The following is a 60,948-nucleotide window of genomic DNA, read 5'->3' as shown; positions in this document are numbered from 1 at the left end:
ATCGGAGAGAGCTGACACCCCTTGGCGATCTCATGCAATCTCTGGGCAGTGCTATGAGGAGGAGCTGCTGCCATTGTTAGCTCCGACCCCTGTTCTGTCTAAGGAGGCGGCGGTATGATTTTCATCTTTTACATTTTGCTAAGTAGCCCCCAAGTAATATTTTACTGACTTTGATTTGCTTTTGTCAGGCTGGGCCTACTGAGTTCGTGCCACCTCATATGTCTATCCATTACCAGGGGACATACGGGCCTATCGAGGAGATGATTCCTCCGGCTCTTGAGGATCAGCGCTTCGTGGAACGGTTAATTCTTCGCCACCAGTCTCGTGTAAGTTCATTTATTTACAATTTGTTCATATCTGTTATGCATTGTTACTGACTTTTATTTCTTTGATAGTTCTCGCGCGAGGGGGTCACAACAATGGCACGGTGCATAAACGCCTTCCGGAGCTAGCTCGTCCGGATGAGGAACGTGGCTACGTGTCGTCGCGACGACGCTGTTCAGGAGGTAGCCTTTCCTCCTTGTTTCCGCATTATTATGCTTCTATTTTGATTGTTTCTAACTTGGTTTCTTCTTGCAGGGTCAGCCCATTCCTTCTCATACCCGGACGAGACCTGAGGTCCGGAGAGATCCGGCGAGGTCTAGCTCGAGATGTCGCCGTACTGGTTCTGGCGGTCGAGGTGATCGATCTGAGGCTGCCCGGACCGAGGTGGTGGAGGGCTCGGGCTCTTCATCAGGGGGCGCACGTGCTGAGCCGGTAGGCCAGGGAGAGGCTACCTCGGCTCCTAGAGGTGGTGGGACGTACGAGGTCGGCTCGTCATTGTAGCAACCTCTGCAGCCTTAGCCTTAGGGCGACCTTGGGTTGACGGGTCCAGTGTTAAATTTTCCACCTCCCAAGGAGACTGGAGCTGGAACTGGTGGAGAGTTTACTCCTCGTACTGCGCAGTTCTATGATATGATGGGCGTCTCTCATCATTTGTGTCCTCCAACGCCGTAGTTTATACCTATGTTTTTTTATTTTGACTTGTACAGAACTTTGCCTAATTGACTAATTTATTAGACATATTTGTATATACATATTATTATCTATTTATTATGACTTTATCTTGTTTTTGCGCAAAAATTCCGTCATTTTTATTATTGATGGAGGGTATCTGACTTTCTCCCCCAAAGAGAAAAATGAAAAATAAAAATTGAACTTTTAACAAACTTAAAATTAAGTCTGAATAAAATCCGAAAAAAATAAATAAATAAAAAAAAATAAAAAAAAAATAATAATAAAATAAAATAAAATAAACTTTCTCTCTCTAGATTCTCTCTATCTCTCGTTTTTCTCTGCCATGGCGAGGAAGAAGAAGGGTAAGCAGAGCGCTCAGAAGGAGATCACCATTGATGGAAAGAACTCTAATGCTAAGGATTCTCTGGGATTGTATGCTGGAACTCTGAAGACAAAAGCTCGAGGTGATGTAGGTCAAATTCCTCTGGTTTTTGATATGGAGGATGAATTGGATCGGTGTATGCTTTCTCCTGAACAATCTATGGAAGAATTGATCAATAGAGCGAGAGAGAAATCTAAACTTTCTGAATGGATGTCGAATTTGAAGTCGATTGAATCTGGGTCTAAGGGGTCGAAAAACAGAGCATCGGGAGTTCAGGTAATTCCTAACCCTAATCCTATTGAAGCTTTCTTTCCAGTTGATAATACTTCGAAATTGTTAGATGATATTGATAATCAACCCATGCATGATCAATTTGATAAACCTGTGTTAAAATTGTCTATGGATGATATTGCGGAGGAACTGGATTATTGGAAATTGGGGGTAGTAGCATTTACCTTAGCTGCTAGTCCTCATATTAAGGTGTTTGAAGGATTCTGTTGGAGAATTAGGGGGAAATCGAATATTGATAAGGTAATTCCTTTAAAGAGGGGAGTGTTTTTGATTAGATTTTTGAACATTGAAACCAGGGATAAAGCTTTAGCTAATTGGACCTTGCTAATGGATAAGAAACCTGTCTGCTTAAAACAATGGGAGGATGGCATGGAATTAAATGTTAAGGATCTTACTAAATTCCCAGTGTGGGTGCAACTTCAAGGGTTTCCTTTGAAGTATTGGGGGAAAGGATGCCTTGAGAAGATTGTGGGATTGATTGGAGAGCCTATTCATCCTGATAATGCTACACATACTAAGGAGAGAGTTTCTTATGCGAGGTATTTGGTTGAGGTTGATATCAAGCAATAGTTTCCTGACCATATTGAGCTCTATGATGAAAGGGGTGACTTATTTCAACAGGATATTACCTGGGAATGGAAACCTATCCTTTGTAATGACTATGGTGGAGTGGGACATAGAACAGGATATTACCTGGGAATGGAAACCTATCCTTTGTAATGTTTTGGGTAATGATGATCCGGTGTATACCCCAACTGGGAATGTGAGAAGAATGAGCCCAATTACTAGAGCTTCGCCTGTTTGTGAAGGAGTTGTTGTGCAGAATTCTTTTGCAGTTCTTGGAGAGGAGGACACTTCTCATGTTGTGATTGGAAGGGTTCCTGTTGAGATTCATACTCAAGAGGGAGGTCAAACTCCTAGCTTGGGATATGTATAAAGCTCTTGTTTGGAATGTTAGGGGCTTGAATAGCCCTATGAAGCTGCTTGAGATCAGGAACTATTTGAATAGTAATCATATTGGTCTTTGCTGCTTAGTTGAGAATAAGATTGCTAGTGGAACGTTTCTGAAGTGTATTTGAGAATGTTCTCTGGATGGTGTGTTACTTCAAATTTTAGTACTGTGAAGGGTGGCAGAATTTTGGTTGCTTGGCTTCATGATTTTTTTAGTGTGGATATTATCTATAATTGCCCTCAGATAATTCACAATAAGATTGTTAATAGAACTTTACAGAAAACCTTTGAGTGTTCTTTTGTATATGGGGATAATGATGCCAAAGAAAGGGTAATTTTGTGGGATCAGTTAAGGAGAATTGCAGATCAACGTAAGGGTCCTTGGTTGATTTCTGGGGACTTTAACTGTCCTTTGAATATAGATGACAGGATAGGCAGAAGAATCAGCAACTCTGAGATGTTACCCTTTAGAGATTGTGCTGAGTATTGTGATTTGCAGGATATGACTCAAATTGGTTCAAAGTTTACTTGGACTAATAAACAGGATGGTGAAGCTAGAGTCTATAGTAAAATAGACTAAACTATGGTCAACTCTGAGTGGGTGACTAGTTTTTCTAGTTCTTTTGTTCACTATAACTCTGAGATGTGGTTTGATCACTGTCCAGCTATCATTTGTTTTTAAGAGGAAGTTAGGTCTAGTCCTAGGCCATTTAAATTCTTTGATATGTGGAGTAATAATCCTGATTATGGTGAGTTAATCAAGCAAGCCTGGAATATTAATGTTACAGGGAAATTGATGTTCAAGGTTGTCAAGAAGCTCAGAGAGGTTAAAACTGTTCTGAAAAGATTGAATAGAGCTGAATATTCTGAAATTGGGGCTCGTTTTTTAGAAGCCAAGGAGGATGTAATTGCTTGTCAGAAGAAGATTCAAAATGACTATAGCAATATTGCAGTTCAGAAGAAAGAAGTTGAGTTACTAGCTGTTTATGCTCAACTTAGGAAAGATTACTTTTCATTTTTGCAGCAAAAAAACAAGATGAATTGGTTAAAAGTGGGAGATGAAAATACTAGTGTAAGGAATAATTTCAAGCCTTTAAAATCCCACTAGCTCGAACCCCACTGTGATCATACACTAAAGTACGGTGGCGTCCAAAAGGGAAGAAGATAGAGCAAAAGAGTCACCAACAAGTTTTTAAGGAACTTGTAAACCATTCACGAGGTGAAGGTTACACCCCTTAACGATCCAAGAGAACGTCAACTCCATAAGGTCATGAACCAAATAAGGGATCGGGGATGATGGTACAAATCCAACCTAAAATAGATTGAACCTTCCCTAATAATAGACCTCTACTTTATTCTGATCGTATTCATGTGCGCTTTCTGACTAACATGCAATCAATAGGATTAACCCTAAACCTGTTCATCTATGCTAGTTGAATATAATGCACAAACAAATCTATTATTGGCGACCACTTGAATTATAATCACAATTAACCCTAAACAAGATTATTAATTATCTTATTAAGCGTGATTACAAGTACAAAATTCCCTTTAAACATGCATAAAAGGTGTGATCAAGCAATAACAATATAAATCAAGCAACATAATAATCAAAGTAAAAAATATAATCATGATTAATGAAATAATCATCATAATAACAATCATACTAACCATAATAATAATCATGTTAATATTAAAGCATAATAATAACAAGATCCTAGGCATGATACTAACAAGATTAATAACAAACCCTAGCATGTCACTAAAGAATAAAAATCAAATCTTTAACCCTAACATGATACTAACAATCATAAATATTAGGAAGAGCATAGGAAGCATCACAACAATCATATTTAATATTAAAATTACCCTAGGCATGATACTAGGAATATCATAATAACAATATAAACATGATTTCTACATCATAATATTAATTAAAACCATTAAAGCACTTACTTTGATGTCTCGTACCTCTTTCTAATAACAAAATACACGCGTTAATAACTTCAAGGAAAATAATAATAAAAGCAATTAAATTAAATAATTGAAATAGAGATTTGGGACCAAACCCTCAGAAATTAAACCTTTCACGCCTAGGGCGAAGGCAACTTCGAATATGGCTAGGTGTTTCTAGATCTTGTGAATGCGGAATTTTGTATGAAAAATCAAGAAAGATTGAATGAAAGAATGCTAAAGAATTAATGATTGTTGATTAAAGCTTGAAAATTGGTTGTTGGTGAATGTAGATGATGAATTGGTGAATATCGAATCCAAACAGAATTTTTTAATACGATATTTATAGAGAAAATCAGCCAAAAAGATAATTTACAAAACAGAGTCTGACGCTCAGGAAACAGAGCTGGCGCCAACCCTGGCTAGCTGGCGCCAGGCACCAACGGCTAGCGCCAGGCACCAGCGGCTAGCGCTAGGTGCCAATGGCTAGCGCCTGGCGCCAAGCCTGATTCCAGGCGCCAATGCCTGGGGTTGGACGCCAAACTGGATTTCAACGCGTTTTCGAAAATCTGATAAATTTCCCGTACTGGAAGATAAAATAATATAATTTCTTCGAAAATGCTATTTGATTTTGATTAAAACTCTGAAAAGTCAATAAAGTCAATTTATCAATGCTAATTGAATTAGGAATGAAAAGAACCTTCTAGAAGATTCTAGAAGACTAAAACCATTCCTAATTGCATTAGGAATGATAAATAACATTAGGCCCTCCCCTAGATCATTGGGCCGCACATAAAGCTCAAACCGGGCCCAATTTAGTAAATTGGCCATAACTTCCTCAATATTCATCGGAATTGGGCTTATAATATATCATTGGAAAGGTCTTTGCAAGCCCCATCCAACTACACTAATATTGGACCCTTATAATGGACCAACCAAACTGGATTGGCTGTTTTCTTAAAATAAAGTTTTCAAAACAAGAGAGAAGAGAAAAGAAATAAAAACTTTCTGCAACACTAGACCTTTCCACACTTTCGTTTCATTCGATTATGATTCGACGTGAAAGGTACTCATCACTGGGTTTGGTTTTGGGGAGACACAAATGGGTGTCTACAGAAGCCCCACTTTGACTGAGTTTGGAGAAACGCAAGTTTCGAAAACAAAAGTCAAATATCGATAGGGACGGAGAATGATTCAGAACGTTCTACGATCCTAAATCAATCTTGTAACGCCGATACCTGCAAAACTAGCATTAGTTAAACAGATAAAAGAGTGAAGAAACGTGTATCTTGCACCGTCGAGCACACGTCTCTGAGAGTAACTGATTGTTTTGACGACCTCCTGCAAGCTAGAGAATGCCATCCCGCTTGAAAACCGCTACGCCCGTAACTGCTTCCAATTTAGAAGATTGCTTCGCCTGAAACGATCCTCCTCCACTTTTATAATATTCCATATCCAAGGGAACACCGTCGAAGATTGCTTCTCTTGAAACAATCCTCAGTTGTTTGTGACAACTCTCCACAATCTAGGGAATGCCACCTTGCTGTTTCGATGCTCACTCGTCTCTGAACAAAGAGCTTCTTTTTGATATGTTCATGCGTCTCTGAAAAAAGAGCTTAATAATAGGATGCCCACGCGTATCTGAGCAAAAGATCTTGAAAATAGGAAATGTCCACGCGTCTCTGAACAAAAGAGCTTGAAAATAGGAAATGTCCACGCGTCTCTGAACAAAAGAGCTTGAATGAAATGTCCACGCGTCTCTGAACAAAAGAGCTTTGATGAAATGTCCACGCGTCTTTGAACAAAGAGCGTTGGTTGATATGCCCACGCGTCTCTGGAGCAAAAGAGCTTTTGATGGAAATGTTCACGCGTCTCTGAACAATAGAGCTTTGGTGCTTGAATGTTTGTTGCGATAATGTTCTAAAGAAAAATTTCCGAAGACCAACGTTTTTCGATCTCTAAAGCTCGCCTGAAGTTTGCTTTCGCTAAAACCAGTATGCCGGTGTTTCCGTGATGAGCTAATTCTTAGGCGCTTCAAGCAAGGAACCCGAAATTGCTGCATGAGGTCGAAATCACCTTTTGGAGAGGCTTCGAGCTCTGTCGCTGCTGAAATATCTCTGGCGCCAAGGATTGACTCTGTCACCGAATGCTGTGATAGGGTCTTCCCTGTTCTGCTGCACCTGTATTTATTTTGACTATAGAACTTTGCCAATTTCTTTAATTATCTTAAGGTTGACCTAAGGCTTAATGTAGCTTGACTCATCGACTTGACACGACTCAAGGTATAAACTTGACTCGATATGTTTGACTGACTCGAGGTTGACTCGACTCGAAGTGTAATGACACATGTGTTAGACTCAAATCAAAGTGATATGACACGACATGACTCTATGTGTACATGACTCGTGTGTACATTCTAATGTGATCGTGCGACTCAAAAATGCAAAAAAGCAAAAATTTTCCGTCATTTTTGTGGAGGGTACAAGGATGCATGTTGAATGAGCTTAGTCAAATGTTGTTTGATACTATCTCTCAAGGTGCAAGGATTAATCCATCCTAGGCTATCTCAATGCTGGACTCAATGATGAAAGTATTTCGGTAACTTAGGCACGGAGGCTAAGCACTTCATGCTTCTATGTAATGACAATTATGAGTGTTGAGTGATGTGACAAGGCATGCTTCATCGTTATGTTAAGATTTCATGACAAAGGGTTCCTAAGGGAAGTATATTTGGTCATGTATCTGTGCGGTGTGTGATAGTGACACTAAAGTTAGGCCGCAAGAGCTAAGTGTGTGGAAAAACATATTGTTAGAAGAGCCAAATAATGGTGACTCTTAGGCTAGGTAAGCTAATGATGTAAGGACCAAGCCCCCAAGTCTAGCTCTAAGTGAAAAGGGATGAGCATTGGAGATTCCTTGATATGATCATGGTGCAAGTGTGTGAATGTGAATATGAATGCATGTTTATTACGGCCGCACCTCGATGTGAGGTTGCCTACGTATCCGTTAGGAATCAGGCCCGAACATAGCTCTAGCCGAACCTCGCACAAGTGTGTGTACCTCAAAAAGGTCTTTTAAGGGTTATAACGCGGTTAGGCTAAAGGTTATAGAAGAAGGGGATAAAGGCTCAAGACCCTAGACAAGCCCCCAAGGTGTGCAACCTTGCTTCTGAATCTTTGTATTTTCATGCTTGAGTTTCTACCGTTTTTTTTAGCTCTCTTTGCTTTAGCAATTTTTTTATTTTATAAGTGTGAGCAATCTCGATCATGTGGTCTATCACTCACTTGGCATTCATATTTCTCAGGCACGGTACCGAGCACTTGATAAGAGACGCAATCTGAGACGTGTTCTTATCAAAGATATTTTCATATCAAAGACATTGGAACACTTGCCCTTTTGTACACTTTTATTTATTTATTTATTTTGCTTATTTTATTTTTCTGAATTCACGCATGCTTTTTAGAATTGCATAAGTTGCACACCATCCCATCCCAAGGTTAGGTAAATGTAGGTTGAAAAAAGAAAGGTCTATCGTTAGACGAGGCTCAAAGTGGTTTATGAAGAAAGGATTTGTAAATTAGAAAGGCGAAAGGAGATATGATGTGGCTACAAGGGTTGCCTTAAATCATTGGTATACCTTGTGTTTAATTCGACATTGTTTTTTTTTTTTTTTTTTTTTTTAATGCAATATAATGAAATTATCAAAGGTAAGGAAATAAATGCTCATTTTATTAAAAAGGGAAAAGAAAAGAAAAACTACAAAAATAATCTAAAGGAAAAGAAAAGGTTCCTATGTTACACTTATTGGGGAAAGGAAAAAATGAAAAAGAAATAGAAAAAGAGGTCATGAAATCTTGTCGTTGAAGCTCGCCTCTTTTCTTGTGTTGTTTCCTTTATCATCACTCGTTCTTCTTGTTAACTGGAGGTATGGGAAGCTTGTTATTATCAATCAAATGTTGGATAGCCTCCTTTAGCTTCCAACAGCTCTCAGTAGTATGACCCCTACCTTGGTGGTACTTGCAGTGTTCGTCTGGATTCCAACTAGGCAATCTTTTCTTAAGTGGGGGATCTTTAATAGGTCCTATGGGAGTAATGATTCCCTTGGCATGGAGTCGATCGAAAGCATCATCGTAGCTAATTCCTATAGGGGTAAATTCCCTTTTCGGTTGCTTTCGATTACTCATGGCTAGGATCTCACTAAGGTCGAAAGTACCAACACTATTACTGGAGTAGGTGTTTTCGGAAGAAGAAGGATAGTCGTTCTTCTTCCCTTTACAGCCACTGATACTATTGTTACTAATCTTCGCCTTCTTGTCGCATGGAGGAACATGAAGGAGATTTGAATCAATGAGATCTTGAACACGATATTTGAGGGCGAGACATACTTTGGTGGTGTGACCACGACCTCTATGGTATCGACAATAAGAATTTGGATCCCAATTGGGAAACCGTTTTTCAGGTGGAGGGTCTTGACTGGGACCAATGGGGTGGATAAGACCTTGATCGTGAAGGTAGTCGAAAGCTTCATTGTAAGTCATTCTTATTGGCGTGTATTCTTCAACGGTCAGTTTTGCTTGTGGCTTAGGAGCATTGAGTTGTTCATTAAACTCTTGAGAGAATTTTGTTCAATGGCCATCACCCGATTTGCTAATCCTTCTACCACATTCAAAAGCATGGCAATGACGTCTTGCAGTTTTCGAATTTCCTCTTTTAGACTTGACGAGTCTTCCTTGGTATTATCTACGAAAAGACTTTCATCCTCCTCAATTATGGCCACTTCATCGAGAGAGGTCATATAAGCTGTCTCGATCATAGGCTCTCCCACAGGTGTGATAAGAAGTGATGGATCAAAGGATGCTTGGTCATCTTCGATGGCTAGAATTTCGGAAGTTTCATTGACATCGATCAGATCTTGAATGGCTTCTTTGAGTTTCCAACACTCCTCGGTGTCGTGACCCTTTCCTTGGTGATATTTACAATGCTTATTAGGATCCCACTTAGGTGGCTTGGCTTCTGGAACCAGATCTTTGATGGGCCCTATGGGCATGACTAGTCCTTTGTGATGTAGCTTCTCGAAAGCCGTTTCATAACTCATGCCAAGTGGAGTGAACACCGTTTTTGATCTTTGGATTCGTGGTTTAGAGATGTTTGTAGCATGTACCTCACTAGAGGAAGAAGAAGGATGGTCTCTCTTCTTTCCTCTCGCACTATTATCTTTCAGAAGGTCATCTTCAATGTCAATGCCTATATTATAAACAGCTTTGAAAGTATTCAAGTCGTGTTGGTACTTTAAGTGATTTAAATACTTCCCTTGGAGATTCTTGATAAACATCCTCACAGATTCTTTTTCGGTAGGAGCCTTGACCATATTAGCAGAAGTTTCCCTCCATTTATTGAAGAAAGAAGTGAACCCTTCGTTTTCCTTTTGTTTTAACATCTCAAGTTGTCTTTGGTCTGTTTCATCTTGGATGTTGCATTTATATCTATCTATGAAAGCGTTTGTTATCGACTCCCAAGAAGAGGTTTTTTCTTTCTCGAGAGAAAAGAACCATTGTTGGTAAACGGTTTCGAGAGATAGTGGGAACAGAGAGGGGAAAACCTTCTTATCGATACCCTTAATTCTCATTATAGTTTCAAATGCTCTTAAATGAAAGTATGGGTTATCAGTTGCTCTGAATTTTGGGATGTCGTTGGCGTTGAACTTTTGCGGAAGGAGTTCCTTGTCCAGCGAGACCCCTTGTGAACTCATGCCCTGAAATTTATAGTCACTAGATAACAAAATACACGCGTTAGTAACTTCCAAGGAAAATAATAATCAAATAAATTAAATTAAATAATTGAAATAGAGATTTGGGACCAAACCCTCAGAAATTAAACCTTTCACGCCTAGGGCGAAGGCAACTTCGAATATGGCTAGGTGTTTTTAGATCTTGTGAATGCGGAATTTTTTATGAAAAAGCAAGAAAGAATTGAATGAAAGAATGCTAAAGAATTAATGATTGTTGATGAAAGCTTGAGAATTGGTTGTTGGTGAATGTAGATGATGAATTGGTGAATATCGAATCCAAACGGAATTTTTTAATACGATATTTATAGAGAAAATCAGCCCAAAAGATAATTTAACAAAACAGAGTCTGACGCTCAGGAAACAGAGCTGGCGCCAACCCTGGCTAGCTGGCGCCAGGCACTAACGGCTAGCGCCAGGCGCCAATGGCTAGCGCCTGGCACCAAGCCTGATTCCAGGCGCCAATGCCTGGGGTTGGACGCCAAACTGGATTTTAACGCGTTTTCAAAAATATGATAAATTTCCCGTACTAGAAGATAAAATAATATAATTTCTTCGAAAATGCTATTTGATTTTGATTAAAACTCTGAAAAGTCAACAAAGTCAATTTATCAATGCTAATTTAATTAGGAATGAAAAGAACCTTCTAGAAGATTCTAGAAGACTAAAACCATTCCTAATTGCATTAGGAAGGATAAATCACATTAGGCCCTGCCCTAGATCATTGGGCCGCACATATAGCTCAAACTGGGCCCAGTTTAGTAAATTGGCCATAACTTCCTCAATATTCATCGGAATTGGGCTTATAATATATCATTGGAAAGGTCTTTGCAAGCCCCATCCAACTAAACTACTATTGGACCCATATCATAGACCAACCAAACTGGATTGGCTGTTTTCTTAAAATAAAGTTTTCAAAAACAGGGAGAAGAGAAAAGAAATAAAAACTTTCCGCAACACTAGACCTTTCCACACTTTTATTTCATTCGATTATGATTCGACGTGAAAGGTACTCATCACTGGGTTTGGTTTTGGGGAGACACAAATGGGTGTCTACAACTAGATTTTTCCATCAGAGTATAAAAATGAAGAATTATAAGAGAAGAGTTATCTCTGTCAAAGATATGAGAGGTAACTGGTGTCTTGATAGATGCTCAGTGGATGATGCTTTTATAGAGTACTTTAAATGGTTGTTAGGCACAGCTCAAGATTGTACTAGGACAGTTGATCATTCTATTATTTCCTCTGGTCCTTTTAATTTAGGAGGATCATCACAATATTCTTCAGGCTCCAGTTACTAGAGAGGAAATAAAGAAGGCTATGTTTAGCATCCCTAGTTCCAAGGCTCCTGGGCCTGATGGGTTCAATAGTTCTTTTTTCAAGATGAGTTGGGATATAGTTTGTGAAGATATTTCTAATGCTGTTCTGCAATTCTTTGAGACAGGGATTCTCTTGAAAGAAATAAATTGCACAAACCTTGTTCTGATTCCTAAGTGTGAGCAGCCTGAATCAATCACTTGTTTTAGACCTATAGCTTGTTCTAATGTGGTGTATAAGCTTAAGCTGCTGTGCTTGAGACTCAAAAGGATTCTGCCTGATATCATTGCTCAAAATCAGTCTGGCTTTGTCTCAGGTAGAAGAATATGTCATAACATTTGCATTGTTCAAGATCTTATTGGCAGATATAAGAGAAAGAATTCTCCTCCTGGTTGTATGTTTAAGGTTGATATCAGAAAGGCATACGATTCTGTGAACTGGAGATTTTTAGAAGACATGTTGGTTGCCTTGAAGTTTCTTGCTCACTTTGTGAAGCTCATTATGGCTTGTGTTACTTCTCCTACTTTTTCTCTTGGGATTAATGGTGAAGTAAAAGGGTCTTCCCAGGTAAAAAAGGGCTAAGACAGGGAGATCCCCTCTCTCCTTTGTTATTTGTGGTGTGCATGGAATATCTATCTAGAATCATGATTAAGATTGGGGTCATAAAACCTTTCTTTTTCATCCAAGGTGTAAGGGAGTTAGGCTTAACCACCTGGTTTTTGCTGATGACTTAATTGTCATGGCTAGGGGTGATGCTAATTCTGCTTCTCTTCTTATGAGAGGTTTGGCAACTTTTGCAGCCACTTCTGGTTTGGTTGCTAATGAAGGAAAATCCAATGTATATTTTTGTAATGTTGACCAGGTCACAAAGAATCACTACAAAAAAAATGAGAATAGGCAACGGACAAAATTGCAATAAAATGGCAAACATTGCCTTTTGTAGTAAAAGGCAACAATACTTGTTTGTTACCTTGATCTTGAACAATTTGTAATATATGACAATGCAACGGTTTGAAAAGTGTTGCTTTAGATTATGTAAGACAACAACATGTAAAAGGTAGTTATTTATTTTACAAAAGACAACAATTATTTAAAATGTTGCCAAGAAAGATAACAACAATAAAATTGTTGCTTATGTAATAATTTTAAAAACGCTTTTTCAAGGTATCTAAGACAAGATTGTTTCATGTGTTTTCATTGTCTTACATAAGATAGGTTATTATTTAGAACATTCGTTTAAAGATAATAATGTGTACTGTGAAGATAATGCAAAATGGATAACATTTACTTGCAATTTTTGTCCATCATCTCAGATTCTGGAATTCCTTTAGTTAATCTATTTCACAAAATTTAGTAAATATATTTCACAAATTTTATGTCTCACCTGTATTTAAAAGTTGCTTCATCCTTTCCTCGCACCAGTTTGGCAGAAAAAAAGTGCTTAATGAATGGGATCATGCTATCCATTTTGCATTATCTTCACAGTACACATTGATATCGACAAAATTTTGGTTTGAACTCACATTGGATTTTTTAGGTCATCACTCGTGATTTCGGAGGTGGAAAATCCATAAGCCTTTTCTTTAATGTTCCATTACCTAAAATATTTTTTGCAGAGACGGATCTTATGTTTGTTTGTTGATATGCTGATTTTGTTATTATAACAAAAGTCTTCATACGTGCCTTTCTTTGGCTTATCGGCAAGATTGAGTACTTTGTTTATATTCCTTCCTTCCTTGTGCAGGCAATGGAGTTTGGTCTTATAGATGGCATTTTGGAAACAGAGTATTGAGGATGTTGTGTATGACATGTTGCAACCATTTCATGGATGTACCTTTCTTATAGCTGTTGTACGAAGTATATTTCCCTAGTCGTCCAATACTAATTTTGTTGCGTTGCAATCTCAGCTTAACTAACTAAGTTGCAACATTGTAATTGGAAGGGACATGGTTGTTGTTGTTGAGTAATTAGGTTTTGATGATTGTAAACTAATGATGATTATCTATCTAATGTGTTTGTTAAGTTGTGCATAGAAAGAACAAGTTATACTTGGAACAGGATACAAGGAACCTGAGCAGTCACATATATATATATATATAAGGAACCTGAGCAATATATGATAAACAATAGAGAAACAAGAATAATGATGAGTGTTATGGTTGATAAACATGATGATGGCTAAAGAACCATGAAGGTAACTATATAAATAGGTGTTTACATATGTTAGCTTCATAAGGTAAGTACACTATGCATACATGAGTTGTATATGTGTAAGAGTATTTACATAAGCTTTAAGTTTAATTAGTTCTCTCACTTGAAGTTTGTTTATGACAAACAAACTTCAATCTAATGTTTCTCTTAAGTGTTTATGTGAAGACAGGAACTGACTTAGGTGAAGTCAATGGGTTGGAACATAGAAGACTTCAAGAGGAACAAGAGAGAATGAATGAACCTAAAGCAGGTTCTCCCATGAGAACCAAACCACGAAGGAACCTGAAGGTATTCTCTAACAAGATCCAGAAGGAACTTTCGGCAGGCTTTCCCACGAAAGCCGGAGCATGTTCCCTAAAAGGTTCATGAAGAGTTCCATGTTCCCTAACAAGTACATGAAGAGTTCCCTAACAGGAACTTAGTTCTCTAACAAGAACTATCTAAGTTCCCTAACAGGAACTTGCCCCGAGATATAGAATACATCAATATTACAAGATTCCAGAATAAGTGTTTCAAAGAAACAACATGAAGACGGAGAAATCAAAGTATGTCGCTCTAGGATTCATGTAAGTATGTTGGACATAAAAGTCAGTCTGGAACAAGTCTAAAGAACCAAGGTGAACTCATGATAGTCAATGAAATTAGAGTTACTGACTTGTCAGGAACTCAGAGACTGTCAGAGTTCCAGAACCTAATCGAAACTTAGGTCTGCACGTCGTTAAAGGTCGCAGGTCGAATTTAATGATATAAATATTTACCTAATACGTGCATATCTTTTAGGGATTGGGTTTTAAAGAATAAAAATATTTATTTTCTAATAAATCCCTTTTGGAAAAAGATAAGTTATTTTTGGAAAATATTTTCAGTAAAATAAGTTTTAAATAAAATCTAATTTTATGGCAAGTACATCTTTTGTTGAAAGATATGGTAAATATATCTTTTGTAAAAAGATATGGTAAGTATATGTTTTATAAAAAAAATATGGCAAGTATATATTTTGTAAAAAGATATGGTAAGTATATCTTTTGTTAAAAGATATATTAGTATATTTGAAAAATATAAGATTTAGATAAAATCTGATTTTATGGTAAATATATCTTATTATTATTGATAGAATATATTCTTAACAAAAGATATATTTTTGGAAAACTTATTTTTGGAAAATATCTTTTATTTCTATCTTTTAATAAAACTTATCTTTTACGAAAAGAATAATTTGGGTGTACTATAAATATGCTCATATGTATTCATTCAAAGTTGAGGCTGATGAATCTTAGTGGTCGTGCTTAATGGTTTCATCCTTCACCACGAAGCTAAGTCAAACCTCCAGGTCGAAGTTCCAGTCAGATTCCAGTTACAGTTCGTCCAGTAAGTTCCAGACATATCTTGAAGTGTCCATCATATTAGTTTTATCTCTTTATTCATTGATATGTATTTAGAGTTATTCTTTGAGAGCTTGTAATTGGGAAAAGGGGTTTTGAGTGTTTTATGTATTAGGGTGTGAGAGTTCGTGAGGATTCTCGTTATAATTGTAAGAGTGCAATGTGTAAGCTTCTAGGTGAAGTTGTGAGTCTTGTACTTAGGTGGTACAAGTATTTAGTGCTTTGGCAGTACGTGTAGTACTTTGGTGGTACGAGTGAATCTAAGTGTGGTACTTAGATTGGGTGGGATAGGGTCCTATCAAGTAGCAAGTCCAGTGAGGAACTTGTCAAATAAAGGTCCGTGTCTAATAGGTTGTAACTTGGTGTTTGCCCTATTATAGTGAAATAGTTTGTGTTTGAAATCCCTAAGGTAGGGTCGAGGTTTTACTTCCAGTTGGGCCCTGGATGGTTTCCTCGTAAAATCCGGTTTGCATTGTCTAAGTTCGTAACAGCAATCAGTTTTATATTCCGCGAAAAGTAGGCACTAGGAACATACTACAATTCACCCCCCTCCTTGTAGTATATCATCCGAATTAACAATTGATATCAGAGCCAATGCTCTTGATAAACCGGGCAACCCTGAGGAGCAAGTTCCAGGCTAGGATGGATATCTACGAGGAATGCAGCGATTGGAACTCAGACCCAGAATGTTCCCAACACGATATGAAGACCAAAATTTGCTTGTAAAGCAAAAGTAATTCAAAGATTAACATATTGGAGGTAAGTGTCCCGTCTTTGAATTCTTTGTCATATATATGCATGTTACTATGTGTGCAAGTTCCTTGTAGTATTTTAGTTAATTTGTTGATTTTATTGTTAATGTTTAAAATCAATTTTGTGTAACCTCAAATCTGATTTCTAGTGTGAAAAGATTTTTTCAGATTTACAAATTGATTAATTTTCAGTTTACTAGAAATAGTTCAAGGAACTTATTGTATAGAATTATGCATATTTGGTGTTTCGGAACCTGGACTAACCCTGAATGGAAACTTAATTCTTTGGGCAAGGTAATGAACGTATATTTTGAATATTTGCCAAAGAATGACCTTATCATGTGTCCTTATTATTCTGATTATTTATGTTGTACACATGATGTTAATTGTTAGTAAAGATAGTTGGTTTAACCGTATTTGTTTTAATTATGGATTATTGACGTCTATTACTAACATGAAGGTACCCAATGTATATTGGGTAACCAAAGCCAAAAGGTGACCGATTTTGCAGGCTATGTGAGTGGAGACAACTTTTTAATAACGATGATCTTTTGGTTGTTTGTATATATGGAATTATATGCAAGTTCCTCTCACTACAAAGCTTTTATAAGAGGTTTGTAGTAGGTGAAATGATAATATGGATAAGTGTGTAAGTCACCTATACATTTCTCTATAAATATTGGTCATGTACTTTTGGTATATATTGATCCTTCACAAATTCCTATTAAAATTCAATTTCCCATTTCTTTGAAGGTTATTCATGAATGGATGTAAAAGAGAAGTTGTTTTGAAACTTATAACATATATCATGACAAACTAACTTCTCTTCTAGTTTGGTGCTTTTTGTTAATGATTGTTTTGTAGGTTTGTCCATTGAGATAAATCGGTGCATAAAAGTTTATTCCGTTAGGAACTTGGTGCTTAACTAGTTGGAACTTGATGAACTTGAATTGATAAAATAGATTTAGGATATAGGAATAACAAAGCTTCTATATCAAGGTGCTATAGGAGTTAGTGTACAAGTTCCCGTTCAGCTTCTTATGCAAGTTCCAGTCAAGTTCCTATTGTTCAAAGTTCTTTGGAACCAAGCATAAATTCCTGTAACAGACTCTTATGAAGGATGATGAGTTAAGATGATTATCTTTGTCTACGTGTTGGAGATCCATAATTTCGTTTATGGAACGACATCCAAAAGGGAGTATTTTTATCGGAACTTTATGTTTTAATACTTTTATGCTTTAGGTTTTATCTATCTCTCTTGACTAACCTACTAACCTTTTGAAAGCACAAAAGAATTCTCTTGGGTTTTGATTTTTCAGGTTATATCTTCAGAATGAATATTTGAGGAACTTTGACAAGGTGTTGAAGAACTTGAGATTAAACCAACACGTTCCTCTGCCCAAGATACAATGGTCAATAGGACAAGAAGGGCATGTTCCAACCTAATATCGATCAATAGGAACATGAACAGTTGAAGGTACATAGTAGGAAGGAACTCGTAGTATCTCGACAGCGAGGTTCCAAAGGGATGATGATTGTCAAATCAAGATATTTCCTGCTATAAACCTACAATGGAAGAGCTTTGACTTATGAGACTAACACATAAGGTAAAATTGTTGCATAACAGGTGGTTAGTAAGTCAAGTTCCTATACCATTGTGAACATTTTTCTTGTCGAGTTTTTGATGCACATTTTGGTGTTTTAAATGTGTGGAACTCTAGATGTTTTACGAAATAATTCTATGCTTCAAACTGTAAACATGTTAATCTTTTTGTGCTTGATAAACCTAGTAGGAACTTGATAATAGGTATATGTACACGTAAGTTCCAAACAGGTAAAAACTGAGAAGCATGAGGATTAAAACATGTTATATTCTCTTTCAACATCAGGTAGATGGTAAGCAACACTAATCCGTTAGATCTTAGTGATATGGATTTGTTTATCATGTGATATTTAGAGACTAATTGAAAGATATGTCTTGTTATAAGTAATGAACGCAAATGGACACTTGGTTACTTTTCTTAATAGAAGAGATGATGAACTGTATGTTGAAAGTCTTTTCTATCACAGGGTTTGTTGCTAAATGTTCATTATTTATGAAGTTATGGATCTAACAATGGAACCTAGTTCCAGCCATGTTTGATGTTTGTAGTAGGAACACAAGATTGACAACAAGTTTCCAACTTTGAATCATGAAAGACATGAAGAGAACAAAGTTATATGCTAATGGTCTTTGCAGGTTCTTTGGAATAGTTTTCAATGTCTCTTACTACATCATCAACACTGAAGCAATAGATATTTGATTAACAAGACACCCTATGTTCCACTTAGGGATGTTTGATGATAGAAGTGCCAAGGCGATTACCCATAAACGCCTAGATCAGTAAAACAAAAAAGAGTTTACACTATCATGTTTGATGTGCAAAAAAAAAAAAAAAAAAAAGTGAACATATTTTCAGACTAACAGGTTTGTTCTCATCAAGCAGGTTATAAAAGTTGAACTCATAAATTCTTGTAGAACTAACTGAGTTCCTAATAAAGAAATATGTCACTAAGGATAACAGCAAGGTCTAGCTACACATGTTGAGGAACTTTTAGATGTTAAGTTCCAACTCATGCAGCAAAGTTCAATGAACTCAATACAAGAAAGCAAGTTCCGACGAAGTTCCAGAACTGAGATAATATTTGTTCACTCCACCCTCATTTCCTCAATAGGTCACTCCACCCTCATTTCCTCAACACCTCAACTCTTCCTCAACGCCTCAACGCCTCAACTCCTCAACTCTATATTCTTCTCCACACCCGCGAAATTGTAAATTATTTTTGGCTCCAAATTTTTTTGATCATGAATAAGCAGTTACTCCACTTTTCAGTTGTTGATCTCATTATACAATACACTCATCATCTTAAAATCATCATATCCCCCAATTGGTTACTCGACTTACTCACCTCCTTTCTTTCTACTTAGGTGAGAGTTAATTAAGAGTATAGAGTATCTATTTCAATTCGTAATTAACTAGTTGCTTTGCTCTCTAGTCACACTGCTTTCTTTGGATTTATGGTTGGCTAGTTGGGTTTGATGCCGGCGAAATCGTTGTTGTATTCTTAATTTCATGTAAGTCATCGTTGCCCTTTTAATCTCTGAAGTGAATTTGGCATTTATAACTGGTTAATTTGATGTTGGATTTGATTTTTAGATGTAATATATTCTGGGTTGTCTTATTTTTGTAATTTAATATGATTATGGGCTAAGATGATTTTAATGGTTATGATTTACATATTATGATTTACAAATAGCTCTGTATTTCTGTTGCTGCTTAGTGATTGACATGGACATTTGCACTTGTTAATATGAGTAGATGCATGACATCAGATAACGGGTGTGAGTTTTAGAGCGTTTTTTAGGGTGTTTTGCTGACACCCTCGAAAGCTAACGAGGCCATTTTTTCGGGTGTCTTAGGAGGTGTTCGTGTGATTAGGTTGTCATCCCCTTAGTTTATCATTGATCTCTCTCTTCTTACTTTCCAATGGCCACATTCACTACACTAGCAGCTATGAAGGGCAATCTAAAAATTCAGGCCATTTATTTGAGTCCAATTTTGATCAATTTTGAGAATTTTACTATCTAGAGACTTATAGTACCTGAACCTGCTCTCTGAACATTGCAAAACCTCACCTTTCTCAATCTGATGCACAGTCTAGGTTGTTTATTAGGCTGTCCAGAAATGTTACAGTTGCCAATCTGACCAAGCTCTGATGTGATCTTAACTTCAATTCATACATCAATAATTAGTACATATAAGGTCCTGGAGTCTTGGGTTCTGAGATATATGCTGATTTGTTCACTATAGAAATCAATTATATTTTGTTTGTTCTACTTTAGTCTAAAAAACGTACCGAACAGAATTTTCTACTAAAATTTAAGTTAATAAAGGTTAGTTGTTAAGCTTTCAATCATGCTAACCCTTTTGTGAAATCAGCTAGATTATTAAACAGATGGTTATCCTTACTTGTTTTGTAACTTGAGCAGAAGAGCTTTAACTAGAAAAGATTTAAAAATTAAAGCATATTGAGGACTGTCAATTTATTCCCTGATGTCTAGTTGTTACTGAACTGAGTAATTGCTGAGTAATTGCTGACAGATGCTAAGATATTTGTCCTAGGTCGAATTAACTTGCAAACGAATTCACTAATGGTACCTAGTGGGGTTGCTTACACTATGTGTGGGTTATATGCATCTGCACTAATTTTCCCACCTCTCCACTAAGCTTGGAGCTATAAGAGGTTCTGGTGATGAGCATCAAACTCATGAACCAAGAATGTCAGGATATGAGAGGCTGAGAATGGAAATAATTAGAAAAAATATGACAAGAATGGAAGAATTAGGTTTGAAGGAACAGGCTAAGTCACTGATGGCGCAAGTTCAAAATAATAGAGGCAATCAAAGTAAGAATAAAAAGAAAAAGGTTTCGAGAGACGATGAGCTCTATAGGCTTAACCAAGATATGGAGCAAGAGCTTGATTCCACCGATGAAGAGTTACCCATTCCACAGTCTAAAAGTAAAGACAAGTCCAATGCTATTCAATGGAAGGTAGTTTTTTCTAAGCTGTACATTTATAATTAAGCATGTCTATATTCTTTACACATGTAATTTTGTATGCATCAAGATGATGTGTTGTGCTGCTATATATATGTCATATGTGGGTTTAAAATTTAAAATATAGGTTTTAAATTGAGAATGGAACTCTATTATCTCATGCAAGTATATATGCAACTAGGAATAGATGTTTGAATGTTCTGATTTGCCATCAACTATGAACACGTATTGATTGAAAATTTGTCCAGTTCTCTACAGATTTAGAAAGTAGTAAGAAAAATGTCTTGGTGTGCTGTTGTTGCTTTATAATGTTGTTGTTGCCTATTGCTTTGCGGCTGTTGAAACTTTAATTCTACTGCTCTATTGTCATGAGTTGCTGCCCCCTTGCCTTGCTGGCTGTACACTTGTTCTGCAATCTACTGCCAAATACTTCTCTAGAACTTAACACAAATTCTGCTCTGCGCTGTAAGCAGTTAAACTACAAGTTTCAATTTAGATTGAATGATTCATGATTGAGCTGTATTGTAATAATGTAATGTATGTTTTTTATTGTGATGTTCTGATTTTGATTACATTCATTAGTGATTACCTTAATCCCAAATAAACTTGGATGGTTTGTCATGTCATTTGCAAAAGTGTGAAATTGCGTAAGCATTGTGCTAATAGCCTAGTCTTTGTCTGTCTTGATGCACATATACATTTTCTGTGAGACTCAACAGTCGCACACTCTTAAACTAACTCAATAGAAAGCACATACAAAACAAGAATAATCAGCAAGAACAAAGATTCGATAGCCAATGGATTGAAATTTATTGATAGTTCAGTAACTTTAGGTTACTACTGCCTAAAGTATCTTTAGGATACAAAGCTCCAAATATCCAATACAATAGTCTTCTCACAGAATTCTTGACAATGCAAAAAGATTCTTATATATACAAGGCTTTTGTCCAACACAAAAGAGGCCTCCTTAATTCATTTTGTTTATCTCTATCTACTCTGATATGCTGCTCCAAGTTTTCTGCTCCACTAGTGAGTGTTGTTCCCCCTTCCTGCAGACTCCCCTCTTCCCCTACCCTTTGTCCTTCAACAATTAATTAAATTTGTTCCCTTGTGCTGCTGTGGTTTTCCTCTTCTCTGATATTGCAATAGAGGTTTGGGCTTGAGGTTTGGTGGCCCGTCAGTTTGGTGATATTTTCCTTGTATGCTCATATACCTAAAGATCAGCTCAAATTTGACCTCTTATGTCAATATGGTGTATGAAACAGTAAAGAACACAATTCTCAAGGCTACTTGAAGCACATGCTTAGTTAGACATTAATGTTTAATTGCTTATAAATGCCCTTATGAATGTGTGGTCTATGATCAATTAATTGCTTATCAATTTAACAAGAGTTATGAAGTGTGAAACTTTTTTTGTATAATGTTTGTACATACATATATTAGAGTATTGTATGTCTTTCTTTTTTCTATGTTTGTTCCCAATTTCAGATTCGTAAAATGAAGGCTCTGACTCGAAAAGCAGTGATGGAAAAACGTCGGCGAAATGTTGATTTGGCTTCTTCACATGGTGGCTCATCTACCCCTAATCATACATTACATCAGCATTATTCAACCACAAGAGAACTAGTTGAAATGCTCGGATTAGAAGTTGAACACATAAATCATGACAAGAATGATAAAGAAAATGGCAAGCTATCGTTTGTATTTGTAATTAAAATTCTTTACCTACATGCTTGATAAGCCATTTTTTTAACATTTGAATTTCTTTGCTCATGTTAGCTGAAAAGGATAAGCCTAGAAGAGGACCCACTATATGCTACAAAGTCCATGGACGCACCGAAGAAGAACTCTTGGAAATTACCTTGAATGAGCATGGACAACCTGTTGGTCCGGATGACAGTACATGTAATGAGTTCATTAGCTTCTTAGGAACAATAGCTCGAAAAGCAAATATCCTACCACTCACTGTCAATAATTGGCCCATACTAAGGAACAAGAAGAAAGAAGAACTTTGGGATTATGTCTTGGTGAGTTACTTATTCAATTAAATAAATATGGTAGAAATGTTTTATAATTGCTTAACTTGTCCTATATGGTTTCTGCTATCATGTCAGAGTGTCATATTAAACTTTCTTGATTGGCATATGTTATGTAAAAAAATGAACCCCAACTGTCATTATTGTTGTCGATTTGCCTACATGGTGTTCTGCTTGGCTGCCTTCTACTTTTTAAGATCAGTGACTTGTTTTGTAAGTGCTAGAATAGGTTCTAGACTTTCAGTGAGTTGTTTTCTTATGTTCTTGATTTGTGATTAAGATTAATTAATTGGCAGTGAGTTGTTTAACAGTGCTAATATGATCACTTTAGTATAACTTTTTTTGTATTTTTTTTTAGTATAACTTTAGTATAACTTTTTTTGTATTGTTGTAGAAACATTTTATTGTCCCAATTGAGGGAAAAAATGGGTTTTGCAAACCATTGATGCTTCTTGGAGAAGGTACAAATGTTATTTAAAAAGAGTACACTTTCATAAATATGACAATGATAAAACAAGGATGATCAAACGACCAAAACTAGTCCCAAAAAATATGTTCCAAGACTTGTTAAAGATTTGGAATGATGTCAAATATGAGGTATTACATTTATACAAGTCTCTTATATTTCCCTGCCTTTATAGCAAATGTATATTTCTTGTCTTAAGAAAAATGTTATTCATTAGTTCACCGTCTTAATTTGTCAGGAACGATGTATGCAAAATAAAGCAAATCGATTAGTTGGAAAGGAAAACAACATTATGCATACTTCAGGACCAAAGAGTTTTGCTAGGGTTCGATTTAAGTGGGTGAGTTTGTTTGTTTGCTTGTTTACATTTCTCATCACTTTTATTATTGGTTTTATTTCTGCATTAAAATGATTGACACTCATTACTCTTGTATAGAAAAAGGATAATAAAACAACAAAAAATCCTAGTTTAGCTCAAATGTTCATAGCAACACGCAAGGAGAAGCTAACAAAGCGAAAGCCTGGTGACCTAAGGGACAAATTGATGGTAAGATTCATTGTCATTTCATGTTAATTTTTTTGCATTTAATTTTGTCAATATTAATTTTTGTCCTTTATCTTTTAAAATATAGACTGAACTTGAGAAATTAGATTCAGAGGAGGAGGTTGAAAGTGTGATTTCAACTATTATTGGTTCTGATAACAAGAAAAAGTCTCGATTAAATTTTCATGGAAGAGGTTTTTCATCAACTTAATTAAAGGCAGAAGGCCTTGATGAAGGAAGCTGAAGAGAAGCATGCTAAGGAGGTTCAAGCTCTACAAAAAGATTATGAGGACAAAAGGCAACCAGATAGAAGGGAGATAGCATATGGTCTTAGCTCCATCCTTTCTCAAATTCAACAACAAAATCCACAAATGTCTTTTGATTTAAATATGCTTGGCTCTTTATTTCTTGATAATCAATCTGAGAAGGATGGTGGTAGTACAACAGAAATGCTTCGATTTCAATCTTCGGCTTCTACATCCAAGGTAAAAACCTTTTGATTTCTATATACGTAAAGTATAGATAGAAAAGTGGCCAAGGCTTTCAATTTTTCTCTTTTTTTTTTTTTTTTTTTTTTTTGTATTTGAGCGATACTAAGTTGAAATATTTATCTATTTTATTTTATTTTTTGTACAGGGAGATGAACAAGAAGAAGATGAAGAAGGCTGCGAGTAAGAAGAAGAATATGACTTTATGGCTCAATTTGAAGTTGCTTTAACCTTTTATTATTTCTTCTATTTTTTAGTTAGACTAATATTATGGCCTACAACATTCTATTAAACAATAGATTATTTAGATAGATTTGATGTTGAAAACAAGTTGATATTGTTTTGGTTGTACTGTTTTACTAATTAATTTTATAAGTTTGGGATTATGTAGTCAAATGCTTATTACATGTTTTAATGTTCAACATTTTTCTAATATAACAAATTCAAAATAGTACGACACATTCTCACTCCTTTAATATAATATAGTAATATATTGCAATAGAAAACAATAATAGCCGATTCATTGTAGTCATTTAATTTATATATAACAGTTTTCTAAATGTTGTCTTTACAATACTTGGAAACACTTTTGTATTATTACTAGCAAATACAACATGTGAAAAGATTGTTTTATATTATGACAAAAGGTAATAATTTTGAATCGTCTCCTAAGGTGGCAACAATTTTCATTTGTTGCCTTTGTAAAAATGTTGCCTTAGGTATTATTTTACCTTGGCTTTTAAAATTGTTGCCTTTGTACGAAAATGTGTTGCCTTATGAATAGACAACGGGGGCATGAACTACGCCTCATATGTGTTGCCTTAGATACAAGGCAACAATTTTTTAATATTAGGGAATGGTTTTTCATTGTTACCTTAGCTTCATTTTGTTGTAGTGAATGCTATTATTAATAGCTCCGGTTTTAAGGAAGGTTCCCTCCCTTTTAGATACTTGGGGATCAAGGTTAATGCCAAAAAGCTGTCTGCTAATGATTGCCATGTGCTTATTGATAAGGTGGTGGCTAGGATCAGAATTTGGGGTGGCAGGACTCTCTCTTATAGTGCTAGAGTGGTGCTTGTTAATTTTGTTCTCTTGTCTTTACACACTTATTGGGCAAACATGTTTATCCTTCCTAAAAAGGTGCTTGATGGAGCGTTGGCTGTTTGTAGGAATTTTTTGTGGGATGGCAAAGCTATTTTCACAAGGTCCCCTCCCATTTCTTGGGATATAATTTGCAGACCTAAGAAGCAAGGGGGTTTGGGAATCCATGATTGTGTTGCTAGGAATATTGCTGCTATGGGCAAGTATATATGGGATATTGCCAATAAAAATGATAGTCTTTGGTTGAAGTGGGTTAATCATCATTATATCAGAGGAAGGAACTGGAAAAGAGTGGGATGTCCTACTCAAGCCAGTTGGCAATGGAGACAAATTTGGAAAGTAAAGGAGAAAATTAAGGAAGGCTTTGTGAGAGACACTTGGAAACTAAATCAGAAAGGGTATACAGTGTCTAGTGCTTATCACTGGTTAAAAGAAGAGAAACCTGATGTAATCTGGTTTGGAACAAATATAATATTCCCAAACAGAGATTCATTATGTGGTTGGCTATGTGGGGAAGGCTGCGTACTAGGGATAAGCTGAAGAAATTTGGGGCTGCGGATGATGATCTGTGCCCTCTCTGTCATGAAGATGTGGAATCTTGTTTGCATTTATTTTTTGAGTGTAATTATAGTATGCAGCTTAAGAATTGTCTTCAGGGAAGAATTGCAGACCAGATGAATTTTTGTTCTCTAATTGAGTGTAATGGCTGGTGTTGGAAAGCAAGGAACAGGTTTCGAAAATCTGTCATGCAGGGCTTGTGTACAGGGCTAGTGTATAGCATATGGCAGCAGAGGAATGAATCAGTTTGGAAAGCTAGGATCTCTAGACCAGACTTAGTGATTAATAGATTGTGTATGGATGTATATAACATAATTAGTAGTATAGCTTCTTGTAAAGTTAGAGCTAAGGATTTAGCTTGGGTCAAGCACTTGTGCTTAGGGGCTTAGTAGCCTCCGTGTAACCTTTTTTTTTTGAGATTTAATAAAATTTTGCCTTTTCTCAAAAAAAAAATCCGAAAAAAAGAAAAAAAAAATTAATATATAAAATTAATTAAAAGGGTGTAAGAAGGGATAAACAATCGTAAAGCCATTGTTCAGGTTCGAATCAGCATAAAAACACAGTTTCTGAAAAGCTCGCTGATAAGACAGTGTCAGCGCCACGTGGCGCCACGCGTTTTGCGTTGGCGCTAGGCGCTACTGCTGGTGATTAGCGCTAGACGACATAACTGTTGTTTGGCGCTAAAGAGCCCTGACTCCAAATCCTTTTCGGATTAAAACTGTGCCGATGTTGTGTATAAATAGCCCCCTGGTTTGCCGGTTTTCTTCATAATTTCAGCAGATTAAAATAGGCTTAGCTTTTGAAAAAAAATAATCATGTCTTTAATTAGTAAGAGTTTTACCAACTTTACTCATGAATGGTGTCGGTCTTTAACTGCAAAAGAGAGAAAAGAAATAGACTTTTTTCATATGGGGGTATCTATGGTGTTAAGGGGGTAAATCTTGATATAGACTTCATTCATACCGGCTTAGAATATTGGGATACATATACTCATTGTTTTAGACTAGGGTGTGATGAAATTAACCCTTTATCGGAAGAATTCGGTGCTATCTTAGGCTTCCCTGCATTAGATCTTGCAGTAATTCCTAGAATAAATGAATATTATTATAAGGATTTTGAGCGCTTGTTTAATTTAAGAGACAAAGATCTAACAAATATTGTAGATGTTAGCATAGTTAATTTGAAAGAATTTGCACGCCATTACTTTGATAGACCTCATTATGAATCCTTTCATGTTTATAGAAGAAGGGCTATTCTCTTTTGCATGCTTAACCAATATCTTCTCACTAGTGGTAGAACTAATGAGGGCCAAGCAATCATATCAACTGTTTTGGAGCAAATTGAATCTAAGAGAAATCCAATGCCATTAATTGTTGGAGAGACTATGCTTAGTCTTGATGAATTGAAGAGAAATCCAAAAGAGCCTTTTCGGAGCTCTCTAATTTTATTACAGGTAGAAAAATAATATTTATAATTACAGAAATCAAAAACATATTTTTGTATAGTAATATTAATTTATTTGCATTAAAATTTTGCAGATGTGGCTAATGGAGAGACTAGAATTAATTAGTCCTCACGACAATGTTGAAAAATACACTCCAAATTGCTTTGTGAGGCGAAAGAAACGCTTCTCTAAGATGGGGCGCCATAAATGGAAAAAAGTGTTTGCTTCTTGCAACTTTGCTATCAAGCGGGTCATCCCTTGGTGGAGAATAGAGAATATGGTTGGTGTCAACAAGAAAACTTTCTATCCTTCCAAGCTTAACCAGGATGACGTTTTATTATCCCTGCAGGGTAAAAAGACAGTACGACCTACTTCAAACAATTTCTTTTGGGGATCTTCGTTGTCCCTATGAATTCCCTGTTTCTCAAGAAGTAGAAAAATTTGATGCATATTGGAGCGCTAGACCTTTATGGGAAGTGATTACCCAAAAGGTTCCTCCTTCCTTGCCCAATGATGTGAAGAGGTGGCTTCTCAAGAAACCTTCAAAGGACATAAAGAAAAATCAGAGTAAAACTGATGTAAAGAGTCGTCTAGGTGACAAGGTGATTCCTGTTAAGGAACGTTTGGGTGAAAAGATTGAACTCAAAACACCTACGATGCCTAAGAAGAAGAGCTCTATAAAGGACAAGGGGAAAGAATGGCTGACACTTCAGAGAAGAAGGTTTGGGTAGAGAAGAAACATGGAGTCCTAGCTAAGGGAGAAACTATTTACTCCAAAATTGAATGTAGGTCCTCTAAAGGATTCCTACTAGCTAAAGCCATGGACGATGAAGAGGATGTAGATAAAAATTGGAAGAGAGCAAAGAAAGAGAAGAAAGATTGAAGCATTGCTTAACTTTGTTGCACAGAGCGTTCAATCAAGTAGATGGAGCATGAATTCTCAGAGGGTTATGTCCATATGTAGAACACATATGGGTTTCAAAAAAGTGAGAAAAACTCAATCAGGAAGTAGGATCGAGCAAATAGTGCTAAAAACTAGTCAAAATTAGAACGCATATTTCTGGCTCGGTACTGGAAGAACTTGGCGCCAGCGAACAGAGGCCGGCGACGCGATTTGGCTCTGGCGCCTGGCGACAGGAGTGTCGCCTGGTACCAGAGTCAAATCCTCAGCGCTAGACTCTGTTTTCTGACGCTAGTTCCTACATGCCTCAGCAGCTTTATGTGCTCGATAAAATTTTCCAGTTTAGCGCAGCATTATTTCGATCCTAGTTGTGAAATATATTCCTCAAATTTCCTAAGTATAAAAATCCTATGTTTTTAACTCATTACGGATGGTCTTTCCAATGAAATCTTTTTTAATGCATATGACAATAATGTTAATCAAAATTACGCTCATGAAATACTTAGAAATTTTCGAGTCTCATCCACTCATTCTAAATTATTGCCGAAATAAATTTCAGGAATTAAAATAGAAATCCTCCCCAGTGTAGTCGCCAAAAAACTGTAGGGAATATTTCAAGCATTACCCCAAACTTGAACCCTATTGTGATCATACACTAAAGTATAGTGACGTCCAATAGGAAAGGAAGCTAGAGCAAAAGAGTGGCAAACAAGTTTTAGAAACTTGTCAACCGTTCACGAGGTAAAGGTTACACCCCTTAACGATCCATGAGATCGTTAACTCAAATAGGTCTGGAACCATGACTTCTAGTTCGGGGATGAAGGTACAAATCCAACCTAAAAGAGATTGAATCTGCCTCAATAATAGGCCTCTACTTTATTCTGATCGTATTAATGTGCGCTTTCTGACTAACATGCAATCAATAGGATTAACCCTAAACCTGTTTAATCTATGTTGGTTGAATAATAATGCACAATAAAACTGTTATTGGCGATCACTTGAATTATAATCAAATTAACCCTAAACAAGATTATTAATTATCTTATTAAGTGTGATTACAAGTACTAATTTCCTTTAAACATGCATAAAAGGCGTGATCAAGCAATAAATAATAATAAGTATCAAGCAACATGATATTAACAAACTATATATGTTATCCGTCAATTAACAAATAACATGAAATAATTAGTAAACTAACAAATTACGTAAAATATATAATTCGTAAATTAACAAATTACGTGAATTAATTCGCTAATTAACAAATTACGTTAAATTATATAATTCGACACAACAATAATCATAATTATAATTATCATAATTATGTTAAAGCATAATATTAATAGCAAGATCCTAAGCATGATACAAACAAGATTAATAACAAACTCTAGCATGTCACTAAACAATAAAGATCAAATATATAGCCTTAATATGATACTAACATGAATATTAGGAAAGACAATAAAAGACATCATAGAAATTATAATTGACATTATATTCTTTACCCTAAACATGATACTATGAACTTATTGTTGTCACCCTAAACATCAAATTAAGAAAAAACATCCTAACATGATACTAAGAATCACCATAACAACCTAAACATGATCTTTATATCATAATATCAATTAAACAATTAAAGCACTTACTTGGATGCCTCGTACCTCTTTCTAATAACAAAATACAGACGTTAGTAACTTCAAGGAATATAATAAACAAAACAATTAAATTAAATGATTGAAATAGGGATTTGGGACCAAACCCTCAGAAATTAATACCTTTCACGCCTAGGGTGAAGGCAATTTCGAACTTGGCTAGGTGTTTCTAGATCTTGTGAATGCGGAATTTTGTATGCAAAAGGCTAATATAGAAGAGAGAGAGAGAGAGTAATCAAGAGACTCTTGATGAGAGTTGATGAGAAGAATTGAGAATTGGAGAAAATTAATTTTTATTGATAGTTGTTGATGATTGAAAAGAGAGGTTTTAGGAGGCTATTTATAGAGAAAATCAGCCGGATGGATAGAAAAACGAATCAGAGTTTCAAAGAGAATAAAACGGATTAGCGCCTGACGACACTAGCGCCAGACGCTAAGGCTAGCGCCAGACGCAAAGCATTAGCGCCAGGCGATAATCCTGTTGTCAGGCGCTTGAAAACAGTTTCCACGCGTTTTCTTAATTTTGATAAAATTTAGTCGTACATGAGGGCAAAATCGTATTTTCCTTAAAAACACTTCTTTTATTCTGATTAAAACTCTAAAAAGTCAACTAAAGTCAATTTATCAACGCTAATTAAATTAGGAATGAAAAGACCTTCTAGAAGAATCTAGAAGACTATAATCAATTCTAATTGCATTAGGAATGATAAATCAATATTAGGCCCTCCTCTAGATCATTGGGCCGCATATAAATTTCAAACCGGGTCCAGTTTAGTAATTTGGCCATAACTTCCTCATTATTCATCGGAATTGGGCTTATAATATATCGTTAAAAATCTCTTTTCGAACCCGACCCAACTACACTATTATTGGACCATTGCCATGGACCAAACCAAACTGGATTGGCTGTCTTCTTAAAATAGGTTTTCAAAAACAAAGAGAAAGAAAAGAAATAAAAACTATCCGCTACACTAGACTTTCCACACTTTCTTTTCATTCGATTATGATTCGACATGAAAGGTACTCATCACCGGGTTTGGTTTTGGGGAGACACAAATGGGTGTCTACAGTCATGTATCTGTGATGTGTGTGATAGTGACACTAAAGTTAGGCCGCAAGGGCTAAGTGTGTGGAAAAATATATTGAAAAGAGTCAAATGGTGGTGACTCTTTAGGCCAGGTGAGTTAATAATGTAGGGATCAAGCCCCTAAGTCTAGCTCTAAGTAGATAGGGATGAGCATAGGAGATCCCTTGATATGATCATGGTGTGAGTGTGTGAATGTGAATATGAATGCATGTTTATTATGGCCGCACCCTAATGTGAGGTTGCCTACGTATCCGTTAGGAATCAGGTCGAATGCAGCTCTAGCCGAACCTCGCACAAGTGTGTGTATACCTCAAAAAGGTCTTTTTAAGGGTTTTAACATGGTTAGGCTAAAGGTTTGAAGAAGAAGGGGATAAAGGCTCAAGACCCTAGATAAGCCCCCAAGGTGTGCAACCTTGCTTTTGAATCTTTATATTTTTATGCTTGAGTTTTCTCATTTTTAAGCTCTTTGTATTTTTACTTTTGCTCTCTTTTTTTGCTTTTGCATTTATTTTATTTTTTATAAGTGTGGGAAATCCCGATCATGCGGTATATCAGTCACTTGGCATTCATGTTTCTGAGGCACGGTACCGAGCACTCGATAAGAGACGCAGTCTGAGACGTGTTCATATCAAAGACATTTTCATATCAAAGACATTGGAATACTTGCACTTTTGTACACTTTTAATGTTTTTGGTATTTTATTTATTTTGATCTTTTGAAATCACTCAAGCTTTTTTAAAGTTTCATAAATTGCACACTGTCCCATCCCAAGGTTAGATAGATGTGGGTTGAAGAAAGAAAGGTCTATCGTTAGACGAGGCTCAAGTGGTTTATCAAAAAAGGATTGTATATTTAAAGGGTGAAAGGTGATATGATGTGGCTACAAGGAGCACCTCAAATCATTGGTATACCTTATGCTTAGTTCGACAATGATTTTTTTTAATGCAATGCAATGCAATGATCATATGCAAGAAAATAAATGCTCATTTTATTAAAAGGAAAAAGAAAAAACCTACAAAATTAATCTAATGAAAGTAAAAGGTGTCTATGCTAACTTATTGGGGAAAGGAAGAATAAAAGAAAAAATAGAAAAAGATGTCACGAAATCTTGTCGTTGAAGCTCGCCCCTTCTCTTGTGTCGTTTGCTTCACCATCACCCAGTCTTCTCGCTAGCTAGAGGCAATGGGATCTTGTTTGATTCTATGAGATCTTGAATGAGATTTTGAAACCTGTAGCATTCATCAGTGGTATGACCGTTCCTCGATGGTACTTTCAATAAGAGTTGGGATTCCATCTCGAAGATCGATTTTCTAGCATTGGATCCTCGGTAGGGCCAATAGGTTTGATTAATCCTCGATCATAGAGACGATCGAAAGCAACATCGTAGGTCATTCTAATGGGTGTGAGTTCTCTCCTGGGTTTCTTTTTGGATCCTTGATTATCTATAGCTAAGACACTGTTATGGTCAAAGGTACTAACATTATTACTGGAGTGGGCGTTTTTGGAAGAAGAAGGATTGTCGTTCTTCTTTCCTTTCCAACCACTGTGGTTACTATTGTTAGTAGCTTTTTGCTTTGAGAGGTCATCTTCGATTTCAATACCGATATCGTAGACGGCCTTGAAAGTATTAAAATTATGTTGATATTTTAAATGCTTCGAATACTTCTCTTGGATATTCTTGATAAACATCCTCACAGATTCTTTTTCGGAGGGCACCTCCATTATCTTAGCGGAAGTTTCCCTCCACTTATTAAAGAAAGAAGTAAAGCCTTCATTCTCTTTTTGTCTTAGCATCTCAAGTTGTCTAAAATCATTTGGACTTGAATATTACACTTATATCTATCAATAAAAGCGTTTACAATAGCATCCCAAGAAGAAATTTTCTCTTTATCAAGAGAAAAGAACCATTGTTGACAAACGGTCTCAAGAGATAAAGAAAACAAGGAATGAAAGACTTTCCTTATCAATCCCTTTAATGTTCATTATAGTTTCAAAGGCTCTTAAGTGGAGATAAGGATTATCTATTGCCTTGAACTTAGGGATGTCAGTGGCATTGAACTTATGCGGAAGAAGCTCCTTGTCCACCGAGACTCCTTGTGAGCTAATGCCCTGGAATTTATAGTCATTAGATATTTTTCTCAAGCTCTCTTGCATGAGTTCCATTTGTTGTTGCTTCACAGGGTCATTAACTTGAAGGGTTAAAGCCTTCAACACCTCAGTCATGTTAACCATTTGCTTCTTAAGCTCATTAACTTCTTCTTGACTTGCCATTATCTTCTTAGCTTTTGTTTTTTGACCAACCGGTTTATCAAAAAGTTGTACTTGAATAAAAGGTGTTGTCCTTGATTAATCGCCCTTCTCTCCTCGACCAAGTACTGTGGAAAAGGAAATTAGGGATATCAACTGTTAATTATTTGATCAAACTCTATTCAACATGCAATGGATGGAAGAAGGTAAAAAGAATAGAGAAAGCATGTAGAGAATGGAAAGATGATGTAGATGGAGAAATAAAAAAAATTAGGAATAGAATGTACCCCCAACTCAAATGACGGAAAAACCGACTCATGCATGAACCTAAGACATGGTCATGGTGACATATACTCAAAGTGTGTGCTAAGACTAGTGAGTGTAGTGAGTGTTAAGACTCTTGTGTAAGACCATGTGGCTAGACTATGTAACTAGACTCAATTAAGGACTTAACGAAGGTATTGTTATTAATAAAATAATCAAATTGATTAGCAGACTGTTTAATTAGACTCATGGTGATGACTCGAGCAAAATGCTGAACTGTCGCCAAAGCAACAGGACTGTCGCCGCCTTCTGCAGTGCAGCGCCAGACGACAGAGTTGTTGCCAGGCGCTGCACAACATAGTATGGCGCTGCAGCCCAAATCGTGGTGCCATTACTAGAGCGTTAATCTGGGACTGCTTTCAGTATTTAAACACTACGGGACATGCCTAAAGTCGTACTAAGTCAATTCCGATTAAATTATTAGACTTTAATTACTCAAATTAATTAAGTAATTTATTAGGCAAAGTCCTTTTAGTCATTAATCAGTTTATTTAAGGCTTAAACATAAGTCAAACAAACGGTTAGGAAAAACACATAGAGTATTGTAGACACCTAAAAATGTCTCCCCAAAACCAAATACGATAATGAACAACCTTTCACCGCCACTATTGGTCGCGTTCAGTATTTAATCCCGAGAGTGCTTAAAAAATCGTATTTAATTAAATTCAATTTTTGAATAGTCCATGGATCAGTTTTGATGTTTAGTCAAAGCATAGTTTTTAATTTCAGCCCAAACCTTTTTTTTATTTTATTTTATTATTTTATTATTTATTTTTGGCCCAAACCTTTTATTTATTTTATTTACTTATTTTCTTTTTTTAGCCCAACTAATAATAATAAATCAGAAATGACCCAAAATTATCAATCGATACTTAAAATGCTGAACGAAATTAGGGTTAAAAATGAATTTAGGCGGAAAACGGACTACAGACTCCCATGTCATGGCATTTATCCACCGTGTCACGGGAAACTGCCCCGTCTGACGGTGGGATTCCCCGTGACACGGGGCATCTGCTGTGACACGGGGGTTTCCGTGTCCTTTCCGCGTAAACCCTTAAAGCGTTTTGTTTCCCTTCCACTAATTATTTCTCGCATCACACAACAGTCTACCGTGTCACAGGAATGTTCCCCGTCTAACGGTGGGATTTCCCGTGTCACAGTGCACTTTTCCGTGTCGCGGTGCATTTTTTTAGGGTTCCGTGTGTTCCCTCAGCACATTTTTTCTATAAATACCACCTCATTTCTAATGAACTGGGCATCAAATCATTCTCTCTTCCTCTCTTTTACACCAAAAATTATTTTGTTCTCTTTCTCTCATATTCTAAGCTTTAAACCTATATTCCTAATTACACCATTCTTCCCTTAAGCACTCCAAGGAGTCCATACTTAACCCAAGGTTCCGTCCTTAAACCAAGGCTTGAAAGGTACACATAGCTGAGGGTTTGGACCAAATCAAATCTATATTTATTTAATTTAATTTCTATTTTTTTATTGAAGTTACTAACAATTTATTCATGATGTAGCAATTTAAAGGAACGCGCGGAATGTGAGTAATTAATTTAATTACTTATTTTTATTTTAATATTTCTAATATCATGATTAGGTTTATTATTATTTGATTTGACTAACACTATTATTGTTAAATTGCTTTCAATATTAATGTTAATTCTATTATTATTATTTTTATTGATCACCATATTGCATGTTTAAAGGGAATATGTAAGTGAAAATCACGCCTAATAAGATAAATTGGACAACCGGTTTAGGTTCCTTTTTAATCTTGTTGTTTAATCCATTGATCACTAATATTTTAGAATTATATGTTGCATTAATATTAAACCAATTTAGCTTAATAATAGTTTGGAGCAAATTGAATATTTTGTTTGTATGCCTTTGAGATTGCAGGAATCACTTTTCACTATAAGAATCGAGTAGAGGCCAATACGGGCGAATGTGACTCCATGACTCACTTCGTACCGTCATCCTCGATCCTCCTTTCGTGGTTCTGAACCATATGGAGTTAGTAATCTCATGGATTATGAATGGGGTGTAACCTTCAAGGGTCAATCGTTGTTGCCTATCGTTGTCCCTTTATCGTGGTTGCCTTAAATGATCCGTGAACGGTTTACAAGTTCCTTAAAAACTTGTTGGCGACTCCCTACTTTGATTTGTCCCTAATCGTATTATGCCAATTCCCACTTCCTATGAGTGCCAAGCATATTTACAACATTTCTTAACGTAGGCGCACTTTGAGCGACGCCTATAATTTGGCGACTCCACTGGGGAGGATTCTATGTTATTTATCTATTTTAGTGATCGGTATTTAATTAAGATGAGTGGATGAGACTTGAAATATTCTTGAAAAATATTCCTGTGATTAATTTGGCATTGTTGCATAAGCATAGACGTTTTAACGTCGCATTTAGGTCTATCCCGTAGGAAAAATTGAATAACTTGATTGCGTACAAAGGAAAATAGGGCACCAATATGACTTTCTGACTGCCGTGCCACGGCAGAATCTGTTGTGTCATGGTGCAGTACTGACGGTGTGCAGCACCGTGGCACGGTGCTCTCTGCCGTGTCACGACAGTCCTAAAATCAGTCTGGTGGCTTGTTTTCTCTACTAAAGTCAACTTCCTTCGATTTTTCTGAAAAAAAAAAACGTGTGTGTTCTACATACGTCTTAGCCCCGGGGGATTTAAACTCTATTAACCTAAAAACGCTTATGGCAATAAGGGTTCATCCGAATTATTAAATCCACCCAAACCATGGAGTCGAGTTTGATTTCATCACGAACTCGCGGAGCCGCCTGTTAGCATACCCCTCAAGGGAGGCTGCCTTGCTAACGCGTCCAAACTCTTAACCATGGTACCCTATTGACACTAAATAAACCTGACCATAGTCGAACATAGAACTTGACCTTAGGTTGCGAACTATTCTTTGCATCATTGTGTCTATGTGTTTTATGTGTGTATATTTGGTCGTTTTGATCCTAACCTTAACGATCTTTCTTTGTCTATGGTGGATTATTTTATGACTAACGATTTCCAATGGACCGTACTCACTTAGTAATTAGCGCAAACTAAAAAAACAATTGCCATGCCACGTCATCATCCACCGTAGCACGGGAAAGTTCACTGTGTCACAGCAATTTCCACCGTGGCATGGTGGCTTTCCAGCAAAAAAAAAATTCATGTGCCACGTCAGCATCCACCGTGCCACGGGAAAGTTCACTGTGTCACGACCACCGTGGCATGGTGGTTTTCCAGCAAAAAAAAAAAAACAGGAAATGGTCACCGCGTCACGGCAGCTTGTGCCGTGACATGGTACAGTTTGCCGTGTCACGGTGCCTAGGAAATAAGTCCACTCAGTTTTTTTTAGTCTTCCGTGTTAATTTGGTCCTCGCGTCAGTCATTTTGGTTACTTTTCACATGTCTAGCCATAATCATACCACGAGTCTTATAACATCACTTAATCACTCACGACTCTAGTATTATTCCACACACTTTCTTTATTTTTTTCTTGACTCGAGTCATACACCATATCGTCTATGGTCGTATATTAGGTTCATGCACCCCCATTTCCGTTATGATAAAAGATGAGTGGATCGGAGTTATTCTCACCTGTTTTCAAATGACTTTTTTTTTCCTTCTTTTCCTATCTTGAGCAATGAGTCAAACAATTAAGTGAATTTATTTCATTTCACAGTACGCGGTCAAGGAGCAGAGGTAGATTGGTACGGTTCGAGTCATTACTGCATCAACCTCTTAGGCTTTAAAGAGAACTTTGCCATCTCCACGTCACTCATCACCTTCAAACTACTTTCATTTTGTCCCAATGGCCACTAAGGAAGATATTGAGAACATTAACAAGTCCATTGAGACAATGTCTAACATGTTACAAGCACTCACTACCAGAGTCAGCACAGTAGAGCAAAACAATGTTACTGCGGCTGCAATGGACAAGATCAAAGAGCAAATGAGCAAGATATCTGAGGATTTCACCTATGTGGAACGACCTCCTACTCCCTTGGATATGAAGGACAGACTGCCTGAGAAGTTCTCCACTGCTGATATCCCCAAGTTCAAGCCAACAGACAACCCAATGTTCCATTTAAAGGCGTTCTCTGCAACCATGGCTCTCAAGGGATTGGACGTAACACTCTTCCCTACGGTGTTCCCTCTCTCCTTAGAGCATGCTTGCCAACAATGGTTTTATTCTCTAGATGCCAAACACATTGCAACTTGGGAAGATCGTCACCTCTACAACTCTCCATAAACCGTAAACAGTGAGAGGGGCCCGATCGTTTAGTTGCCTACAACCATGACGTAACGACAAGAGAAGATCGACATATCTAAGGCTGGACCAATTAAAGGATCCTATCTCACTGATCTTGAGCAAAGAAAGAAGGTAGCAAACGAGCGCACGCAAACTCCTATCAGGAGAAAGAGTCATGGAAATGAGAATCAAAATGAAGATTCGCACTCGCTGCTCAGGTGATGTCTCATCCATGTCAAAGCCACAGGCCAGCATAGAAGCCAACTCTGATCGCCTGCTCCTAGGACCACCTCGAGACACCGGTTGAGTCCTGATGTGCCGAACGATTGGACCTAACAAATCCGCTGCCTCAGCCGCCCCCCAGGAAAGGTGAGACATCTGCTGTACGACCCGGTCGGTGAAGTGAAGACCACTGATCATGCTAAAATCCAGATGGGTCATGGTCATCTCCCCCCCAAGCAAAGTGAAAAGTGTTGGTAATATCCCAAAAATAATCCAACAACGCGCGAACGACTATCACGCCACAACCCGGGGGCTACGAAGCCCTACGATCGCTAAATAAAAATCTACTAAATCAGCAGATTCCCACAAGGCGTTCGTGACAGGATCCCTCGTGATAATCCATGAAGTCGAGGAATCAAATCTACAGCCCCGGAACCGTGATGGCGAAGCGTGCCATCGACTATGCCGGCAAGTAGACGGTGAGAAACATGGTTCTCACGGCAGAAAACCAACTCATCTGACGACCACTAAGGTGGAACCCACCTGCCCCTACTCAAAGAAGGACGAGGCTCGGTCTCTAAGGCATCGTTGTCCATGCCCTCAGGAACAGTGGGAGTGTCCTCTCGAAAAGCCTGACGCCGGCCACGAGTGGAAAGATCACGATCCCGTTGTCTAGGCATGCTATTACAAAAATAAAAATCTAAATACTTAGCATCATTTCCTAAGTTATTTGGTTATTTATTAAAAAACAGCTTAATGGTTATCTCAAGTTGCATTTTCTGTTATACGCTAAATTTTTACCTCAAGGCTACAAAATTAGTAAAATAATGGAATTATTTCTAGTATTTAGTTTCTCCATGACGAACTAATGCTATGTTCTCCTAATGGCATGATACCATGTTCTCCCTAACAATGTAGTACATACACAAAACAAAACATGTCTTAAAATTGCACAAGAATGATAAATTGGCACATCACGACATATTTTACAAAATCTACAACCAGTATATCATCTTTCAAGTGCAAAAGAACAACATGAACAACAAGAACACCATTTCACACAAGTAGTACCAAAAAATGGTGATTTGCTCCATTCTTCACCAAATCACACAAACTTAGTCTCAAATTGCTCACAAACACACATACATCCATATACGAGTCAATTCATAGCAAGAATTTTGATGTGCAAGCTCAAAATTTAAAACCCCGAATTTGATTTTTGTAGGGTTTTAATCAAATATGGAATTTACAACATGATTTGAGACAAAAATCAAAGGAAACTTACATGGATCCTTGTGGAGAATCGAAAATGAAGAAAATAGCAAAAAAGTAGAGCAAAATTGATGAAGATTTGAGCTCCAAAGCTCGAAAAACCGTGAAGACAGCAGCAACGACCGCCGCGACACGGTTAGCAAAAGCCGTGACACAGTGTTCAAGGCCCGTGTCACGGTTAATCTGGACGTGGCGGAGTCCAGCCAACAGCGGTGACCCTCAGACATCAACGACAAGCAGTAGCGGTGAAAAATAAAAAGTAACAAAACCGCAGCAGAACCGCCGTGTCACGGTGATTGAAATCGTGACACGGTGAAGACAGACGTGCGCTGGTGCATCAACACTGTGGCACGGTACTCCGAGCAATTTAAAATAAAAAAATGGAGAAGGGAAAGAGCATAAGAAGAAAGAAAATGGCGAAAATGGTGAAGAGCAGCTCGAATTTAAAGACAAAAAGTGACCGTTACGTGACCCCGTTCCCGTTCCACGTTTTCTGTTACCAAGTAACGGTGTTCACGTGCGTGGCATGGTGTTGTCCACGTGGCGCGTGGGCATTTTGAGAAAAAACTAAATCCCACGACACGGGAAATGCACCATCTGACGGGATTGATTCTCCGTGTCGCGGGACATTTCCACGTGGCGCGGCGCCCATTTTGCTGTCCTGCACGCTCCTTGAAGCTGTCAGTGAATAATCCTGGCATTTTGATCAAAATTGCACGATTTTCCGCACAAATTGGACAATTAGTTTCTTAGTAAAATTACGCGGAAAATTCTAACTGACATTTAAAGGGTATCAAAATTATCGTTTTACCCCTAGCAAGCGTCAAAGTCAATTTGTCGACATTTTAAACACCTAATATGGTCGGATAGTCGACTTGAAGGTGTGAATCATATGCGACCCATGTTCGGGGATAATTGAACCATCATACACTTGCAAATTTCAGCGATTATTTTAGTTGTCTGTTTCCTCAAGCATGGAAAACATTATCGGTGGATTTTTCTTCAAGTATAGAAAACCGCCAAGTCGGCTTTCCTCAAGCATGAAAAGCGTTATTGGTGGATTTTTCTTCAAGTATAGAAAACCGCCAAGTCAGCTTTCCTCAAGCATGGAAGGCATTATTGATGGAATTCTTCAAGCATAGAATGACACCAAAATCATACGTTGACTTTCCTCGGGCATGGAAAGTATCATCTGGTAGGTTTCTTAAGGCTTAGAAAGCTACCAAATTCACCAGGCGGCTTTCCTCAGGCTTGGAAAGCATTTCAACGAACGTCATCCGATGGATTCCATGAAGCATATGAAGCTGCCAAACTCATTTGTCACTGATATACTAGTGCCCTATATGTATTCTATCCTTTTACTCTTTTATCTGTGGAATTAACATTTTTCTACAGGTATCGGCGTATACAGAGTGATTTAGGATCGCAGAACGTCTTAAATCATTCTCCGTCCCTATCGACTACTTTGACTATCGTTTTCGAAACTGACGTTTCTACAAACTCAGTCAAAGTGGGGGCTTCTGTAGACACCTAAAAAAGTCTCCCCAAAACCAAACACGATGATGACCAACCTTTCACCGCCACTATTGGTCGGGTTCAGTCTTTAATCGCGAGAGTGCTTAAAAATCGTATTTAATGAAATTCAATTTTTGAATAGTCCATGGATCAATTTTGATGTTTAGTTAAAGCATAGTTTTTAATTTCAGCCCAAACCTTTTTTTATTTTATTTTATTGTTTTATTATTTATTTTGGCCCAAACCTTTTATTTATTTTATTTACTTATTTTCTTTTTTTTAGCCCAAATAATAATAGTAAATCAGAAATGGCCCGAAATTATCGATCGGCACTTAAAATGCTGAACGAAATTAGGGTTAAAAATGAATTTAGACGGAAAAACGGACTACAGACTCCCGCGTATCGACATTTGTCCACCGTGTCACGGGAAACTGTCCCGTCAGACGGTGGGATTCCCCGTGACACGGGGCATCTGCTGTGACACGGGGGTTTCCGTGTCCTTTCCGCGTAAACTCTTAACGCGTTTTGTTTCCCGTTCACTAAATATTTCCCGCGTCACACAGCAGTCCACTGTGTCACAGGAATGTTCCCCGTCTGACGGTGGTATTTCCCGTGTCACGGTGCACTTTGCCATGTCGCGGTGCATTTTTTTGTAGGGTTTTTATCTTTTTATGTTTCCGTGTGTTCCCTCAGCACATTTTTTCTATAAATACCCCCTCATTTCTGATGAACGGGGCATTAAATCATTCTCTCTTCCTCTCTTTTACACCAAAAATTATTCTCTTCTCTTTCTCTCATATTTCAAGCATTAACCTATATTCCTAATTACACCATTCTTCCCTTAAACATTCCAAGGAGTCCATACTTAACCCGAGGTTCCGTCCTTAAACCAAGGCTTAAAAGGTACACATAAATGAGGGTTTGGACCAAATCAAATCTACATTTATTTAATTTAATTTCTATTTTTTTATTGAAGTTACTAACAATTTATTCACGATGTAGCAATTTAAAGGAACGCGCGAAATGTGAGTAATTAATTTAATTACTTATTTTTATTTTAATATTGCTAATATCATGATTAGGTTTATTATTATTTGATTTTACTAACACTATTATTGTTAAATTGCTTCCAATATTAATGTTAATTCTATTATTATTTTTATTGATCACCATATTACATGTTTAAAGGGAATATGTAATTGAAAATCACGCCTAATAAGATAATTTGAACAACCGGTTTAGGTTCCTTTTTAATCTTGTTGTTTAATCAAGTGATTACTAATATTTTGGAATTATATGTTGCATTAGTATTAAACCAATTTAGCTTAATAATAGTTTGGAGCAAATTGAATATTTTGTTTGTATGCCTTTGAGATCGCAGGAATCACTTTTCACTATAAGAATTGAGTAGAGGCCAATACGGGCGAATGTGACTCCTTGACTCGCTTCGTACCATCATCCCCAATCCTCCTTTCGTGGTTTCGAACCATAAGGAGTTAGTAATCTCATGGATTATGAATGGGGTGTAACCTTCACGGGTCAATCGTTGTTGCCTATCGTTATCCCTTTATCGTGGTTTCCTTAAATGATCCGTGAACGGTTTACAAGTTCCTTAAAAACTTGTTGGCGGCTCCCTACTTTGCTTTGTCCCTAATCATATTATGTCAATCCCCACTTCCTATGAGTTCACAGCATATTCACAACATTGCTTAACGTAAGCGCACTTCGAGTGACGCCTACAAGTATCATGACTGGTGTTCGGGGATGAGGGTACGAATACAATCCAAAAGATAAAGAACTCGCCCTATAAAATAGGTCTCTACTTTATTCTACTCGTATTCATGTGCGTTTTCTGACTAACATGCAATCATTAGGTTAACCCTAAACTTGTTTAATCTATGTTGGTTGAATATTAATGCACAAATAAAACTATTATTGGCGATCACTTGAATTATAATCAAATTAACCCTAAACAAGATTATTAATTATCTTATTAAGCGTGATTACAAGTACAAATTCCCTTTAAACATGCATAAAAGGTGTGATCAAGCAATAACAATAATAAGCATCAAACAACATAATAATAATAATAATAATAATAATAATAATAATAATAATAATAATAATAATAATAATAATAATAATAATAATAAAATTAATCATGTTAAAGCATAATAATATTAGCAAGATCCTAGGCATGATACTAACAAGATTAATAACAAACCCTATCATGTCACTAAACAATAAAGATAAAATATATAGCCCTAACATGATACTAACATGATATTAGGAAAGAAATAGGAAGCATCATAGAAATCATAATAAGCATTTTTGATATTATAATCTTTTCCCTAAACATGATACTAGGAAGATCAAAACACCCGAACATGACATTAGGAATCATAATAACAACCTAGACATGATTTTTATATCATAATAATAATGCATACAATTAAAGCACTTACTTGGATGCCTCGTACCTCTTTCTAATAACAAAATTCACACATTGGTAACTTCAAGGAAAATAATAAAATTAAAGATTTAAATTAAAAAATTGAAATAGAGATTTGAGACCAAACCTCAGAAATATCAAACCTTTCACGTCTAGGGCGAAGGCAATTTCGAACAATGCTAGGTATGTCTAGATCTTGTGAATGCGGAATTTTGTTTGTAAGAAGGGTAGTTTAGAAAAAGACAGAGAGAATATCAAGAATTTCTTGATGAGAGTTGATGAGAAAAAATGATGGAAATTGATGATTGTTGAAAGGAATTGCTGATTGAAAAAATAATTTTAAGAGGCTATTTATAAAGAAAATCAGTTGGATATGATAAAAAACGAATCAGAGTTTCAAAAAGAATAAAACACGACAGCAGCGCCAAAGACGCGCCTCTCGCCAGACGCCAGGTGACAAACATGTCGTATGGTGCTGCAAATAGTTTTCCACACTGTAGGGAATATTTCAAGCGTTATCCCTAGCTTGAAACCTACTGTGATCATACACTTAAGCATGGTGGCGTCCAAAGGGAAAGAAGATAGAGCAAAAGAGTCGCCAACAAGTTTTTTAGGAACTTGTAAACTGTTCACGGGGTGAAGGTTACATCCCTTAACGATCCAAGAGATCGTCAACTCCAATAGGTCTTGAACCATGACTGGTAGTTCGGGGATGAAGGTACAAATCCAACCTAAAAGAGATTGAACCTGCCCTAATCATAGGCCTCTACTTTATTCTGATCGTATTCATGTGCGCTTTCTGACTAACATGCAAGCAATAGGATTAACCCTAAACCTGTTTATCTATGTTGGTTGAATATTAATGCACAAATAAACTATTATTGGCGATCACTTGAATTATAATCAAATTAACCCTAAACAAGATTATTAAATATCTTATTAAGCGTGATTACAAGTATCAATTCCCTTTAAACATGCATAAAAGGCGTGATCAAGCAATAACAACAAATATCAAGCAACATAATAATAATCATAAATAATAATTGTTAAAATAATTATGTTAAAGCATAATAATAGCAAGATCCTAGGCATGATACTAACAAGATTAATAACAAACCCTAGCATGTCACTAAACATTGAAAATCAAAGCTTTAGCCCTAACATGATACTAACGATTATAAATATTAGGAAGAACATAAAAGGCATCATACTTTTAATCATACTTGATATTAAAGTTACCTTAAACATGATACTAGGAAGATCAAAACGCTCCAACATAACATTAGGAATCATAATAACAATCTTAGAATGATTTCTATATCATAATATCAATTAAAACCATTAAAATACTTACTTGGATGCCTCGTACCTCTTTCTAATAACAAAATACACACGTTAGTAACTTCAAGGAAAATAATAAACAACAATTAAATTAAATAATAAAAAGAGAAATTTGGGACCAAACCCTCAGAAATCAAAACCTTTCACGTCTAGGGCGAAGGCGATTTCGAATATGGATAGGTGTATCTAAGTCTTTTGAGTGCAGAATTTTGTATTTGAGAAAAGCTAGTTTAGAAAAGATAGAGAGAGAATAATCAAGAATTTCTTGATGAGAGTTGATGAATATAGAGAATTAGTAAGAATTGATGAATGAAAATGGAGTTTTTAGAAGGCTATTTATAGAGAAAATCAGCCAAAAAAGATAGAAAATCGAAACAAAGTTTTGACGCACAAAACGAGGTTAGCGCCAGACGCTGACATTAGCGCCAGGCGCTAATGCTAGCACCAGGCGCCAAGCTTAGCGTCAGGCGCTAATGCTGGCGTTTGGCGCTAACTTAATTATTGACGCGTTTTCTGAAATCAGATAGAAATTGCCGTACAGGAGGATAAAATCGTATTTTCCTCAAAAACATTCTTTTATTCTGATTAAAACTCTAAAAAGTCAACAAAAGTCAATTTATCAATGCTAATTGAATTAGGAAATGGAAAGAACCTTCTAGAAGAATCCAGAAAAATTAAACCATTCCTAATTGCATTAGGAATGATAAATCCATATTAGGTCCTCCCCTAGATCATTGGGCCGCATATAAGGCTTAAACTAGGCCCAGTTCAGTAATTTGGCCATAACTTCCTCAATATTCATCGGAATAGGGCTTATAATATATCGTCGGAAAGGTCTTTTCAATCCCTATCCAACTACACTACTATTGGACCCATATCATGGACCAACCAAACTGTATTGGCTGTTTTATTAAAAATAGGTTTTCAAAATTAGAGAGAAGAGAAAAGAAATTAAAACTATCCGCAACACTAAACTTTCCACACTTTCACTTCATTCGATTATGATTCGATGTGAAAGGTACTCATCACTGGGTTTGGTTTAGGGGAGACACAAATTGGGGTCTACAGAAGCCCCCACTTTGACTGAGTTTGGAGGAACGCAAGTATCGAAAACAAAAGTCAAAGTATCGATAGGGACGGAGAATGATTCAGAACGTTTTGCGATCTTAAATCACTCTTGTAACGCCAATACCTGCAAACTAGCGTTAGTTAAACAGATAAGAGAGTTAAGAAACGCGTATCTTGCACCGTCGAGCACACGTCTCTGAAGTATCCGATTTGCAGCTGTATTGCTGTTTTGATGACCTCCTGCAAGCTAGAGAATGACATCCCGCTTGAAGACTGCTATGCTTGTAACTGCCTCCAACTTTCGCCTTGATAATCTTCCGCAAGCCAGGAAACACTATCAAAGATTGCTTCGCTTGAAACGATCCTCTTCCGCTTTGTGACCATCTTCCACATCTTAGGGAACACGATCGAAGACAACATCGCTTGTATCACCTTCAGTTGTTTGTGACAACTCTCCACAAGCTAGGGAATGCTGCCGAAGATATCCTCTCTTGAAGCTACCCTCATTTATTGCGATAATGTTCCAAAGAAAATTATCGAAGACCTCCGCTTGTCGATCTTTAAAAGCTCGCTTGAACTTTGATTCCGCTATGCCTGTACGTCGGTGCTTCTGCTGCTTTTGAACCTGTATGTCGGTGCCTTTCCCGAATGAACCAGTATATCGGTGCCTTTCCCGAATGAACCAGTATATCGGTGCCTTTTGCGATGAGCCAATGCTTAGGCGCTTCAAGCTAAGTGAGACGATCTTTCATCAGGTCGATCACTTTATGTAATCAAGCCGATTACTAAAAATCGTGTCAAATTGCTTAGAGGGGCTAACTGGCGTACAAAGGAACCCTAAATATATTGCACAAGGTTGGAACAACCATACTGAGTGGCTGAACGTTCTGGCGTCGCTGAAATAACATTGGCGCCGTTTATTTGGCTGTAGTGCCAGACGCTGGAGCTAGCGCCAAGCGCCAAGGCTTATGGACTGACGCCAAGGTCTGGCGCTTGATGCTAGATCGGGTTTTCCTTAAATACCCTTCTCTTCTCCATTTCTGCTGCTGTTGTTCTCGTTTTATGCTCGAGAATTCTCAAAACTTCAATTCACTTGTTTTTGCTTGTTTCTCAATTAAATTCGCTTAAATTTGTTGCAAATCAAAGCTTATTCCATCCATTTTCCCGGTCTATGTAAGTTTCTTCCAAACTCACATCGGTTTTAATGAATTTTGCATGCATTTATCCACGAATTTCTTGAAAATTTGAAATTAGAATTGCTTAATTCTCTTTGTTTATCAAATTTTATGCCATGAAATTTCTTGATTATGTTTATATATTGCCTTGGGAGTAATTTGAGACTTGTTTGACTCAATTTGGTGAAGAAATGAACAAATCACCATTGTTGAACCTTTTAAGGTCGGGAAAACAATGTGGCTTGTTCTTGATGTTTTTGCTAGCAATTCTTATCCAATTTGTCACAATAATTAATAGTATTGCAAGAAATTGTTTGATTGCTTGAAAATGCCGTGTATGCTCAATTTGAATTTGTGCTCTATTTTAGTACTACGTACTCTGTTTTTTGCGAACATAGTATCATGCGGGTAGGCGAACCTTAGATACCATAGAAACTTAATTTATGATAATTCTGCACAATGTAGCACGGCTAGACAACGAGGCTCTGGTTCACGGTCCCGAGACGTTGACGGGAGGACAAGCCCGTAGAGGACGATGCTGAACCGTCCACTACGCTCGACCGACTCTCTAAGTGGGATGAGCGGACCTTGTACTTTTCTCCCGTCCACCATATCTCAGAGAGGGTGAGATGGGGCGTCACAGTTGGGAGGACACGCTGTCATGGTTCTGGTTGTGACGGTTTGGGCGACCTGTACAAGATGTACATCGCCAAATACGATCAGACGAGACCTATATGGGAGTCTTGCGGGCTTACTGCACTGTTCAAGACCTCCGAGGCCATGATTGCCTCTAGCGGAGGTCACCATGTAGTCCGTGCTCTGGTGGAATTCTTTTGGGACACCACCAACACTTCCTACTTCCCCTGGGGTGAGATGATGGTCACTCCTACCGACTTTAGTCTCATCACGGGACTGAAGTTTAGCTCTGTAGCACTGCCGTTCAATAGCGGGATTGACGTCTTTTCTCCTGAGATCGAGGAGCTGTTGGGTTTGATTGCTATTCGAGCTCGAGCTGAGGTGGAGTCGACTCTTTTCAGTGCTAGGGGGATTCGCCGCTCGACTCTAGCAGCGGCTTTTGACGATGGTGCGACTACCCGAGAGCAGCGGGTGCGCATCTTTGCACTTATCTTGCTGTCATGGATGTTCTCTCCTGACAAGGGTAGTAGGGCGCTGCTTTACTACCTTCCTGATGTCTGTGATCTACACCGGATCGGGACTTACGACTGGGCCAGCTTGGCCTATGTTGATTACATCCGAGCGCTGCGGGACTCGTGTCGACATCAGTCCTTGGCGGGGAACGTTGCTCTATTCGGCTTTTGGAGGGTCGTAGAGGTATACTTTATTCCCTATAAAGTTTAGCTCTACATTTTAGTTAGCACTTGCTGATAACTTTTGCTTCTTGTAGATCTGGTTCTACGAGTACTTCCCCTCAGCTGCGCCGCCGAGATCGTCGCCGCGCAGGCTTCTAGTTAGTGGTTCCTGGGGAAGCCGCCGTGTGTGGATGTCCACTGCCTATTTCCGAGATTGAATCATCTCGGTATGATTCTTTTCTTATTTGACATTTTGTGATGCCTTAGATATATTCTTGTCCGATAGACGCTCTTTGCAGGAGCCTGAGGTGATGTACCGACCGTGGGTCGACTTAGCAGTCCCTGGGCTAGCCGCGCAGTATTCTACTGAGCGTCGCTATTTCTTAGGGACCTACGGAGCAGCTGCGTATCTTGGAGAGAGGGTTTCCATTCAGCATTCCTCAGATACTTTGTCGTTCCTGCTCCTCCACCACGTCACATGTTTAATGCCACGAGGTTGGTGAGCATGTTAGAGGGAGTTGGTACCCCTTGGCGATCTTACACGATCCCTAGGAGATGCTATGGGGAGGATCTACCGCCATTATTAGCTCCAGTTCCTGTACCTTCTGAGGATGTGGCGGTACGATTTTCAACTTTTACTTTTCGTTAAGCAGCCCCCAAGTGATGCTTTAATGATTTTGTTCTGCCTTGTCAGGATGATCCTGCTGAGTTTGTGCCACCCTGTATGTCCATCCACTATCAGGGGACATATGGGCCGATTGAGGAGATGATTCCTCCGGCTCCTGAGGGCAAGCGCTTTGTGGAGCGGTCGATTCCTCGTCACCAGACTCGAGTAAGCTTGTTTATTTGCAACTTTTGTCCATATACGTTATGCATGTTTACTGACTTATTTCTTTGACAGTTCTCACCCGAGGTGGTCTCGGCGATGGCACGATACATAGATGCCTTCCGTAGCCAGCTTGTCCGGATGAGGAACGCGGCTACCTGCCGTCGAGACGACGCCGTTCAGGAGGTAGCTTCCCTTCTTATGTTTTTGTATTACCGCTTCTATTTTTCCTATTTCTGATTTTATTTTCTCTTGCAGGGTCATCCCATTCCTTCTCGTACCCGCATGAGACCTGAGGTGCGGAAGGATCCGGCGAGGTCTAGCTCGAGACGTCGCCGCACTGGTTCGGGAGGTCGGGGTGGTCGGTTTGAGGCTGCTTGCACCGAGGCGGTAGAGGGCTCAGGCTTTTCATCTGAGGGTGCACGTGCTGCGCCGATAGGCCAGGGAGAGGCTACCTCGGCTCTTAGAGGTGGTGGGATGTACGAGGTTGGCTTGTCATCGCAGCAGCCTCCGCAGCCTCAGCCTCAGGTTGATCTTGGGTGGACGGGTCCCGTGTTGAGTTTTCCTCCTCCCGGGGAGACCGGAGCTGGTGGAGAGGTTACTCCTCGTACGGCGCAGTTTTATGAGATGATGGGTGTACGTCCCCCGGCGCCGTAGCTTATTCCTGTGCTTTTTATTATTTTATTTTGACTTTGTATAGAACTTTGCCTTTTATTAGACTCATTATTTAGACATGTTTGTATATACATACTATTATGAGTTTATTCATCATTTATCGTGTTTTTCATTTTTTTATTATTATTATGTGCATGTTTGTGTGTGAAATGAATCGTGAAAAATAATTTTGCGCAAAAATTCCGTCATTTTTATTATTGATGGAGGGTATCCGACTTTCTCCCCCAAAAAAGAAAAAAATGAAAAATAAATGTCAAATAAAATGTTGGATTTATAAAAACTTGGAAGTTAGTCTAAATAAAATCCGAAAAATAATGTAATTAATATAATAGCTATATTAATTAAGAGGAAGGGATAAGTGAATTTATAGAAAAAGTTAAGGAAACCGTAAAGTCGTTAGCAGATTCGAATCAGGTCAAAAACGCGATTTTTGGAAAGCTCGTACGATGAGAAATATTAGCGCCAGCTGGCACCACGCGTTTTGGTGTAGCGCCAGGCGCTACACTTAGCGTTTGGCGCCAGGCTCTGGCGTCAGGCGCCAATAGTTGGCGTCTAGCGCTGATGAGCGCTGACTCCTAATCCTTCTTGGATTAAAACTGCTCCGATTTTGTGTATAAATAACCCCCCTGCTAAGCCGATTTTCTTCATAATTTCAACAAATAAAATTTTTCTTTGCTTTTAGAAAAATAACATAATGTCTCTAGTCTCCAAAAGTTTTACCAACTACACTCATGAATGGTGTCGGTCTCTTAATGCCAAGGAGAGAAAAGAGTTAGATGTGTTTCACTTGGGGGGTATTTATGGTGTCAAAGGGGTAGATCTTGATTCAGATTTTATTCATACCGCTCTAGAATATTGGGATGTAGATACTCATTGCTTTAGAATAGGGTATGATGAAATTAGCCCTTTGCCGGAAGAATTCGGTGCTATTTTAGGCTTCCCTGCGCTAGATATTGTAGTAATCCCTAGAATAAATGAATATTATTATAGGGATTTTGAACGCTTCTTCAATTTAAAGGACAGATATCTATCAAAAATAGTAGATGGTAGCATAGTTAATTTGAAAGAATTTGCTCGGCATTATTTTGATAGAACTTATTCTGAATCTTTCCATATTTATAAAAGAAGGGCTTTCCTGTTTTGCATGCTTAATCAATTTTTTCTCACTAGTGGTAAAAATAATGAGGGTCAATCAATTATATCCACTGTTTTTGAACAAATTGAATTTGGGACAAATCCAATGCCCTTAATAGTTGGAGAGACTATGCTTAGTCTTGATGAATTAAATAAAAATCCAAAGGCACCTTTTCGGGGCTCTCCAATTTTATTATAGGTAGAAAAATAATATTTTTAATTACATAAATCAAAAATATATTTTTGTATAGTAATAATAATTTATTTGCATTGCACTTTTTACAGATGTGGCTAATGGAAAGACTGGAATTAATTAGCCCTCCGGACAACATTGAGAAGTATACTCCAAATTGCTTTGTGAGAAGGAAGAAACGCTTCTCTAAGATGGGGCGCCATGAATGGAAGAAGGTCTTCGAGTCTTGTAACTTTGACATCAAGTGGATCATCCCTTGGTGGAAAATAGAAAAGATGGTTGGTGTCAACAAGCAACCTTTCTGCCGTCTTCCAAACTTGTCCTGTATGACTTTTTATTATCCATGCAGGGTAAAAAGACAATACGACCTACTTCAGACTATTCCTTCCGGTGATCTTCGTCGTCCCTACAAGTTCCCTATCTCTCAGGAAGTAGACAAATTTGATGCTTATTGGAGCGCTAGAACTTTATGGGAAGTAATTACCTAAAAGGTTCCTCCTTCCTTGCCCAATGACGTGAAAAAGTGGCTTCTGAAGAAACCCTCAAAGGGCGTGAAGAAAAATCAGAGTAAAACTGATGTGAAGAGTCATCTAGGTGACAAAGTGATTCCTGTTAAGGAACGCTTGGGTAAAAGGATCGAGTTCAAAACACCTATAATTCCTAGGAAGAAGAGTACTGCAAAAGATAAAGGAAAAAGGAAAGTTGAAACCACAGAAAAGAAAGCTTGGGTAGAAAAAAAGCATGGGGTCCTAGCTGAGGGGGAAACTATTTACTCCAAGATTGAATGTAGGTCCTCTAAAGGATGCCTACTAGCTAAGGTTATGGATGAGGAAGAAGATGCAGTCAAGAATTGGAAAAGGGCTAAGAAAGAGAAAGAAGATTAAGAGCATTGCTTAATTTCCAATTATTAGACTTAGTTTTAAAATTTAAAGTTAATTTATTTAAGCTTTTATTTAAATTCCATCAATAATGTAATTTATTTTATTAATGAAATTCCAGCTTTTTAATTAAATTATTTACTTTATATTTATTTTATTAAAGCAATGAAAACCAAAGAATTAATTTTCTAGAAATTTTTTCGAGTTCGGAAGTCAAAAATTTTCCGAAAAACATCGAAATATTCCCAGATATTTTACTGCAAATTGGCGCCACAATTCTGCAATTGGCGCCAGTTTCGGCAGTCTAGCGTCAGACGCCGGATGCTGTCGTCTGGCGCTAACGTTCATCGGATGGCGCCAGAATCTTTTTTGTGACGCCGATGTTTCGTCGATCTTCTGTTGAATTTTTCATTAGTTCTGGGATGCGAGATTTGAAAAAAATAAAGTGGTCGCACCCGTAAAGGGTTGCCTACGTATCCTTTCTTAAGGATTCAGGCCAAACGTAGCTCTCTTGAGTATCCTACTCAAGTAATTATGGGTAGTATTTCTTAAGTTGGTCAAGATTTGTCATGTTCGAGAATTCATTGCCATCCATGTCAGTTAATTTTGCTGCACCTCCTGACAGGATTGTTTTGACAATGTAGGATCCAGACCAATTAGGTCTGAATTTTCCCCTTGGATCTAAAACATTTTTTCTTAATGCTTTTAACACCAAGTCTCCTACTTTGATGTTTCTTGTCTTGACCTTCTTATTAAAATGCCTAGCCATACGAGTTTGGTAACATTGAGTGTGATGTAGAGCTTGTAGTCGTTTTTCATCGAGTAGAATTAGCTCTTCATATCTTGCCCTAGCCCATTCAATTTCATCGAGTTTGCTCTCTCACGCGATGCGTAGAGATGGAATCTCTAGTTCGACAGGTTGTATGACATCCATTCCATAAACCAAGGAAAATGGCGTATTTCCTGTTGATGTGCGAATTGATGTGCGGTAACCCCACAATACGAAGTGAAGTTTGTCAGGCCAATTCTTGTAATTTTCCGTCATTTTCTCGATGATAGTCTTTAGATTCTTATTAGCTGCTTCAACTGCTCCATTTGCTTGAGGCCTATAAGGGGAAGAATGGTGATGTTGAATGCCATATTTTTGTAGCAATTCTTCACATTCGTCTTGAAAGTGAGTTCCATTGTCACTTATCATTTCATGTGAGACTCCGTATTGACAAATAATATTTCTCTCCATAAAGAGTGCTACATGTTTTGTAGTGAGTTTAGCGTATGATTGCGCTTCGACTCACTTTGTGAAGTAATCAATTGCCACTAGGATATATTCGTGACCTCCTGTTCCTGGGGGAGTGATTTTGTCGATGATGTCAATTCCCCATGTAGAGAACGACCATGGCGACGTGTAGGTGTAGAGCAAGGATGGAGGAACATGTTGTAAATTAGCATAGATTTGGCACTTAGGGCATCTTTTTACGTATTGATGGCAATCCCTATTCATTGTAGTCCAATAATATCCTTCTCGCATTATCTTTTGGACTAACATTTTGCCATTTATGTGAGTTCTACAAATTCCTTCGTGGACTATCCTCATTGCTCTTTGGGCATCCTTTTTTCCTACACATAGACCTCGACCCTTAGGTACCCTTTTATGTAGCTCGTTGTCTATGAGTACATATTGGGAAGCCAAGAGCCTTAATGCTCGTTTTTCTCTTTTGTCTGCATGGGGAGGGTATTCTCCTTTGGTGACATGATTGAGTATATCCATATACCACGGTTCTTCTTCTTCTTCTTCTTCTTCTTCTTCTTCTTCTTCTTCTTCTTCTTCTTCTTCTTCTTCTTCTTCTTCTTCTTCTTCTTCTTACTTCATCATCTTCTATAGCTTGAATATATGCTGGTTTGTGCCTTTTTTCTATAGTTAGAGGCATTTACTCGATTTCCGTAGGAATCCTAACCATTGAGGCCAGTCTTGCCAAGGCATCAGCAAATTGATTTTCTTCTCTAGGTAGATATGTGTATTCTACCTTCTCTAACTGATTAGTAAGGGTTTCCAAATAGGTTTGGTAAGGGGCTAGACTTTCGCTCATTACTTTCCACCTTTTGGAGATTTTATTGATGATTAATGAAGAGTCTCCGAATATCCGTAACTTTTTTACTCCCAATGCCAAAGCTGTTTCAAGGCCTACCACGCATGTTTCGTATTTAGCAGCGTTGTTGGTAACGTCGAAATCAAGCTTTATGGAAATTGGAACATGCTCTTCTTTAGGTGATACTAGTAATACTCCAACGCCACATCCCTTTTGGTTTGAGGCTCCGTGGAAGTATAAGGTCCAATTATCATCTTCAGTGACCATTAAGTCTTCATCTAGAAACTCATTGTCGTGTATTAGCGTCAAGTCTTCTATCAGAAAGTCCGCTAGAAAATCTGACACCACAGATCCTTTGATAGCTTTTTGCGGCATGAACCTTACATCAAATTGGGCTAAATTGACTATCCATCTCGATATGCGCCCATTGAGTGTAGATTTCTCGAATAGATACTTGAGTGGATCTAATCGGGAGACTACGAAGACTGTATGCACTAGCATGTAATGTCTTAACTTGGTTGTGGCCCACACCAAGGCGAGGCATAATTTCTCAAGTGGTGTATAAAGTGCTTCATATTCGAGCATTTTCTTGCTTAGATAGTAGATCGCGTTTTCTTTTCCTTCTACTTCTTGTGCTAGCATAGCTCCCATTGTCTTTTTGGTAACTGTTAAGTACAGCCTAAGAGGTATTCCCGGAAGTGCTGGTGCTAATACGGGAGGCTTTGCGAGATAGGCTTTGATCTTTTCAAAGGCTTTTTGACACTCGTCATCCCATATTACTGGTACATTTTTCTTAAGCTTTTTAAAGATTAGTTCACATATCGTCGTCAATTTTGATATGAACCTACTTATGTATTGCAACCGGCCAATAAATCCTCGAATCTGCTTCTCGGTTTTTGGCGGTGGCATTGACATGATTGCTTTGATCTTGGTTGGATCTATCTCTATTCCTCTAGAGCTTATGACATAACCCAAAAGCTTGCCTGAGGTGAATCCAAAAGCACATTTAGATGGGTTCAACCTCATATTGTATTTTCTTAGCCTTTCGAAAATTTTTCTTAAGGCTACTTGATGGCCTGGGCGATCTTTTGATTTTACAATCATGTCGTCCATATATGCTTCGACTTCTTTATGCATCATGTCATGGAGTAAGGGGTGTAACCTTCACCTCGTGAACGGTTTACAAGTTCCTAAAAAAAAACTTGTTGGCGACTCTTTTGCTCTATCTTCTTTCCCTTTGGACGCCACCGTACTTTAGTGTATGATCACAGTGGGGTTCAAGCTAGGGGTAATGCTTGAATATTCCCTACACCTCCACAAAAATGACGGAAAATATTTGCCTTTTTGTACAATGCACACATGAGTCATGTACACATTGAGTCATGTCGTGTTATCACATTGAGTCAACACTAAGCATTAGGTCAACCCTAAAGAAATATAAGAAAAGTCCTATGGTCAAAGATATAAATGCAGGTGCATCCCAGCAAGCGAGGACATTCCCAGATTTTTTTTCGAAAAAAACCGCGAATATGACACAGGAGATTCCTCCAAGATAAGAGGACTTACATGGATTAATAAATTAGAGATGAAGAGCTTTAATTTACAAAAGATTTGAGCGGATTTGGTTGAAAGGAAACGACCAAGCTCAATGTTCGGAGCAAAACCAAGTAACAGCAGCAGCAAGAGCAGAATAGGGAAGACCCGACTCCAGCGCCAGACAACAACATCTGGCGTTTAGCAACAAATTTCAACGCCTGGAGCTAGATCCCAATGTCTGGTGACAGAGCCAATTCTTGGCGCCAGCGATATTTCACCAGCGACAGAGCTCGAAGCCTCTCAGAATGGTTATTTCGACCTCATAAAACAATTTCGAGTTCCTTGGTACGCCAGTTAGTCCCTATAAGAAAATTGACATGGTTAGTAGTCGGCTCGATTACAATCGTAGTAAGTGATTGACCTGAAAAAATAGCGTCTCACTTAGCTTAAGCGCCTAAGCATTGGCTCATTACAAACACCAAGTCATCGGTTCAAAAGCAAGCGCATCACTTATACGACAATTTTTTCAAGATTGGATTGTCATCTCCAACTGACAATATTTCCAAAATATGGATTGTCGCGCATCTTCTTCAAACGACAATTTTTCCAAGATTGGATTGTCATCCATGGCAAAGTTTCCAAGAGTGGATTGTCGTGCTCCTTCTTTGTTTGGCAAGTTTCTCCAAGTTCGGATTGTCATACATCATGGATCTTTGGCAAGTTTTCCGAGATTGGACTGTCATACACCCAGTTCCCTATGGCAAAATTTCCCGAAGGATTGTTGTAGGTCTCTATTCATCATAAATTTTGGCAAAGGTTCCTCAACGTGGATTGTAATTCATTTCAGCAAGTGGCAAATTTTCTCGAAGTGGATTGTCGATCGACTCTTTTTTGGCAAATGTTCCAAGACACGGATTGCCAATTGTGGCAATATTTTCTTAAAAGGATTGTCGCATAGCGTTGGCAAATTTCCAGGGTAGATTGCTTTCAAGAGTTATATTCCAAGATGTGGATTGTTAATCGTAGCAAAATTCTTATGACAGATTGTTACGAAGCATTGGAAACTTTTCCCACAAACGGATTTTGGCAAATTTTCCAAGATACAGATTGTCGCTTCATCGTGGAAACATTTCCAAGGATGGATTGTTACAAAGCATTGATAACTTTCCCTAAATCGGATTGTCATACATCAAACAAGAGTTGTGTTGGAAACTATTCCCAAAGAAAAGAGGATTGTCATCACAGCAAAAGCACTAACATACTGGTTCACAAGCAGCAAAGCGCCGACGTACCGGCATAGCAGCATTAAGGATCAACAAGCAGTGATCTTTTCGAAGACTATCACAGCGGAAATTGGAGGTAGTTACAAGCGTAGCAGTCTTCAGGCGGTATTCTCTAGCTTGCGAAAGATCGTCACAACTAATCGGTTACCTTCAGAGACGTGTGCTCGACGGTGCAAGATACGCGTTTCTTAACTCTTTTATTTGTTTAACTAACGCTAGTTTGCAGGTATCGGCGTTACAAGAATGATTTAGGATCGCATAATGATTTGAATCATTCTCCATCCCTATCGATACTTTGACTTTTGTTTTCGAAACTTGCGTTTCTCCAAACTCAGTCAAAGTGGAGGCTTCTGTAGACACCCATTGTGTCTCCCCAAAACCAAACCCAATGATGAATACCTTTCATGTCATTTAATTATCAAACAAAGCAAAAGTGCGAAAAGTCTAGTGATAAGGATGTTTTTATTAAAATATCTCTTCTTTCTGTTTTTGAAAATATTTCTTTTCTTACCTTATTTATGAAAAACGTGCATTCCAATTTAGTTTGGTCCATGATAAGGGTCCAATAATAGTGTAGTTGGATAGGGCTTGAAAAGACCTTTCCAACGATATATTATAAGCCCAATTCCGATGAGTAATGAGGAAGTTATGGCCAAAATACTAAAATGGGCTCGATTTGGTTTTTATATGCGGCCCAATGATCTAGAGGAGGGCCTATTATTAATTATCATTCCTAAAGCTATTACGATTGATTATAGTCTTCTAGAATACTTTAGAAGGTTCTTTTAAATCCTAATGGAGTTAGGATTGATAATTATGTTTTAAAGAGTTTGAAATTGAATAAAAATACTCCTTTTAAGAATCCTTGTTTTGTACAAAGTGGAATATATTCATATATTTATTTTTGTGCCTCATAATATTTATCCAAATTTTATATGTTTGGATATATCTTGAAATTATCTTTCCAATGATATATTATAATATAAAATCCGAGCAATAACGAAAAAGATATGAATGAGATATAAAACTCTATCTAAAACTGACACCCTTTCACTATAGTGTTTGTCACCTTCTGGGGGTAAATCCTTTTCAGAGAAGGTGATCAAATTGATGGGACTAGGGAGATCACTCGTGAGGAAGTTAGCCAACCCCTCAGGAGTGGTGTCGGAATCTATCCCTATTTTGTCCAAGGCATTCATTACAGCTAACCTATGTTCTTGAGACGTGGCCAGAAGCTTCCATACGTTCATTTCGACTTTGGTTTTCTTGAACTGTTTGACGATGTCATTATCTTCAATGATAGGTATGGGAACTTGCTGTGTGGTTGGCATGGGTTGTGTTGAAATAGGTGGTTGCATTCTCCCGGATCTTGTGAGGACGTCTATTGATGAATCTTCTTCAACCCAAAAGTCATCCATGGCATAAGATACTGAAGATGGAGGTCCTACCATGTCTTTTAAATAGACGTCTTCTTCGTCGCTATCCCAAACTCCATTAATATTTACATCCTCTTCTTGTGGAACTTGGCCTAGCTTCTTATCATCAATCATTTTCTGAATTAAATCCTTGAATTTAAAATAGTTTTCGATAGTGTGACCCCCTGATTGATGATATGGACAATAATATCTATCTTTCCTTTTCAATGATTCAAATGGTCTCGGTTCGAGAGGTTTGATCTCGCCACTCTCGGAGAGCATTTCGAACATTTGTATGTATGGGATACCAATTGGAGTGTAGAGTCTATTAATCTTCTTGGGTTTATCGGTGACTTGCAAAGAAAAGTGTTTCCTCATTTCCTTGCTAGCTAGAGGTAATGAGATCTTATTGGCTTCCACAAGATCTTGAATGTGGTTTTGAAACCTATATCATTCGTTTGTGGTATGACCGTTTCCTCGATGGTACTTGGAGTAGGACTTGGGATCCCACCTTGAAGATCGCTTTTTTGGTGTTGGATCCTCAGTAGGGCCTATAGGTTTAATTAGTCCTTGATCATAGATATGATCAAAAGTAGCATCGTAGGTAATTCCCATGGGTGTGAACTCTCTCTGTTAGGTTTATTTTTCGAGAGTGGAACCTCGTCATATTTCTGCTGAAGTTCTTTTACAACCTTGAGGGCTTCACGTAGCAAGTGTGAACCTTCCAACATAGACAGTGTGAGTAATTGTAAGTGTTCTTTACTTGCTAATTCTAGAAGGCTATCCATGGCATCGAAAAAAGATCTCCTCCTCTTCTTTGATGGCATGGATTTCTTTAATAGGTTTGATGAGAGATGAAGGATCAACTTCGTTTTCCTCATCAGAGATGGCCAAGGAGTGAGCGAGAGGCGCATTATCAATACTTGGCTTCATACTGGCAGGGGGCAATGGCAGTTTGATGTTGTCGATTAAGTATTAAATAGCTTCTTTAAGCTTCCAACAGTTCTTGGTAAGATGGCCCCTACCTTGGTGATACTTGCAATGTGCATTGGGGTTCCAGTTAGCCGTCCTCTTTTCGACTAGTGGGTCCCCAAATGGTCCAATAGGAGTTATAAGACCTTTTGCATTTAATCGGTCAAATGTGGTGTCATAAGTCATGCCAATAGGAGTAAAGTTCCTTCTAAATGGTTTCTTTTGTCCTTGATTATTCATAGCAAGGACTTCACCTAGGTTAAAAGTGCTAACATTGTTTGAGTGGGTGGTTTTGGAAGAAGAAGGATTGTCGTTCTTCTTGCCTTTCCAGCCACTGTTGGAGTTATTATTGGCAGCTTTCAACTTAGCCAGGTCGTCTTTAATATTTATTCCAATGTCGTAGACGGCCTTGAAGGTTTGGAGGTTATTCTTATATTTGAGATGCTTGGAGTATTTTTCTTGAAGGTTTTTGATGAAAAACCTTACGGACTCTTTTTCACTTGGCAACTCAATCATCTTAGCTGAGGTTTCTCTCCATTTGTTAAAGAATGAGGTGAAGCATTCATTTTCCTTCTGCTTGAGGATTTCAAGTTCCCTATGGTCAGTCTCAACTTGAATGTTGCATTTGTACCTATCAACGAAAGCGTTTGCTATGGACTCCCAGGTGGAGGTTTTTTCTTTCTCGAGAGAAAAGAACCATTGCTGACAAACGGTTTCGAGAGATAGTGAGAACAGAGAGGGGAACACCTTCTTGTCGATACCCTTAATACTCATTATTGTTTCGAAGGCTCTTAAATGAAAATAAGGGTTATCAATTCCTTTGAATTTTGGGATGTCGTTGGCATTGAACTTCTGCAGAAGAAGATCTTTGTCCACCGAGACCCCTTGTGAGCTAAACCCTTGAAACTTGTAGTCGCTTGATAGCTTGCTCAGACTCTCTTGCATGAGGTCCATCTGTTGTTGTTTCACGGGATCATCAATCTTGAGGGTTAGAATTTTTAGTGCCTCAGTCACAGTAACAAGTTGGTTCCTGAGCTCATTGAATTCTTCTTGTGTTGTCATTGCTGTCCTAGCTTTCCTCTTACGAGTGATGGGTTTGTCGAAAAGTTGGACTTGTACGAAAAGATTGTCTTTGATTAACCGCCCTTCCTTTCTTGCCCACGCGATGTAATTTAAACCATTTTGTTTTAATTACTTGAATCAAATCGACTTTGACTTTACGGTTTTAAAGAGGAAAAATAAAAAATAGGTGCATATTTTAAATAAGGTATATATTTTTAGGAACCAAGTATGATATTTAAATTGGAGGATTAATATCCGACTTACCCCCCTAAAAAAAATTGACAGAAAAATCACGCATACAAGACTTTCTTATACGTGGTCAAAGTATGTGTATTGGTGTGCGTTGAGTGTAAGTGACATGCTTGGATTTTTGTGTAAGACCATGGGACTTGGTGCCTAGACTCAATTAATGACTTAAAAATGTATTATTAACAGTAAAATTTAACTGAATTACTTAGCAAACTGGTTAATTAGACACAAAGTGATGACTCGAGCAATAAACCAAACTGTCGTCAAAACGACAGGACTGGCGCCTCTCTTTGTAGTGTAGCTCCAGACGACAGAACTGTCCCCAGGTGCCACACTCCACAGAGTGGAGCTACAGTTCAAACTTTGGCGCCATTGCTAGAGCGTCGATCTGAAACTGTTTTCGGTATTGTTGATCAACAAGGGTATGCCTAAAGTCCTACTAAGTCAACTCTGGTTAAAATATTAGACTTCATTTACTCAAATTAATTAATTGATTAATTAATTAGGCAAAGTTCTTTTAGTCATTAATTTATTTAAT

At 37.7% G+C, this 60,948-nt stretch overlaps 1 protein-coding gene and 1 long non-coding RNA gene across 2 annotated transcripts; both read left to right on the top strand.

The window, feature by feature from the left end:
- The first annotated feature begins 20,289 nt into the window (after positions 1–20,289).
- Positions 20,290–22,424, top strand: LOC110715155. The gene is made up of 2 exons (XM_021893753.1): positions 20,290–20,612; positions 22,107–22,424. Exons 1-2 carry the CDS (start codon positions 20,340–20,342, stop codon positions 22,353–22,355), a joined length of 522 nt encoding a protein of 173 aa, XP_021749445.1. The 5' UTR covers positions 20,290–20,339; the 3' UTR covers positions 22,356–22,424.
- Positions 22,425–22,613: 189 nt separating this feature from the next.
- LOC110692702 lies at positions 22,614–23,854 on the top strand. The gene is made up of 4 exons (XR_002505521.1): positions 22,614–22,645; positions 23,049–23,251; positions 23,359–23,667; positions 23,753–23,854. It is a non-coding gene; the product is annotated as an uncharacterized LOC110692702 (long non-coding RNA).
- The last annotated feature ends 37,094 nt before the right edge of the window (positions 23,855–60,948 follow it).

Source organism: Chenopodium quinoa, unplaced genomic scaffold, assembly GCF_001683475.1.
Source record: "Chenopodium quinoa cultivar QQ74 unplaced genomic scaffold, ASM168347v1, whole genome shotgun sequence".
NCBI lineage: Eukaryota > Viridiplantae > Streptophyta > Magnoliopsida > Caryophyllales > Amaranthaceae > Chenopodium > Chenopodium quinoa.
Note: the sequence above shows the minus strand (reverse complement) of the source record. Positions and strands in the feature narration are given on the sequence as shown.

Excerpts from the sequence above, each read along its gene's own strand:
- LOC110715155 (XM_021893753.1), top strand. The coding sequence starts at position 20,340 with ATGTCAGGATATGAGAGGCTGAGAATGGAAATAATTAGAAAAAATATG. Across the intron at positions 20,613-22,106 it reads CCAATGCTATTCAATGGAAG|ATTCGTAAAATGAAGGCTCT; the intron begins GTAGTTTTTTCT and ends TCCCAATTTCAG.